Source organism: Cupressus sempervirens, chromosome 9, assembly GCF_028749045.1.
Source record: "Cupressus sempervirens isolate cs-2001-9-10 chromosome 9, ASM2874904v1, whole genome shotgun sequence".
In the NCBI taxonomy this organism is placed as follows: Eukaryota; Viridiplantae; Streptophyta; class Pinopsida; order Cupressales; family Cupressaceae; genus Cupressus; species Cupressus sempervirens.
In genome coordinates this window covers 697,220,853-697,292,941 of record NC_143126.1, presented here as the reverse complement: position 1 = coordinate 697,292,941, position 72,089 = coordinate 697,220,853, and positions in this window count along the sequence as shown.

Sequence of the window (72,089 nt, the reverse complement as noted above, 5' to 3'; positions counted from 1 at the left end):
ATGCAACATGTTGATATATCCCCCCACCTTTTTGGAAAAGGTTATGAGTTGATGAAAAAAATAGGTTACCAAGGGGATGGTCCTTTGGGAAAAGGAAAAGGTATTGTTAAACCTATAGCATCACAATTCAGATCTAACAAATTGAAAATAGGGGTAGGATATTTAGAACAAGAAAATGAAAAGTCCATATCTTATCATAGATCCCATTCTAAACATGGGGATTCATCTTACTCCACCTTGGTGTGGGTGCCTAAAGACAAAGATATCAATAATTAGAAAGAAGTTGGTACAAAGAATGTGAATCTATCCTTCCTTGATTTACACCATGCAATAAAACCATCCACAGACACCACTAATGATGAAAATGATGATGATTCCACTAAGTGGGAATTTGACTCATTATCTAAAGAATCCATTCAAGATAAAGAATGTGGTTTTGTTCACATTCTAGCATCCAACAGTTCCACAACACAAGGATCCACTTCTTATTTAGGATTCACTTAATCGCAAAGAGTCAATACACATAAGAATGATTTAGAAGATGACACAAAACAAACAGCTGATGTCACATTGCATGAGGATGATGAACTTAATGATGGTTTCCAATTTTAGACCTTATTCCCAGATTTCTTTCTAGTAAAGATTGAAGATGAGTATTATGAGCAACTTGAAAACTCTACTTTCCTTGACAATTTAGAAGAAGCACATGTTATAGATCTAACATACATAATGTATGAGTCACCAAATGAGGGTATGTTCTTGAACACCATAGAATCATATCCTTACCTAGAATCATTATCTTTGGTTCATCCCTCGATTATCAACTGGGATACTACTAAGCCTTATCACATCTCTAATTTTGACACTAACTAAGACATCTTCATGTCCTTAATGTAGTTGAACCATCTTCTAGACTAGCACCCAGAGAAATACCTATGAATGGATCATGTAGTATGATCCATTATTTTTGTTCTTCATGTTCTCTTGCACTTGCATCCTAATGATGGATCATGTAGTATGATCCATCATCAGATCATACTACAAAAAATAGAAACACATAGAAGTGAGGGAGCCAATGGTGAAAACCCAACTGTGGCACCTACAAATGAGATGATTGATCCCTTACCCAAATATTTGGAAAATAGGTTATCAATCCTAATTGAACTGATAGAGAAGGTTAACATTAGGATAGAGCAAGAACCTATAATCATGCACTTGGCATAGTTATTAACTCCAGAGGAAAGAAGTGAATTTATTCGCTTCTTCAAATATTGGAAAATCAATTTTGCATGGTCCTATTCTGACATGTCAAGGTTGGATACTAATCTAATCCTCCATTACCTTAACATTGCTACTAAAGCCAAACTAGTCAAGTAAAAGCTCCAAAAAATGCATCCCCATATAGCATTACTAGTCAAGGTAGAATTGGGAAATTGCTTCACATCAACTTCATTAGGCCATTGGCCTACACTTCGTGGATATCAAATGTTGTACCCATTTAAAAGAAAGACTATAGCATATGAATCTACATTGACTTCCATGATGTCAACAAAGCATGTCCTAAAGATGACTCCCCCCTTCCAAACATTGACACAATTGTGGACTTGACAGTAGGACATTTTATGTTCTCCCTCATGGATGGTTTTTCTGGTAGTAACCAAATAAGAATAGCACCTAAAGATCAAGAGAAGACAACCTTTAATTGTTCATGGGGAACATTTTATTGGAACATCATGCCTTTTAGACTTAAGAATGTAGGGGCTACATATCAGAGGGCTATAACCACTATATTCCATGAAATGATGCATACCTTTATGAAGGATTATGTAGATGACCTTTTGGCCAAATCTCATATGCATAAAGATAATCTTCCCATTTGGACATGATATTTACACACCTAGAAGCCTTCAAAGTCATACTAAACCCTAAGAAATGTGCTTTTGGCGTACAATCTAGAAAGCTCCTAGGTTATATTGTCTCTGAGAAAGGGATAGAAGTTGATCCCGAAAAGGTCCAAGCCATTGTTAACATGAAACCTCTTAAGAACCTGAGCCAATTACAGTCCCTCTAGGGGAGACTTCAATCAATTGACAGATTCATATCTAAGCTAGCCGATATGTGCATACCTCTCACACATCTTCTTTGTAAAGATATCGTCTTTAAGTGGGACAATCAGTTTCAAGCGACCTTTGATCTTATCAAGAACTACCTAATGAATCCACCTATTTTGGTGCCTCCCATTTTGCAAAAACCCTTATTCCTCTATATATCTCTAACAAAAAAATCAATAGGAGCCTTGTTTGTGCAAGAGAATGACCAAAGCAAGGAACGAGCTACCTACTACATTAGTCACACCTTGGTCAACTATAAGTTAAATTACACTTTCATTGAAAAGGCTTATTTAGCAGTAGTTTTTGCTGCCCAAAAACTTTGTCACTATCTCTTGACACACAAAGTCAAAATCATATCCAAAATTGACCCTCTCAAGTATCTTTTCAATAAAATGACATTGATAGGAAGGATGGCTAAATGGGTAATGATCCTAAGTGAGTTTGGCATTGAGTATATTGATAGAAAATCTATAAAGGGACAAGCCATTGTAGAGCAATTAGTGTATGCACTTCAAGAAAGTTCCAATCCCATCCTAGCTAATTTTCTAGATACACATATCCTCTAGACAGAGCTAGTCACATGGAAATTCTACTTTGATAGTTCATACACATATTATGGATCAGGTGTTGACATATCGTTCATCATGCCTCTAGGCATCACCATTCCCAAATCATACAAGTTGCTCTTCCCATGCACAAATAATATGATAGAATATGAAGCCTTAATTTTGGGGCTCAAACTAGATTTGGAATGGAAATTAAAAAAAATTGAAGTCTATGGAGATTCTTAGCTAGTCATTAATCAAGTTACTGACATGCATCAAACCAAAGATGATAAATTGTTACCCTATAAGCACATGATCAATACACTTAAGGCATGCTTTGTTCAAATTACCTTTGAACAAATTTCCAAAGAAAAGAATAGGGCAATGGATGCCATGGGTACTTTGGCCTCCTTGCTCCAATTACCAGATCAAAATGAATGGTACAAGTTCATAGTAGAGGAGGTGGTTCAACCTGCATTTACTCAACTTGAATCCCACATCATTTTCCACTTAGACACTCCCAACTCCCCCTGGTATGATTCCATTTCTTCCTACTTACATGATAACACTATCCCCCCTAACCTATCCCAAAACCAACAACATAACTTCATTTGACAGACCTCGTGTCACACATTGGTGGTTGATAAATTGTATAGGAAAGGTCTAGCCAAAACTTTATTTAGATGTCTCAAAAAGGATGAGTCTAGGGTTTCTCTACAAGAATTTCATGCAGACATTTGTGGGTCGCGTTCTAGTGGATGCACATTAGCAAAGACAATTCTTAGACTGGACTATTTCTGGCCCACCATAGAAAAGGATTCTATTGACTATGTCAAGACTTGTAAAAAATATCAAATCCATGGCAACGTCATCCATGCACCAACACAATAACTCAACCCTTTGGCCACACCATGGCCTTTTTATCAATGGGGTTTTGATTTGATTGGCACAATACACCCACCTTCTTCTGGTCAACACAAATGGATTATTATAGCAACTAAATACTTTACCAAATGGGTCGAAGCAACACTGCTCATAAACTCCACTGACAAACAAATCTCCTCATTCATCCTAAACCATATCATTTGTCAGTTTGGTATACCTCATGCCATCTTAATGGATAATTCCTTGTATTTCAAAAACTAAATAGTTGATGAGTTATGTGAGAAGTTTCACATCATCCACCATTCATCGTCCATCTACTATCCTCAAGGCAATGGCCAAGCAGAGGCCACCAACAAGAACATCATTAAAATCCTTAGAAGAACCATCAATAATACATGCAGGGATTGACATTTATAGTTAAATCCTATCTTATGAGCCTATAGGAAAAGTGTTTGAATACCTATGGGCACAACTCCTTTCTCTCTAGTCTATGGCAGTGAAGCAATACTCCCTTTAGAGGTTGAAATCCAATCTTTGAAAGTCACCCTCCGTGATATATTGTCAAATGAGGATTATAGAGTACCCTACTTAGAATAGCTATAATTCCTAGAATAATGTCAACACATAGCACACAGACATCTTAAAGTGTGTCAGAACAAATTATCCAGACACTACAACAAGAAGTTGAAGCCCCATGTTTTCCAAAATGGAGATTTAGTCCTCTGAGAAAACCCTAAAAATAGGCAATAAGAGAAAAGAAAGGAAAGTGGTAAGTCAACTGGATTGGTCCTTCCATCATCATAGAATCCTTTGGGACTAATATTTACAAAATTTTAGATTGTGAAGGAGATGAGCTAGCATAATCCATCAACAACATCCATCTCAAATAGTTCTATGTCTAAAGCTTTGAGGAAGTACCTCATTGCTTAAAAAAATTAAAAACATCAAAAAATTAGAAAACATATCCAAAAAAAAATCTAGTATAAAAGGATCAAAAGATACCACCTTTGGTATAAAAGGGGTGAGAGATAACACCTTTGAACTTCCCTAAACAACACTCTCTGAGCAAAATTTTTCTTGTTTGTGGATTTTTCCTTTCATATCTCCACACTACTTGACACAATTGAGTTAATTTTACACATATCCAATTGAGAAACACTTGGGACTATAGTTAAATGGTTTCTTAACATTAGAAATAGTTTACAACAATAATAGCTAGCAAAACTGAAACAAAGATGGACAACTTAGCAGAAACATGGAGTCTGATTATGTTCTAAGATATCATAGTCATGAATTATATGAAAATTAGTGCACATCTCAGATATCTATCCCTACCAATATTTCCCAAAATCTATTTGAGCCTTCATAAATTCCATTTATAGTCCCAAAAGTCCATTATCCCAAATCTAGCTCTTTGAGGTCCCTTTTAGCCTTCCCAGCCCACTTTTGGCCCCCTTAACTCTTTATGTGCTTCGAAACAACCCTGGTGATCTCTATATTCCAACAAATCTCACTTCCATCCTAATTTTACTACCATTAGATCAAAAATTATCAAAAATGATCAAAAATAGTAAAAAAAATCAAAAACTATACAAAATAATAAACAAATCATCAAAAACAGTAAAAAATCAACAAACAAAATAAATAAATAAAAACCAAAAATCAAACAATAAATCAAAAACATACCATAAATATTGTCTTTAATTTGGCATAAATTATTTTTGTATTTTTCAATTCGATGATCCATTGATTTAATGTCGAGTTGGTGTCTGTCTATAATTGTTGCTCCTTCGAGACAAGGTTTGCATACCTCAACTAGTTTTATATGAAATCAATGGTGAGACCACACTACATTGGAAAATATTTAACTATTTTATGGCATATTACCTCCTACAAAGACAATAAACAAGTGCATGAATTAATTAAGAAGCAACATTGTTATATCTTGAAAAATATCTCGGGGCTTTAGACAATCTGGCACACCACGGATCATGGAAGAATTCTTGCCCCTTACAATAATATCAAATGGGTTTTCCAACCTTATTTATGTTGCAAAGACCATGATTAATCCAACACCCTTCAACAAATATATCAATGTTATCCTGAAAGGTCCTTATGATCTCATGACTCATCTTTACAAATTAAGGACACACCATTTAGATTGTTGCAAATATCCATCGCAAAGGCAAAAAATAAGTAAGCATACATTTGAGGGACCTCAATGACCCCCTCCACTTTTCAAGCCTTCAAATGCCTTTTTCAAGGCCATGCTAATGCCTATTTAGGCCACTAAGTGCCTTTATAGGCCCAAACACCTTTTTCAGGGCCCCCATAAAACCTTTTTAGGCCCAAATGCCTTTTTCAAGGCCACATTTTGCCTTTTCTAGGTCCATATGCATTTTTCAAGGCCTTGTTTTGCCTTTTCTAGGCCCACACACCTATTTCAAAGCCCTATTTTGCCTTTTTAGGCCCAAACACCTTTTTAAGGGCCCTATTTTGCCTTTTCAGGCCCAAATGCCTTTTTCAAGGCCCCTCTACACCTTTTTTGGCCATCAAAGCTTCCTATAGGCCCAAATGCCTTTTCACAGGCACCGTGAGTATCTATCTCAACACACACCTAGAGAACAATCCCAAGTTTAGCCCTAAGCTTCTCGATAAAGGATATCAATTATACAAAATTTTACAATTCAATTCCGCTTGCAATTCATGGTTTAGAACTTCTTACTTTTTCCACCTTGTGCACTGCTACTCTCAAAATGTTACACAAGTTTGTACTCATCTTTTGTTGAGAGCCCACCTTGGCATACAATCATCACACATAAGTGAAGGTTAATCTTCCTCTATGTATCCCATCATTCACACTTTTATGGATATTGACAACCTTCCATTTATTTCCCAAAAATACCACAAACATCCAAATAATTTGCAAAATACCCAAAATCTCCAAAAGATATCCACAGAATATCCAAATATAGAAATGACAATATACATCAGATGCTTTCTAAGTGCCAACCACCCTTTTTTCTTTCCATATAAAAAATACACTTTTTTATTCTATTATGAATATAACAACAATATTACATTCAAAACAACATCTAGTGGATCACTTATTTCGACCTCCCTTATGGAGGTGGAGAGTTAGGATTTTTAGCTACGAGCATTTCCCCTAGCCTATTCCTAGAAGATTAGGCCCCTGGCATAGATGCCTCTTCAACCAAACAACATCCATTGGTATCAGGAACCTCCCACTACATAGTTGCACGTTCAAGAGTTGCATGAATTTTTTATCCACGAACCAGGACTCCCATCACGGCTCCAAGGGGATAAAATGAAAATAAAGCCCCATATAATAGGTAGCTTCCTAGTGTACTTTCTTAGTCCTTTGCATATCCATGAACACATTATCCACTAGCTCATTTATACCTGACATAGTGATCACTCATTGAGCCACATCCCGCTCCTGTTGCATCTGATCAGTCACCATTCTCCAACACTCCACATCCAATATTGCTTCATTTAACCACTACTACAACTGCCTCACCTTTGACATGCTAGTTGTTAACTACTCTTGCAGCTACAATGACATGATGTTCATTTTTTACATTGCATCCCTAAAAGAATCGGATTGCATCTGGAGTAATACCAGTTCATTTTGTGTACTTTACAAACTTGCTTGCACCATCCTCAACAACTCTTATAACCTTTGTGCCCACACTCACCCAGCCAAAATTATTGCATCATTCCCCTCTACTCATGACCATTCCACATGTAGCTAAGCTTCCAATGACTAAACTCGCACCCATTTTGTATTCACCACCACTTGAAACTGTCTAGCTTCTGTTTGTGCTCTATCCTCATGAGCTTAATTTGTTAGCCCCAAAAAAAATGTGACTTCTTATTTTGCATTTTCTACCCAGACTCTCCATAGCCAACATTTTCCATAAATCCTCCACTTTACTTATTGCTTGAGCTCCACCCTCCACCTCTAGCTGTGAATTGACTGCACTTAATACACCCATCTCCTCTTTTGTTGACCTTTGTCCCAAGATTCCAAGGCTAACCAACTGACTTGTTGCACTCATCACCTCACCCACACTAACATCATCTACTACTCTCTAATCTCTTCCCATGATCTTCTCTAGAGAGTCCATCTCCCCCACCTCCATCACTACTTATGACACACTTTTTGTCACCCCAAGAGGACTACTCTCTTCCTACATCATCAGATTGTTACCTAGTTCCACCTGCAAAGCTTGTTGCACTACACTCTCTAACAAAAACATCAATGGTGACAAAGGCATTTCTTCCACCCTAACTCTTGAACACCCTAGTTGTTCATGTTCTAGCCCTACATGACTCAACTCATCTTGCTCATGAACTAGCACTTGAAGCTCGGGTTGATACAATAGTTCACTTGACGTACATGTTGGGTGATGTGACATGCTCCCCTACCCACAGGTGGTTAATTATGTGGTGTTCCATGTTCACTAATAGTCATGGCTTTTGGTGCAACGACAAATGGGCCCTACAATTGCTATACCACTTGTTAGGATAAACCACGAATAGAAATAAAAACTACATGAAAATATAACCAATAATAGAAAATAATAGATCACATAGAAATGAACACAAGGCACCAAGATTTAACATGGTTCACCCAATCCCTAGGCTACGTCCACCAAACAACAAGTTCGATCTTATTACAATCCAGTGATTACAACCTAATTACAATCTGTAATCCCTTATAGCTCAATACCGTCGCAAGAACAAATTTTGCATCACAACATAATAAAAAATGCCCAACCCTAAACCCTTTTTATACAAGAATTAAACAGCTTTAGGGTTATAACATGTCTGCCATATGTCGGCCATAATATGAAGTATGTACAGTACTTTCCTAATTAGTCACCATAATCTAACAATCTCCCACTTGGGGACTGATCAGGCTCCACACTAAACAACAATCTCCCACTTGGAGACTGATCCTGTACCAATACCACTACTACATGGGGCTCCCACTAGATCAAACCACCTTGGACTCTGCTATTCTTTTATTCATGTTCAATCTAAAAGACCAACCGAAGCTGAAGAGGAGTTTAGCTTCTCCTATGTTACAACCTTTGTCAACATATCTGTTGGATTGTCATTGGTATGTATCTTCTCCAGCTTTAACTATCCATCCTCCAAAACTGACTGAATGAAATGGTACCGCAATTGTATGTGTTTGGTCTTAGAATGCAGAGCTGAATTCTTTGCAAGATGAATGGCAATTTGACTATCAGTGAACAAATAATTATCCTTTTGAGGATGTCCCAATTCTTTCAAGAAGAATTGAAGCCATGTCATCTCCTTGGCTACCTCTGTAGCAGTAACATACTCTGCCTCTATAGTGGATAGAGCATTAATCTTTTGTAACCTAGAAACCCAGCTCACAGCTACCCCACCAATAGTAAAGACATAACCTGTAGTACTCTACCTGGTATCAATATCCCTAGCCAAATCTGAGTCAACATAGCCCTGTAAATCAATAGTAGAGCCCCCAAAGTGTAAAAATTTATTGGATGTCCCTCTCAAATATCTGAGAATCCACTTGACAACATTCCAATGCTCAAATCCTGGATGACTCATATACCTACTAACGACTCCCACTACATGTGCAATATCTGGCCTAGTGCATACCATAGCATACATCAAGCTTCCTATAGCTAAAGCATAGGGTACCTTGGACATCTTATCCTCCTCTTCCTGTGTCTTGGGACACATCTCCTTAGTCAATTTCAAATGACCAGGTAAAGGTGTGCTGACAGCTTTAGCATTCTCCATAGAGAAACGTTGCAACACCTTCTCAACATAATCAACTTGAGATAGCGTCAATGTTCTATTCTTTCTATCTCTGTAAATCTTCATACCAAGGATTTTTTTTGCTGCCCCCAAATCCTTCATAGAAAATGCATGTACTAACTGGCATTTTAGCCCCTTAATAGACCCAGCTACAAGCATATCATCAACATATAAACATAAAATAATGTAGCTATCATCATCCAACCTCTTAAAATAAACACAATAATCTGAATGACACCTGTTATATCCATGCTTATGCATAAAACTGTCAAATTTTAGATACCATTGTCGAGGTGCTTGCTTCAAGCCATATAAACTTTTCTTCAATTTGCATACTAAGTTCTCCTTACCTTTGACCACAAAACCCTGTGGCTGAGCCATATATATTTCTTCATCCAAATCACCATGAAGAAAGGCTGTTTTAACATCCAACTACTCTAAATGCAAATCTTCAGTAGCCACAAAACTTAAAACAGTACGAATAGAAGTCATTTTAACAACAGGAGAAAATATCTCATCAAAATCAATTGCCTGTTTCTGTGCAAATCCTTTTACAACTAACCTGGCCTTAAATATTTTCTTACCTCCTTCCTCTTCTTTCAACTTGTAAACCCACTTATTTTGTAAAGCCTTTTTACCTGCATGCAACTTGCACAAATCCCATGTCTTATTTTTCAGCAAAGAGTCCATTTCATCTTTCATTGTAGACTCCCACTGAATCTTAGTATCCACCTGCACAACTTCATCATAACTTTCAGGTTCACTAGCATCAGTAAGTAAAATAGAATACAAAGAGGGAGAAAACCTTTGTGGAGATCTAGTTTGCCTCGTTGACCGTCTAACATTCACTGGTGTTTGTGGTGTTTGTTGTTGCACATCACGAGGAATGGCTGGAACATCAACTTTTGGAGTATCATCCAACACTACATAATCATCTTCTTTCTTCTCACGTTGCTGCAACAGATCTTTGTACAACACTTTCTCATTGAATATGACATCCCGACTTCTAACAATTTTAAGATTTTCAAAATCCCAAAGCCTATAATCAAATTCATTAATGCCATATCCAACAAAGACACATTTCTTTGATTTAGCTTCTAGCTTGGTTCTATTTTCAGAGTCTATATGAGCAAAATCTTCACAACCAAAGGTCTTGAGAAAAGAATAACTCACCTTCTTACCAGTCCATGCTTCCTCTGGAATACCACAGCCCAAAGGAGTAGAGGGACCTCTATTAATCAAATATACTATAGTATTGACAGCCTCCACCCACATGTGTAAGGGCAACCCAGCCTGCAACTTCATGCTCCTTGAGCGCTCCATTATAGTCCTGTTCATGCGTTCAACCACTCCATTTTCCTGTGGAGTCCTTGGAACAGTTTTTTGTCTATGAATACCATTAGTGGAGCAATAATCTTCAAATTCATGACTGCAATACTCACCACCATTATCAGATCTGAGACATTTTAATTTCTTACCAGTCTCATTTTCAACCAAGCATTTCCATTTCTTAAAAGTTTGAAATACTTCAGATTTCTGTCTAAGGAAATAAACCCATACTTTTCTACTTGCATCATCAATAAATGTAACATAATAATGAGAGCCACCAAGGGAAGATACCTGAGCTGGTCCCCATACATCTGTATGCACAAGCTCTAATTTCTCCTTTTTGTTTTCCTTCCCTGTCTTTACAAAACTCACTCTCTTTTGTTTTCCATACACACAACTTTCACAGAAATCCATATTAACACATTTCAAAACTTTCATACCTTTCTCACTCATGTGCCCAAGTCTATTGTGCCACAGTGCTGTATCATAATCTACAACAGCTATTTGTTCTCCCTGCTCAACTGCAGTAATTGTTCTTGAACATTCATTTTTCTCTGAAACAATCAAAGTAGTAGGAACAATATGACCTGTACAAAGATATAAGGTGCCTACTTTCACACCTTTTGCTACTACAAGGGAACCTTTTGAAACCTTCCAATTTTTATCATTAAAAGTAACTACACAACCCTCATCACCGAGTTGCCCAGCTGAAATTAAATTTCTACTCAGCCTTGGAACATGTCTTACCTCATATAGTAGCCAATGATTCCCATTCTGCAACTTAATCTTAATTTTTCCCTTTCCAACAATTTGATAGGGCTCATTATCCCCCAAATAAACAAGCCCAAAATCCCCTTAGACATACTCAATGAAATAACCTCTATGAGGTGTAGCATGAAATGAAGCACCAGAATCTAAAACCCATGAATCATCAACACTCTCTAAAGATAGAAGCAAAGCATCCTCTTCAAATTTGTTACGTACCACATTTGCCTCCTTGTCTCCATCTAATTTATCTCCTTCATTTTTCTTTCGATTCCAAAAATCTTTCTTTTTGTGCCCTGGTTTCCCATAGTACCAGTAATCATTTGGTCCTCTCGATTGATACCTCCTCCCCTTTGACTTTCTTCTTGATTTCCCACAATTTCCAGAGTTACTTCCTCTTTCAGTCATTATGCCCCTACTTTGTGCATTCAAAGCACTTCTTGATGTAGATCCACCTGAGGATTTCCTACGAGTTTCCTCACTCAAAAAAACACCAATCACATCATCATATTTTAGGGTACTAGATCCAGAAATAGAATTACTCACCGCCATTACCAAGCATTCCAGCTTTCAGGCAAAGAACACAAAATCAAGAGAGCCCTAATTTTTTCATCAAAATTGATACCCACAGAAGATAACTGACTAGTAATAGTATTAAACTCATTTAAATGATTTGCAACAGATCCACCTTTTGCCATTTTCATATTAAATAAACGCTTCATGAGAAATACCTTGTTTAAAGCGGAGGGCTTTTCATACAGTGTCGCTAGGGTTTTCATCAAATCTTCTGTCATCTTTTCTTTTGTAACATTAAATGCCACCAATGGTGCCAAGCATAACCGAATGCTTTCGAGTGCTTTTCTATCCAAAAGATCCCATTCAGCCTCTAACATAGTTCCTTGATTCTTGGCTTTGCCTTCCAACGGCTTCCATAAATCCTTCTGATATAGATAGTCTTCCATTTGCATCTTCCATAACTGGAAGTTCTGCCTATTAAACTTGTCAACCCTTAGCTTACCCTCATCTACCATCTCTCCCACTCAATCGTGAGACTCCCACTTAACCATGAGACTTTTCTGTAGAGGATAACTGAAAGACAACCTCACTCTGATACCACTTGTTAAGATAAACCATAGACAAAAATAAAAACTACATGCAAATATAACCAATAAAAAATAAAAATAGATCACACAGAAATGAACACAAGGCACCAAGATTTAACGTGCTTCACCCAATCCCTGGGCTACATCCACCAAACAAAAAGTTTGATCTTATTACAATCTAGTGATTACAACCTGATTACAATTCGTAATCCCTTACAACTCAATACTATTGCAAGAATGAATTTTACATCACAACATAATGAAAAATACCCAACCCTAAACCCTTTTTATACAAGAATTAAACAACTTTAGGGTTATAACATGTCGGCCATATGTCGGCCATAATATGTCGGCTACCATGTTGGCCACTATTTATGAAGTATGTACAGTACTTTCTTGATCAATCACCATAATCTAACAATCTCCCACTTGGGAATTGATCAGGCTCTACACTAAACAACAGTACATTAGATACGCTTTTCCCTCCATCCTTTCGTCACCCATCCTCCCTAGCTAACATCACCCTCCTATAGTGACTGATCTAGTGAGCTTGACATGCTTTCAAATGCATGCTTACTTGGCCTCTTGAACAATTAAAAAACTATGCTACCTATCCCTTCTCCATGCTTCCTTTTGTATGCACATTCTTCATCTATTTATGGCCATCACTTGCCACACCCTACATTTCACATAGCCTTGCCACACATTCCCTCTATGTAACCCGCCACACTAGTACCAAGTACACTTGCTACTTATCTCTGACATTATGGTGCTTTGATCCCCATCGACAACTTCTTCCAACACAATCCCCATGTATTCCACTGCACACTTACCGCTGACACATCCCACAACTTGTTACCAAAATTGTACAACATCTTTATCTACAAAGAACTGAACAAATTTGACAATATTGCACACAATTGTTAGGACTACTAGTCCACAAATAATGGCTTATCTACTATTATGAGCTTCTATTACCTCGATGATGTGTTTGACTGGAGGCACTAGGATGAAGCTATGACCTTGTATTTGCTGTAGGTTTTCACTATTTTGATCCAATGGTCCTTTGATTTTATGCATTATTGGTGTCCACTTGTAAGTGCCTCCTCTCATTTGGATGGCCATGTGTACCTCGACCAATTTTGCATGACATCTCAGGTGAGGTTCTTTATCTAACATGTATCTATTTGCATGTTCATTTTCATTTACTGTGGCAACAACTTCTATTCTTAATGGTTATCATGTTCCACATGTACATTATTTATTTTTGGTCATAATTCTCAACATGATAAAATATTCATATTACCATAGTTGAGCTAGTGGTAGTTGTACTATGTCACTTTTAATTTAGGAGCTCAATGATGACATTTAATTTGCATCTATTTACTAATTGTGATAGTTAGTTGCATCCATCTAGTTTGTATTTCATCTTGGGTACCTTGAAAATAAATAGTTGGCATATATATCAAGAATACACAAATAGGCCTACACAACATCATCTAACAAATTGGTAATAAAACTAAGACACGACTATCAAATGGAAACATCACTGCGAGCTTTTAACACTCAATTATTGTGGACTTTGTGTCATCACAATGCCACCACTATTCATCACACTTCATTATCCCATAATATCCATTCCACCTATTGCATTATGTGACCTTTTAATCTCAAAAGTTTTAGTCACTATTTCATCATCTCACACTTCTTTTTCTACCATAATCAATCATGTTCTATGCATTCCCTATTTCACACTCCTCATTGAGGCCTCAAAGTTTCTTTGTGGCCTTCGAATCTCAAATGTCAAGTTAAATCTCATCATATCATTTCACCTCCTAGTATCATTTTTCTATGATATTTCTCATTGCATCCTCCTTTCATCTATTACATTTCATATTCATTTTTATTTCTTTTTATACCATTTCATATTTATTTCATTAGTTCATTTTCCATTTTCACTCTTTTCTTTTCTTATTTATTTTCTCCTTATTTTCTTTCATCATTATCATCTCCTTTTCTCTCATTACCCATCTTATTGCATTACATTTTCATTATCATTCTTTTTCATTTTAATTCTCAGGTTCATTATTGTTTTGCTAATTTATTCTTCCTCATTTTTTCATTTTACGTTATCATTGTCTTTCATCACATATTATTTTTATTACATCCCCCAATTTCATTCACTTTGATCATCATTTTTAGTTTATCTTATTTCCATGTCATCTTTTTATTAAAATATTTTCATTATCATTTGTTCCATTATCCTATTTTTCATGTTATTTCATTACATCACATTTCATTCATACATTCAAATTATACACTTCAATTTCTACATTCATTATCAACATATCATGTTATTACATTAAGCATCTATCCACTACATTAATCATGCAAATAACTACATTAATCATCCATATTACATCAACATCTACAACTATCATATAAATAAAATCACATACATCCATCCATGACATCAGATATATAAAGTCCCTGATACACAAAGTGCAAGAGTCTGAACATCAAAAGGCTAGAATAATCATCCATAAAAAAGATCAAATCATCATATATCAAAAGGTCATCATAAATGATACACATGCTAAGACAATAAAATGTAATACACCATGATATATAGGATCAATCTTGTGTCTCACCACCTAAATCATCTATGTGTCAGGCCATCCCTTCTCACCGGAGGCACCCATCCCATCTCATGGACCCTTCTCTATTGAATATAGGAATAGTGATGGCCATATGACTCATAGTAGCCCCATCTATCCTTGGTGGTAGTAGTGGCAGTGGAGGGATCAGTGCCATCAAAGCTATAAAGACATGTAAAGTACTGGTCAACTAGGTAATATGTGTCCCCATCAATCCAACCTATACCTCTGTGGCACTAATACGAGTCTCCACCTTGGATGACCCACTCAGTCTATCTAGTGGTAGCTACATCTATGGTTGTACCTAAGGTTTCCGCTATACACCTTTAACCAGAACCTGTATACGTGGCCTCTATCACCTAATAAATTGAACATCATCTGCTAACTTGGTCATGGGATGTTCTATCCTACCATGACCCATATCATCTACTTGTCAACTTGGTCCTATGCCACTACCTGTGTTGCCTCTCATCATAACCCCACCTTGCCCTTAGACCTCTCTGGGTCTATCTGCTCTGACATCTCCTAGCCTCTACACCAGAACCGGTACAAGAATCCTCCACTATGGCAACACTATTGCCCTACCTCAGCCTCCATATCTCCCCTGCACCCTAGCTCTGCCTTCGCCTTTGACTCTACCTTTAGCTCGACATCTAACTACCTCTCTCTTGTCCACTCTCATCATCAACATCCTCTCCTCCACTCGACTCCTCCTCTATCCTGAGTATTGGCTCTTTTGGATATGTATATCTCAAAAATAAATGCTCTCGAAACCATCATTCATAATATCCCTCCATCCTTGCATCTACCTCTCCATCCCTCAAAGCCCATATCTAAGGTGTTTCTACCATCTACATGAATGTCTCACAACATTCCTTGTACTCCAATGTTGGCCCCCATACTAGCCTCTCTACATACACCCAAGCATAGTGTGCTAACCCATGTGGGATGCACTACCATCGGTCAAATTTTTTTACCACCCTCTTGAAAAAAAATCTCTCTATCACTGTAGGCACTTGGCCTCATAGATATCATTGAGAAAATAAGTACACCATCTCATCATTGTCCTCAACCCATGGCTCTGTAAACTTGCATGGTCTCCATATGACCTCATCAAGGTCATCCAACATACGCCACCAATACTCGGTCTTTCTTAGAAGGGGTTGAATGATCACACTTGGGTACACATACATATAAGGCATATCTAGTGGTTGTTGTCAACCACATATCGACCAAGTAATGGGATGATTCTCCCATGTCCATAACTCTAATAAAAATACACCAATGACAATGATGCAACCCTAGAATACACCACCTGATGCAAATCATGATATAAGAGGGCTAGTATACAACTACCCCATGAGAACCTCCACAGTCGATCAATCATGTCTTGTATAATGAGCCCCCATTTGACTAGACATCCATGCTTGCATCTATCTAGTAATAAAAACCCTCCTACCAGTCTGGCTAATGCCATAGGCAATGATTCATACTACAACATCTAAAACTAGGGCACACTATCATTTCCAATACCAACATCCCCAAATACAACTCTGAATGTTGTCCCATTAGTGACCTAATCATAATATACAAATTCCCCCATAGTAGGGATCTGTAGAATCCTGTATCCATCCTCAGGAGTAATTGTCATATCTCCCAAGGGCATGTGAAACTTGTGGTATGAGTGCTATCACTCAGCCACAACTGTTAATAATCCTCTTTTTACATAGAATTGAGGTGTCTATAAAAGATATATAAACCCACATCTATCAATCACCTACCACTCAAGGGAAGACAATCTTCCTATCAAGTCTAATGGCCATAGGTATAGTCCCTGAACCATGATCTTTCACTCATGTACATATTTCATCAAACAATCAAACAATGACAACAATTTTTCATCACACGTGATCATCCTACATCAATCAAATATCAACATCTAGCTAGTCAACTAATGGTTCTATCTTGAACCTGTTATTTGTTCTACTCTGTATACTGAGATGGACATATTAGTTTTCCCTACTTTATATCCTAGGGAGCACTATTTTCTATCCATCTAGTATCACTTGATTGATTTTACACATCACTTTGTGGCCACACATTCAATATCATTTGATTCATTATGTGAACAAGTATCTAGGATGATTCCAGAATAAGTTATTTCACACTGGGATCCTATCCTTCACTATAAAAATGCTACACACATCTGAACTTGACTATTTATTCATTCTACTATTAGACAAACCCTTATTTAGCATTCTACATTATCTTACACTCCATATGCACTACAAAAGTGCTTTGCACTATTTACAACATCTTATGCACTATTACAACAATCATAGGTGCTCCAAGATTCAATTGCACCACTCAACAAATCATATGCATTGTTTTGCAACATGGATGTGCTACAAGTCATATCTTTTGAAAAAAAATTTAGTAATCCCCTCAAGATTTGTGACAAGGGCTTAATCACCTCTTGTGTACTATAAGTTGAGTGGTTGTATCAAGTATTGACAAATTAGTCTTTTCATGCAACGACAACCCCACTTTAACAAGTGGTATCAGAGCAATAAAATAACTAAGAGGGGGGAGGTGAATCAATTATCAAAAGTCCAAATGTATAAATAAAACTTTGTATAGCTTAGTAAACCCATAAAACATTTATCATAAAGCAAGAATCTATAATATTTATGCAATCACTTAAAAACTTGTAGGTTACCGTCAAATCAATTTGCAAAAATTTAAACATGAAACATAACAGATTCAACAACACATTTGACACAATTATTTATGTGGAAACCCAATTAGGAAAAAACCACCAATAACATACTACTATTTTTCACTCTTCTGAAGTGATGCCCTATGAAAGGCCAACCCTATTAAAGGTTACAATACACACTATTAAATGTGACCCTATAAAAAGTATTTCAATCACCCTGTTAGAAGTGAGCCTTGTTAGAGGACTTTAGACCATTCACTTGGAATGTCACCTAGCTAAAGGATTTACAAATGATTGTTAGCTCAACCTTAATCCAAAGAATTTACCCTAGACTGATATAATTATTAGAGAGTAATAATAAGGCTTTGATCTGATAACAACTTACAACTCCATTTGTAGATTACAGATCTTTGTTTCAATCCTCCATTTTATATGGCTTTTACACATTTCAGCTCTGATAGCTTGTTCACCCTTCAAGCATTTTTATCCTTGAGCCTTCTTGCTTAACATGTCAATATAGATTCTTCACTTAGGTCACTTGATGAAGCAATACCCTTGACTTCTTGTCTTCCTTAGGTTCTTGCACATGAAAACCCTTGCTTCTGACCAGCCATCCCTATAAATAGAGAATTAAGATCTTTTTATTTTCATTCTCCATCGTCCAATTTAGGGTTAGGATAGATTAGGTAGGATTCAATGAATTTTCTCCTCATTCCATATCACTTCTAGAAACTTATCCTTCAATCCTCTTTGAATTTGCCTCAAAATGGTTTACCATGAATTATGTGCCACCAACTCATCAATCTTATTTTCCACCTGGTTCACACAATCCAAAAAAAATAAACTTGTGGGCTTAGATCTAATGAATTCTTGATTTTTCTAATAATGCAGCTACTTTTCATTAATTTGTTTGTGATGCTCGACAAATACTATGTTGCTCAACATCCTCTAAAAAATCACTCGGCACGAACTAAAGTTTATTGGTGCTCAACATCAACTAAACTTTACTCGACATTCACTATTTTGCTCGACATACACTAAAATGGATTTTTACTCAACTCCAACTAATTTTTTAGTTGGCTTGCACTAAATTTTCTCAACACCTACTATCCATTCGGTCAAGCTTTGCAGACAATTTTTTTTTAACTTGTTCTTTTGAACTTGCTTAGTGTAACCAACCTTTGTAACCTTAAGTGGATTACCAATGCACTATGATATCACTATCTTAGCTAATTCTTGTACTCCTCTTTTATATCATAAATCAACCTTCCCTCTAGGTGCTTTTGTCACATATTTTGATCAAATCCTCTTCATCAATCAAATAAGTTATAGTACTTAAACCATGTAAGTAGTTGTCTTACTAGCAAAAAGCAAGTTTGACATCATTTTAAAAAAAATGATTGAAACATATTTATCATACTTGTATCAATCTATTTTCAACAATCTTCCTCTTTGGCATTGATGGAAAGCCAAACTAATCAACCAAATTGTCTAGGTTAAAATAGTAAGACCAACAAAACACCAAAAAGAAAAACGATTCCTTGTACTGAAACCTCTCCCTCTATCAGCAACTTTTATCTTCTAAATAGGTTACAAAATTATTTTTCATTTCATTTTCATCCTTATGACTCCCTCTAAATTACTTCTCAAATCTCATTTCTATAGTAGCTCCCTCTTACTAGGTAGATGTTATTAGCAGATACACTTTCTTTCTCAGCAATCAACAACTCTTCCTCATACTGTGTGTTTTGATTTCTCCCTCTTTGTTTCCTATATTATATATCTCCCATTCTAGATTAGTTTACTTCTTGTATTTCTTCCTCTTTGACAAAAATGCCAAAGACTTGTTATCTTAATCTATAGATATAAACTTCTTCAGTTTCTCCTATGTCACCTTGCTTGTGACTGATTTGAATTTTTAGCTCATTGATTACTTTACGCAACTCCTAAAGTAAGATCCCCTGCATTAATTTGTAACATATAGCAATCAACTTGTTTGATACAAGGCACTCCTTTTGTTACTTAGATAGCTTTTGATAGGGGTATCACCCCTAGTTTACCTCTTAGATACTCATGAGTATCCTTACTTAATGCTTTTGTGAAGATATCAACAATTTTCTCTTTTGTGTTAACATATTCTTTCACATCTTGAACTAATTCTCTCAAGTAATGATACTTGATTGCAATGTGCTTAGTCTTTGTGTGCATTACAGGGTTCTTTGATATATTTATAGCAGTTGTATTATCACAATAAAGTGTCACTAGTCTATTGATCTCTTCCTTCATACCTTTAAGTAGCTATTTGATCCATACAATGTTTGTACAATTTACAATAGCAATAACATATTCAACTTCAGCAGTAGATTGTGAAGTGAAATTTTGTTTCTTGCTAGTCCATGTCACAAGCCTCTTGCCTAAGAAAAATGTTCCTCCATTGGTGCTCTTTCTGTCATCAATGTTTCTAACCCAATCAACATCAATATAGGCTCTTAATTGAAATTTCTCATTTTTCTTCTAGTATAGACCATATTCTTCTATTCCTTTCAGATATCTCATTATTCTCTTTATAGCCATCAAATGATTCTCCCTAGGATTAGTAGAGAATATTGCAACTATCCCTACAAATAATGTAACATCAGGTATGCTATGTACTATATATTGTAATTTTCCAATCATAGACCTGTACAATGTTTGATTCATCTCAGCTGAATCATCATTCTTTGATAATTTATGGCCTGGCACCATAGGTATACATATTGGTTTGGAATCCTCCAATCCAAAAAAAATTAGTATCTCCTTGACATACTTTGACTGAGTGATGTATATACCATGTTTCATCTAATGTATTTGCAAACCCACAAAGAACTTGATCTCACCAAACACAGACATTTCAAATTCTTGCTTCATTTCATTTGCAAAAGCCTCACATAAAACATCTTGACCTCCAAATATGATATCATCAACAAAAATTTTAGATAAAAAAATATATTTTCCTTTCTCTATTTTTATGTACAAATTGTTGTTATCATTAGTCCTTTCAAATCCAATCTTCACAAGATAATTACAAAGTCTTTCATACCATGCTCTTGGTGTTTGTTTCAAACCATATAGAGCTTTGTGTAGTCTACACACCATCTTCTTATTGTTAACATCAACAAATCCTTCTGACTATTCTATGTAGAATTCTTCCTCTAATATATCATTTAGAAATGTAGATTTAATGTACATTTGATAAAATTTGAAACCTTTGTATGTAGAATAAGTAAGCAGAGTTCTTACTCCTTCCAATCTAGCAACAGGAGCAAATGTTTCTCCATAGTTAATTCCTTCTTCTCGTGCATACCTTTTGCAGACTAATCATGCCTTGTTCCTTGTGACTTCACCATTTCATCTAGCTTATTTCTGGATACCCACTTGGTGACAATCACATTTTTGTCTTCTAATCTAAGAACTAGAGTCCATGTCTTGTTTTTCTCAATTTTTTCAATCTCTTCTTCCATGAACATACTCCAATCCACTTGGGATCTTTATGATTAGCAAGCATGTACCATTTATCAACTTGTTTCTTATCATTGGTCTAGCATCTTTATCTCTAATGATTTATGTAGCAGGATGATGTCTCTTGACATATTTGGAGAATATTGGTTCAGCTTTGGTTTCTTCATTTGGCCTATCTACTTCTGAGTCACTATGTACACCTTTGTCAAGCATTTTGGCATCTCTTTCATGTACACTAATTTTAGAATTAAAATGTTCCTCAACTTCATTCTATAACTCAACATCTAAATGTAGCTCAATTCTTGAATGCAACTCGACATTCATATTATGTGACTCGAAAGTCACTAGAACTTGTTGTTGGTTTGTAGCTTGATTTGCAACATCTTCTTCAATAGGCATATCTTCATAAAATTATACAAATGATTTATATTCTTCTCATTCTTTTATAGGTTCAGTCTCATGTACTTATGTATATTCATCAAAATTCACAGTTGCACTTTTCACAACTTTGTTAGTGTTAGTATTTAAACACTTATAAGCTTTACTTCTTATGGAATAACCTAGGAATATACCTTCTTCACTTTTGGCATCTAGTTTACCATTCCTAGAATCTTTGAGAATAAAAAATTTGCTTCCAAATACTTTAAATTATTTTACATTAGGTGAGATCCATACTATAGTTAAAAAGATGTTGAATGAGTACCTTTCTTGACTTGTACACAGTTCAAGGTATAAACATCTATACTTACAGCCTCTCTCTAGTATTTCAAAGCAACATTTTTCTCTATCATGAGTTTCCTAGCACAGACCATTACAGACCTATTCGTCCTTTTAAAAATTCCATTTTGTGGAGGGGTTCTAGGAGTAGATGTTTGTCTTTTGATTCCTTTGTCATTACAAAACATCTCAAACTCAGTTGATGTAAATTCTCCTCCTCTGTCAGACCTCAAACATTTCAAACTTTTACCTATTTCCTTCTCAACTCTTGCTAAGTACCACCGAAACATTTGGAAAGCGTCAGATTTCTATTTTAGAAACATAACTATTATCATTCTAGAATAATCATCAACAAATAACCTAATATACTTATCACCTTTGTAGTTTACACTTCAATTGGTCCACACAAGTCAGTATGAACAATCTCTAATATTCCTTTAGGGGTGTGAATTTTACTTTTAAAACTTGACTTTGTCATTTTGCCTAACTGACATTGTTTGCACATTACATTATCAGGCTTTTTCAACTTAGGCAAACCTTTAACTTTTCTCATGTTACTAATATTGACCAAGTTATCAAAATTAACATGACATAACATTTTGTGCCATAACCACACATCATCAAATTTTGCAATTAGACAAGTAGCATCCTCTATATCAAGATAGAATAGATTACTCCTAGTTTGATAACCTGTTCCAATCGATCTTCCATCAACATTATAAATCTTAGAAATCTTGTTTTCAAACTAAACCTTACATCCTGAATTATTCAATTGTGGCACACTCAAAAAATTATAGTTAAGTCCTTCAACATAGTAAGCATTATCACATAGAGTCTTTTCTATGAGTTTGATAGAACCTTTTCCTTTTATCAAATATGGTGCATCATTACCAAATCTTACACTATTTTCATCATAAAAATTCAAGATAATGAACTTACTTTTATCTCCAATCATATGATGTGAACACCCATTGTCGATGATCCATCTGTCATTCTTGTTCACACAAGACACAAGGGTAGGTACCTCATCTTCATTAGATTTGTTCTTCATTGCAACATACACCACTTCATCATCATGTTCATCATATTCATATTTTTTTTCCTTTTCAAAAATGTAGCAAGACTTCTTGCCTTTGTCTTTATAATCTTTGTTGTCTTCATCTCTTTTACTTTTGCACTTGTCACCACCTTTGTAGTTTTTCTTCTCTAGACACCTAGCAACAATATGACCAACTTCATTGTAGTTAAAATAAGTGATAGGTAATTTACCTTTAAACTTTCCTTTACCTCTATGAAATCTTTTTAATAGTAGTGGTTCAAGTTGTTCTACATCTTCCTCATCTATGTCACTGTCATTGGATACATACTTTGTCTTTTTCTTCTTCCTCTTCTCATTAGGCTCCTTTAATAAAAACTTAGCTTTGAAAGTAGATTCAATGTTTATAATTTTGTAATTGTCAAAGTTAGATAGCTCAAAAGCAGTGAGTCTACCTACTAGACCTTCAAGAGATAGAGTATTCCCTAGTATACATCTTAGTTCTTGTATTGGAGAAACTCTAATAGCATATGTAGGTAGTAGTGTTCTTAAAAAAAAATTTAGTACATTATCATCATCTATTGTACCAGTAGCTCCTCTTATTGCATCAAACATCTTTTATCCTTGATTAGTATTGAGCAATATTTTCACCTTCTTGTATTCTCATATCATCAAACTTACCTTTGAGACTTTCAGCTTTGGCTCTTAGAACATTCATGTCTCCTCTATAGATGGTGGTTAAAGCATCCCACATTTTTTTTGCACTTTTTAGACCTTTGATATCATCAAATTCAACATAGCTTAGGGTGGAGGCAATCTCCAACATTGTCTGGTTGTATTCTTTCTTCTTTTTCATATCCTTAGCAGTTAGGGCTCTAGCAAGGTCAACATGCTCAGTAGTAATGGTAGATTGTGCATTATCTCCAATTCCTCCAAGGTGTAGCTTCATCAAACTTTTCCATGTAGGGAAATTATCTCCATTTATCTTGGGTACATCTCTTTTTAACATCTTGTCTTTGCACTTCTAGTACCTTCAAACTAGTCCTATGAAGTAGATAACTCTGATACCAATTTTTGGAACTCTTTAGAATAACTGAGAGAGGGGGTGAATCAGTTATCTAAGGTCTAGATGTATAAATAAATCTTTTCACAGCTTAGTGAACCCATAAAACATTTATCATAATGCATGCATCCATAAGATTTATGTGATCACTTAAAAACTTGTAGGTTACTATCAAATCAATTTGTAGAAATGTAAACATAAAACACAAGTTCAACAACACATTTGACACAATGATTTACATGGAAACTCAATTTGGAAAAAACCACTAGTAACATGCTACTCTTTTTCACTCTTCTGAAGTGATGTCCTATGAAAGGCCAACCCTGTTAAAGGTTACAATACACACTGTTAAATGTGACCTTGTTAAAGGATTTCAATCACCCTATTAGGAGTGAGCCTTGTTAGAGGACTTTAGACAATTCACTTGTAATGTCACCTAATTAAAGGATTTACAAATGACTATTAGGTCAACCTTGATCCAAAGGATTAAACCTAGATTGATACAATTATTAGAGAGTAATAGTAATGTTTTGATCTAATAACAACTTACAACTCAATTTGCAAATTACATATCTCTATTTTAGTCCTCCATTTTATATGGCTTTTACACATTTCAACTCTGATAGCTTATTCAACCTTCAAGAATTTATATCCTTAAGCCTTCTTTCTTAACATGCCAATGCAGATTATACCCCAGAGGTCATACCCCAGCTAAAACTGGCTCTGCTGAGGTGGAGGAGGAAATGGATACTGATGATTCTGACAAGGTTTCGAAGGAGGAGCTAGATGAGGAGAAACTAAGAAAAATACAGAAGAGGGAGGGAGAGAGCATGGAGCGCTCCAGTAGTCAGGGAAAGGATTCTTTTCCCATTCCCCTCTCCCCTATACATCCTCAGCCTCCTTTGGAGGAAAATGACAACTCTGGACAGATTGAGGGGGAAGTGCAAGTTAATAACAGAAGGAAGGCTTGGAAGAACTTCAATGTGAGAACGGCCACTATGGGAATCTACAGAGAGGCGATGAACCCCCAACTCCTAGTGGACGACTTCGAGAAGCCTAGACTCAATGAGCTAATTGACCCGGCTATGGTGGCTATTTTTGATAATGCAAGAGAAATGGGCATGAATCTGTTGAACAATGCCCGCAATAGCATGATCGACAACTTCAGATCAATTAAATGGCTTTTCCATGAGCTTGAGGATGTCAGAGATAGGGTTTCCCAAATAGAAAAAATCAAGAGCAAGACAGGTGCAGAAAGCCAAGGCAACCGGAACAGCTGGGAGACTCTGATGGAGAGGAGAGTAAAAAATATTGAGAACTACAATCACAACCTGGCAAGTCAAATGATCTCCCTCCTCGCTTCGATCAACGACAACATCCTCTCTCTCTTGGAAAATCTCAAAGACAGGAACCAGATGGAGGAAGATGATAAACAGAACAGAGACAAAGATAGGCTGGATGTGGATAAAGCCAAGGACAGCACTATGGAGTAGGATTTGATGAACGCCCATGATCATAAGGTAGAAGAGCAACAAGAGTGCGCCGAAGCTGCCCAGACCATGATCAAGATGGAGAAGTAGTCTGCTAGGTTGGGTCTCTGTCCTTTGGTTTTTGTTTCTCCTGGCTTTGGCTTTTTGTCTGGTCTCTATTTTTCTGGTTGGTTCTCTGGCCTTTTTAGTGGGCAGTTGTTTCGGGCTGGGCCTTTGGGCTTATTTTCAGTCGTAAGGCTTTTGTTTTGGCTGGGCATTTTTTCGCTTATTTTCAGCTTTTCTTGTTGTTAAACTTATGGGTTTCAGGACCCCTTAAAACTTGTTTACCTTATCAAAAACATGCCAATGCAGATTCTTCACTTAGGTCACTTGATGAAGCAATATCCTTGACTTCTTGTCTTCCTTAGGTTCTTGCACATGACAACCCCTGCTTCTGACCAACCATCCCTATAAATAGAGAATTAAGATATTTTTTCATTCATTCTCCATCATCCAATTTAGGATTAGGACAAATTAGGTAGGATTCAATGAATCTACTCTTCATTCCATATCACTTCTAGAGACTTCTCCTTCAATCCTCTTTGAATTCACCTCAAAATAGTTTACCATGAATTCTATGCCACCAGCTCATCAATCTTATCTTCCACTTGGTTCACACAATCTAAGAAAAAAAAATTCAACTGAGATCCATTGAATTCTTGATTTTTCTGATAATGCAGCTACTTGACATTAATTTATTTGTGATGCTCAGCACATACTACATTTCTCGACATCCTCTAAAAAATCACTCAACACGAACTAAAGTTTACTGGTGCTTGACATCAACTAAACTTTACTCAGCATTCACTATTTCATCCAGAATACACTAAAATGAACTTTTACTTGGCTTCAACTAATTTTCTACTTAGCTTGTACTAACTTTTCTCGAAACCTACTATCCATTTGGTCAAGGTTGGAAACAAGCTTTGTTTAACTTGTTCTTTTGAACTTGCTTAGTGTAAACAACCTTTGTAACCTTAAGTGGATTATCAATGCACTATGATATCATTGTCGTAGTTGATTCTTGTACTCCTCTTTTATATCATAACTCAACCTTCCCTCTAGGTTCTTTTGTTACATCTTTTGATCAAATCCTCTTCATTGATCAAACAAGTGATAGTACTTAAATCATGTAAGAAGTTGTCTTACCAGCAAAAAGCAGGTTTGACATAAGGGAAAAAATAATGATTGAAACATATTTATCATACTTGTATCAATATGTTTTCAACAATCTCCCTCTTTCAACAATATGTGGTCTTAAACTAAGCATATACTACTTCATTCATCATATGTGTTATCCAATTACTCAAATGTGCTACACTCTAAAAAAGGGCTAGGAAAACTCACATATGCACCACAACACATACATTTAACTTGACTTTTATCAACACTTTGAATCTAGATACCCTAACTATTAGATGCATTATTTTATCAGGTTTATGCACTAAAATGCATCTCGTATGCACTAAAAGGATCAAATGTGCTACAACACCTCACCTATGCACTATAGTTTATCCCTATGTGTTGTTTCACTATGTCACTAGGGTTTTAAAAGCACTATTCTACACCATAGAAGAACTATTCTATGTCATAGATGTGCTAAAATATTTCAAATGCACTAAAGGAAACTTCTAATGCACTAAAACATTGTATCTAAGCATCTATGGAGCAAAATTGTGCAAAAATGTAAAATTTCATGCAAAAATTCAAAAAATTTAAATTACAAAAGATCTCTATGCTACCAAGGCACCGTAGTCAGTAGAACACTCATATCTATGACCCTTCTTGAATCTATGCTCTGACAATGGGACAATCATCCTCACTGGCTCAGAGCTCCAAGACACAAAAGTAAAAGGAGAGCATAAAAATGACATGGGTAAAAGGACTTTTGACCTATTTAACCCTCCTTTAGGGCCCTTTATGACATTTTCAGCCTTATATGCCCAAATTAATGTCTTTGACCCATTTCCTCGAACTAGGTATCATTCCAAAAAAACTTAATTAACTATATTTACCCCATTTCACTATCAATTGTTCTCATCAACATTTTTAGAAATAAAAATTGTAGTATCCCTTTGTTGATCTCAGATTGGTTTTGACAAGTAAGTGTCAACACACTTAATCCATTTTCTTAGTTCATGCCAAACTAGTAATACATGCTGAGCACAACATGTAAATACTAGATGATGTTAGTTGCAATGAGTGTCGAGTCACTCATGTGCTGAGCAGATAGACTACACTAAGTGATTCAAGAGCTGAGTAAATAATGGATGCTAAGAAATTCAAATGTTGAGTCAGAGTATATAGAATAGTACATGTTGAGCATCAGACACTTCATATGTTGAGTGAAACCATTTTGACATATTTGTTAGTAATGGAACAAACAACTATGAAAACCATTTTAAAGCTAACTTAAGGATAGATTACGATCTTTTAGAGATAAGGACTAATATATATTTGGATTCTTTGTGCAATTACATGTAGGGTATGTGCAAGATCATGGTGTACCAAACTATGGCCTTAAGTGGCAATGAAAAATCAGCAAATCAGGTTTATGTCAACTTGACACATAATTTTGAAGTGGTTATGGAATTTATATCAAAAAGTTGTAAGAAAATAATTTGTAGAAAATTGAATTTAGTTTCTAAAATACTAGGCCTTATCAAGAGAAAAAAATAATTGATTGGTCAAAAGTTTGAATTTTAATGCAGTACTAAGAAAATTTCAGGGCGAAAATAAAAAGTAGGTGTATGTCTGACCACCTTAATCAAAATCAAATCATAATATTTTTTTAATATAATTATAGATATGAAAACTAGACTCATGCCCGGATGTGACGCATATTTTTTGATATTTTTATTCCAAATAAATAATTAAATATGAATTTTCTACCAAAAAAATTTTGGATTAAAAAAAGTTTCGTGTCTGACCACCCTAACTAATAGAAAATTTGATCAAATTTTTGTTTTTTTATTTTTTTCTTATACTAGGCGAAGTATAGAATGTGACGCAACTTTTAGATTTAAAAAATGTTATACCGTTTGAAAGTTATAGCTATTTTTCATTCAGTATGTCAATCAGCACTTTACAATAATCTTCATTGATAATTAACTAATAAATACTTATCGAACTTAGAATTTGACAAAAATTATATTGATGGAATCTAGAGAGCGATATTAAAAAACCCATTTCGTTTCATTCAATTTCGATTAAAATAACATTGTCAGACGGCTACCCGAAGTTTGAGTATCACTAAAGCTCTCTATAAACACATCTTTGGGGTTGACTGGGCAAGCTTGGTAAATACCAAGCCTGATCGGATATCCGATTTGACATCGGATATCCGATATGGCTCGGTAGTCAAATTCTAAAAAACTTCAAATTTTGGAGGGAAATTCGATTTAAACGTTCTAGTTTTTTATTTTTAAATTATTTCACTTATATTAATATGTAAAGGCATATTTTAATATATTATATATATATAATAACGTAATGTAAACATACAAGATATAATCTAGTAATATATAATAATATCTTATGTTAATCTTATTACAAACTATAAATATAATATATATTATTATTATTTTTACTAAATATAATAACGTAATTTATATATATATAAAATACGTATTATATATTATTATATTAATATGTATGTTATTAATATATACAATAACGTAATATTTTCATTAAATGTAATATGTATTATATATTATTATATTAATATGTATAATAATATAATATTTATATAACAACATAATATTTTTATTAAATATAATATATATTATAAATATTATTATATTAATATGTATGTTATTAATATATTTATATAATAACGTAATATTTTCATTAAATATAATAATGTAAAATGTATATGTATATATATATATATTATTATATTGATATGTATATTATTAATATATATTTATATTATTAATATGTATATTATTAATATATAAGAGTCAAAAGGGGTCATAGGGTGACCTATAACCCTCTTTGACCCATTAAACGACGATATATATCTCTAGGGGTCCTAGGACCCCTATGGCCATATGTCATCCTTTAATGGGTCAAAGGGGGTCTCTTTGACCCATTAAATGACGATATATGTCCTTGGGACCCTCAGGGACATAGCCAAATCGTTCATATCGGTTAAAGGGGTCATAGGGTGACCTATGACCCCCTTTGACCCATTAAACGATGACATATGTCTCTAGGGGTCCTAGGACCCCTAGGGACATATTCGAATGGGTATTATGGGTCAAAGGGGGTCATAGGGTGACCTATGACCCTCTTTGACCCATTAAATGATGACATATGTCCCTAGGGGTCCTAGGACCCCTAGGGACATAGTCGAATCATTCATATGGGTCAAAGGGGGTCATAGGGTGACCTATGACCCCCTTTGACCCATTAAATGATGACATATGGACATAGTCGAATCATTCATATGGGTCAAAGGGGGTCATAGGGTGACCTATGACCCCGTTTGACCCATTAAACGACGACATATGTCCCTACGGGTCCTAGGACCTCTAGGGACATATTCGAATGGGTAATATGGGTCAAAGGGGGTCATAGGGTGACCTATGACCCTCTTTGATTCATTAAACGATGACATATGTCCCTAAGGGTCCTAGGACCCCTAGGGACATATTCCAATCGTTCATATGGGTCAAAGGGGGTCATAGGGTGACCTATGACCCATTAAACGACGATATATGTCTCTAGAGGTCCTAGGACCCCTAGGGACATATTCGAATGGATAATATGGGTCAAAGGGGGTCATAGGGTGACCTATGATCCTCTCTGACTCATTAAACGACGACATATTTCTCTAGAGGTCCTTGGACCCCTAGGGACATATTCGAATTGTTCATATGGGTCAAAGGGGGTCATAGGGTGACCTATGACCCCCTTTGACCCATTAAACGATGAAATATGTCCCTAGGGGTCCTAGGACCCCTAGGGACATATTCGAATGGGTAATATGGGTCAAATGGGGTCATAGGGTAACCTATGACCCTCTTTGACCCATTAAATGACGACATATGTCCCTAGGGGTCCTCAGACCCCTAGGGACATATTCAAATCGTTCATATGGGTCAAAGGGGGTCATAGGGTGACCTATGACCCTCTTTGACCCATTAAACGACGACATATGTCCCTAGGGGGCCTAAGACCCCTAGAAAAATATTTGAATCGTACATATGGGTTAAAGGGGGTCATAGGGTGACCTATGACCCCCTTTGACCCATTAAACGACGACATATGTCTCTAGGGGTCCTAGGACCCCTAGGGACATATTTGAATGGGTATTATGGGTCAAACGGGGTCATAGGTCACCCTATGACCCTCTTTGACCCATTAAACGACAACATATGTCCTTAGGGGTCCTTGGACCCCAAGAGACATATTCGAATGGGTAATATGGGTCAAAGGGGGTCATAGGGTGACCTAGGACCCTCTTTGACCCATTAAACGACGACATATGTCTCTAGGGGTCCTAGGACCCTAGGGACATATTCGAATTGTTTATATGGGTCAAAGGGGGTCATAAGGTGACCTATGACCCCCTTTGACCTATTAAATGATGACATATGTCCCTAGGGGTCCTAGGACCCCTAGGGACATATTCGAATGGGTAATATGGGTCAAATGGGGTCATAGGGTAACCTATGACCCTCTTTGACTCATTAAACGATGACATATGTCTCTAGAGGTCCTAGGACCCCTAGGGACATATTCGAATCATTCATATGGGTCAAAGGGGGTCATAGGGTGACCTATGACCCTCTTGACCCATTAAACGACGATATATGTCTCTAGGGGTCCTAGGACCCCTAGGGACATATTCGAATGGGTAATATGGGTCAAAGGGGGTCATAGGGTGACCTATGACCCTCTTTGACCCATTAAACGACGACATATGTCCCTAGGGGTCCTCGAACCCTAAGGGACATATTCGAATGGGTAATATGGGTCAAAGGGGGTCATAGGGTGACCTATGACCCTCTTTGACCTATTAAACGACGACATATGTCCCTAGGGGTCCTAGGACCCTAGGGACATATTTGAATCGTTCATATGGGTCAAAGGGGGTCATAGGGTGACCTATGACCCCCTTTGACTCAGTAAACGACGACATATGTCCCTAGGGGTCCTAAGACCCCTAGGGACATATTTGAATCGTTCATATGAGTCAAAGGAGGTCGTAGGGTGACCTATGACCCCCTTTGACCCATTAAACGATGACATATGTCCCTAGGGGTCCTAAGACCCCTAGGGACATATTCGAATGCGTAATATGGGTCAAATGGGGTCATAGGGTAACCTATGACCCTCTTTGACCCATTAAATGACGACATATGTCTCTAGGGGTCCTAGGACCCCTAAGGACATATTTGAATCGTTCATATGGGTAAAAGGGGGTCATAGGGTGACCTATGACCCTCTTGACCCATTAAACGACGATATATGTCTCTAGGGGTCCTAGGACCCCTAGGGACATATTCGAATGGGTAATATGGGTCAAAGGGGGTCATAGGGTGACCTATGACCCTCTTTGACCCATTAAATGATGACATATATCCCTAGGGGTCCTAAGACCCTAGGGACATATTCGAATTGTCCATATGGGTGAGAGGGGGTCACAGGGTGACCTATGACCCCCTTTGACCCATTAAACGACGACATATGTCCTTAGGGGTCCTAGGGTAACCTATGACCCTCTTTGACCCTTTAAATGACGACATATGTCTCTAGGGGTCCTAGGACCCCTAGGGACATATTCGAATCGTACATATGGATCAAAGGGGGTCATAGGGTGACCTATGACCCTATTTGACCCATTAAACGATGATATATGTCCCTAGGGGTCCTAGGACCCCTAGGGACATATTCCAATGGGTAATATGGGTCAAAGGGGGTCATAGGGTGACCTATGACCCTCTCTGACCCATTAAACGACGAGATATGTCGCTAGGGGTCCTAGGACCCCTAGGGACATATTCGAATGGGTAATATGGGTCAAAGGGGGTCATAAGGTGACCTATGACCCCCTTTGACCCATTAAACGACGACATATGTCTCTAGGGGTCCTAGGACCCCTAGGGACATATTCGAATGGGTATTATGGGTCAAAGGGGGTCATAGGGTGACCTATGACCCTCTTTGACCCATTAAACGACGACATATGTCCCTAGGGGTCCTCGGACCCCAAGGGACATATTCGAATGGGTAATATGGGTCAAATGGGGTCATAGGGTGACCTATGACCCTCTTTGACCCATTAAACGACGACATATGTCCCTAGGGGTCCTAGGACCCTAGGGACATATTCCAATCGTTCATATGGGTCAAAGGGGGTCATAGGGTGACCTATGACCCCCTTTGACCCATTAAACAACAACCAATGTCCCTAGGGGTCCTAGGACCCCTAGGGACATATTTGAATCGTTCATATGAGTCACCCTATGACCCCCTTTGATGCATTAAACGACGACATATGTTCCTAGGGGTCCTAGGACCCCTAGGGACATATTCGAATGGGTAATATGGGTCAAATGGGGTCATAGGGTAACCTATGACCCTCTTTGACCCTTTAAATGACGACATATGTCTCTAGGGGTCCTAGGACCCCTAGAGACATATTCGAATCGTACATATGGGTCAAAGGGGGTCATAGGGTGACCTATGACCCTCTTGACCCATTAAACGGCGATATATGTCTCTAGGGGTCCTAGGACCCCTAGGGACATATTCGAATGGGTAATATGGGTCAAAGGGGGTCATAGGGTGACCTATGACCCTCTTTGACCCATTAAACGACGATATATGTCTCTAGGGGTCCTAGGACCCCTAGGGACATATTCTAATGGGTAATATGGGTCAAAGGGGGTCATAGGTCACCCCTATGACCCTCTCTGACCCATTAAGTGACGAGATATGTTGCTAGGGGTCCTAAGACCCCAAGGGACATTTTCGAATGGGTAATATGGGTCAAAAGGGGTCATAGGTTAAACGATGACATATGTCTCTAGGGGTCTTAAGACCCCTAGGGAAATATTCGAATGAGTATTATGAGTCAAAGGGGGTCATACAGTGACCTATGACCCTATTTGACCCATTAAATGACGACATATGTCCCTAGGGGTCCTTGGACCCCAAGAGACATATTCGAATGGGTAATATGGGTCAAAGGGGGTCATAGGGTGACCTATGACCCTCTTTGACCCATTAAATGACGACATATGTCCCTAGGGGTCCTAGGACCCCTAGGGACATATTTGAATCGTTCATATGAGTCAAAGGGGGTCATAGGGTGACCTAGGACCTCCTTTGACCCATTAAACGATGGCATATGTCCCTAGGGGTCCTAAGATCCGTAGGGACATATTAAAATTTTTCATATGGATCAAAGAAAATCATAGGTTGACCTATGAACCCCTTCGACCCATTAAATGACGACATATGTCCCTAGGGGTCTTAGGACCCCTAGGGACATATTAAAATTCTTCATATGGATCAAAGAGGGTCATAGATTGACCTATGACCCCCTTCAACTTATTTAATGATGACATATGTCCCTAGGGGTCCTAAGACGCCCAGAGACATATTAGAATTGTTCATATGGGTCAAAGGGGGTCATAGGTTGACCAATGACCCCCTTTGACCCATTACATGACAACATAATACCTGAGGACCTCTAGGAACATATGAGAATCATTCTTATGGGTCAAAGGGGGTCATAGGTTAACCTATGACCCCCTTCAACACATTACATGATGACATATGACCCTAGGGGTCCTAGGTCCCCTAGGTCCCCTAGGGACATATTAGAATTGTTCATATGGATCGAAGGGGGTCATAGGTTGACCTATGATCCTCTTCGACCCATTTAATGATGACATGTGTCCCTAGGGGTCCTAGGACCGCTAGGAACATATTAAAATTGTTCATATAGGTCAAAGGGGGTCTTAGGTTGACCTGTGACCCCCTTTGACCCATTACATGACGACATATGTCCCTACAACCCCTAAAGACATATGAGAATTGTTCTTATGGGTCAAAGGGGATCATAGGTTGACCCATGATCCCCTTCAATGCATTACATGATGACATATGTCCCTAGGGGTCCTAAGACCCCTAGAAAAATATTAGTATTGTTCTTATGGGTCAAAGGTGGTCATAGGGTGACCCATGACACCCTTCAACCCATTACATGACTACATATGTCTCTAGGGGTCCTAGGACCCCTAGGGACGTATTAGAATCATTCTTATGGGTCAAAAGGGGTCATAGGTCAACTTATGACCCCATTTGACCCATTACATGATGACATATGTCCCTATGGGTCATAAGACACCTAGGGACATATTAGAATTGTTCATGTGGGTCAAAGGGGGTCATAGGTTGACCTACGACCTTCTTTGACCCATTACATTATTACATATGTCTCTAGGGGTCCTAGGACCCCTAGGGACATATTAGAATTGTTCATATGGGTCAAAGAGGGTCATAGGTTGACCTATGACCCTGTTGACCCATTATATGACGAGATATGTCCCTAGGACCCCTAAGGACATATGAGAATCGTTCTTATGGGTCAAAGGGTGTCATAGGTTGATCTATGACCCCCTTCGACACATTACATGACGAAATATGTCCCTATGGGTCCTAGGACCCCTAGGGACATATTAGAATCATTCATATGGATCGAAGGGGGTCATAGATTGATCTATGATCCCCTTCGATCTATTAAATGACAACATTTGTCCCTAGGGGTCCTACAACCCCTAGGGACATATGAGAATCGTTCTTATGGGACAAAGGGGGTCATAGGTTGACCTATCACCCCCTTCGATGCATTACTTGATGACATATGTCCCTAAGAGTCCTGGGATCTGTAAGAAAATATTAAAATCATTCTTATGGGTCAAAAGTGGTCATAGGTTGACCTATGATCCGCTTCAAACCATTACATGATGACATATGTCCCTAAGGGTCCTCAGAACCCTAGGGACATATTAAAATCATTCTTATAGGTCTAAGGGAGTCATAGGTTGACCTATGACCCCCTTTGACCCATTACATGATGACATATGTCCTTAAGAGTCATACGACCTCTTAGGGACATATTATAATGCTTCTTATGGGTCAAAGGGGGTGATAGGTTGACCCATGACCCCCTTTGACACATTACATGACATCATATGTCTAAAAGGGTCCTAGGACCCCTAGAGACATATTAGAATCATTCTTATGGGTCAAAGGGGGTCATAGGTTGACCTATGATCCCCTTCGACCCATTAAATGATGACATATGTCCCTAGGGGTCCTAGGGGTGATAGATTGACCTATGACCCCCTTTGACCCATAAGAATGATTCTAATATGTCTCTAGGGGTCCTAGGACCCCTAGGGACATATTAGAATCATTTATATTGGTCAAAGGGCATCGTAGGTTGACCTATGACCCCATTTGACCTATTACATGACGACATATGTCCCTAGGGGTCCTAGCACCCCTAGGGACGTATTTGAATCATTCATATGAGTCAAAGGGGGTCATAGGTTGACTTATGATCCCCTTCGACCCATTACATAATGACATATGTCCCTAGAGGTTCTAGGACCCTTAGGGACATTAGAATCATTATTATGGGTCAAAGGTGGTCAGAGGTTGACCTATGACCCACTTTGACATATTACATGATGACATATGTCCCTAGGGGTCCTCAAAACCCTAGGGACATATTAGAATAGTTCTTATGGGTCAAAAGGGGTCATAGGTTGACAATTGACCCACTTCGACACATTACATGATGAGATATGTCCCTAGGGGTCCTAGGACCCCTAGGAACATATAAGAATGCATCATATGGATCGAAGGGTGTCATAAGTTTACCTATGACGCCCTTTAACCCATTAAATGATGACATATGTACCTAGGGGTCTTAGGACACCTAGGGACATATTGCAATCATTTTTATGAGTCAAAGGGGGTCATAGGTTGACCTATGATCCCCTTCAACCCATTAAATGATGACATATGTTCCTAGGGGTCCTTGAACCCCTAGGGACATATTAGAATTGTTCTTATGGGTCAAAGGGGGTCATAGGTTCACCTATGACCCCCTTAGACCAATTACATGACCACATATGTCCCTAGGGGTCCTAGCACTCCTACGAACATATTAGAATCGTTCTTATGGGTCAAAGGGGCTCATAGGGTGACCTATGACCCCCTTCAACCAATTAGATGATGACATATGTCCCTAACGGTCCTAGGACCCTTAGGGACATACTAGAATCGTTCTTATGAGTCAAAAGGGGTCATAGGTTGACTTATGACCCTCTTCGACACATTACATGATGACATATGTCCCTAAGGGTCCTAGGACACCTAGTGATATATTAGAATGCTTCATATGGGTCAAAGGGTGTCATAAGTTGACCTATGACCTCCTTCGACCCCTTAAATGATGATATATATAGCTAGGGGTCCTAGGACCCCTAGGGACATATTAGAATCATTCATGTGGGTCAAAGGCCATCATAGGTTGACCTATCACCCCCTTCGACCAATTTCATGACGACATATGTCCCTAGGGTTCCTAGGACCCCTAGGGACATGTAAGAATCATTCTTATGGGTCTAAGGGGGTCATAGGTTGACCTATGATCCCCTTCGACCCATTACATGACGACATATGTCCCTAAGGGGTCCTAGGAACCCTAGGGACATATTAGAATTGTTTTTATGGGTCAAAGGGGCCCATAGGGGTACCTATGATCCCCTTCGACCTATTAAATGATGACATATGTTCTTAGGGGTCCTAAGACCCCTAGGTAGATATTAGAATCATTTTTATGAGTCGAAGGGGGTTATAAATCAACCTATGAGCCACTTTGAACCATATGAATGATTCTAATATGTCCCTAGGGATCCTAGGAGCCCTAGGAACATATGTCATCATGTAATGGGTCGAAGGGGTTCATAGGTCAAACTATGACCCCATTTGACCCATATGAATAATTCTAATATGTCCCTAGGGGTCTTAAGACACCTAGGGACATATTTCATCATGTAATCTGTCGAAAGGGGTCACAGGGGTCATAGTTCAACCTATGACCCCCTTGAACCCATTAGAATGATTTGAATATGTCTCTAGGGGTCCTAGGACCCCTAGGGACATATGTCATCATTTAATGGGTCAAATGGGGTCATACATCACCCTATAACTCCCTTTGACCCATAAGAACGATTCTAATATGTCCCTAGGGGTCCTAGGACCCCTAGGGACATATATCATCATGTAATAGGTCGAAGGGGGTCATAGGTCAACCTATGACCCCCTTTGACCCATAAGAATAATTCTAATGGGACCCCTAGGGATATATGTCATCATTTAATAGGTCGAAGGGGGTCATAGGTCAACCTATGAACCCTTTTGACCCATATGAAGCATTCTAATATGTCCGTAGGGGTCCTAAGATCCCTAAGGACATATGTCGTCATGTAATGGTTCGACCTATGACCCCCTTTGACCCATAAGAACAATTCTAATATAGGGACATATCTTTTCATTTAATGGGTAAAAGGGGGTCATAGGTCATCATATGACCCCGTTTGACCCATATGAAGCATTCTAATATGTTCCTAAGGGTCCTAGGACCCCTAGGGCCATATGTCATCATGTAATGTGTCGAAGGTGGTCATAGGTCAACCTATGACTCCCTTTGACCCATACGAACGATTCTAATATGTCTCTAGGGGTCTTAAGACCCCTAAAAACATATGTCATCATTTAATAGGTTGAAACGGGTCAAAAGTCAACCTATGACCCCCTTTGATCCATATAAACGATTCTAATATGTCAGTACGGGTCCTAGGATCCCTAGGGACATATGTCATCATATAATGCGTTGAAGGGGGTCATAGGTCAACCTATGACTCCCTTAGACCCATATGAAAGATTCTAATATGTCCCTAGGGGTCCTAGGTCCCCTAGGGACATATGTCATCATGTAATGCGTCATGAACAATTTTAAGACATTCCCTAGGGAAATATGTCATTATGTAATTGGTCAAAGGGGGTCATAGGTCAACCTATGACCCCCTTTGACCCATAAGAATGATTCTAATATGTCCCTAGGGCTCCTAGGACCCCTAGGGACATATGTCATCATTTAATGGGTCGAAGGGGGTCATAGGTCAACCTCTGACCCCCTTTGACCCATATGAACGAATCTAATATGTTCCTAGGGGTCCTAGGACCCCTAGGGACATATGTCATCATGTAATATGTTGAAGTGGGTCAGAGGTTAACCTGTGACCCCCTTTGAGCCATAAAAATGATTCTAATATGTCCCTAGGGGTCTTAGGACTCCTAGGGAGATATGTCATCATTTGATGGGTTGAAGGGGGTCAGATGTCAACCTATGACCCGCTTTGACCCATATGAAGCATTCTAATATGTCCCTAGGGGTCCTAGGACCCCTATGGACATATGTCGTCAAGTAATGGGTCGAAGGGGGTCATAGAGTATGACCTCCTTTGGCTGATTAGAAAGATTCTAATATGTCCTTAGGGGTCTTAGGACCCCTAGGGACATATTTCGTTATGTAATGGTTCGAAGGGGTTATAGGTCAACCTATGACCCCCTTTGACCCATAAGAACGATTCTAATATGTCCTTAGGGGTCCTAGCACCCCTAGGGACAAATGTCGTTATTTAATGGGTTGAAGGGGGTCATAGGTCAACCTACGACCCCCGTTGATCCATAAGAACAATTCTAATATGTCCCTAGGGGTCTTAGGACTGGTAGGGACATATGTCGTCATTTAATGGGTCAAAGGGGGTCATTGGTAAACTTATGACTCCCTTTGACCCATATGAATGATTCTAATATGTCCCGAGGGATCCTAAGACCCATGGGGACATATGTCATCATGTAATGGGTCGAACGGGGTCATGGGTCAATCTACGACCCCCTTTAACCCATATGAATGATTCTAATATGTCCTTAGGGATCTTAAGACCCCTAGGGACATATATCGTCATGTAATGGGTCGAAGATTCTAATATGTCCCTAGGGGTCCTAGGACCCCTATGGATATATGTTGTCATTTAATGGTTCGAAGTGGGTCATAGGTCAACCTATGACACCCTTTGACCTATATGAAACATTCTAATATGTCCCTAGAGTTCCTAGGACCCCTAGGGACATATGTCATCATGTAATGGGTCAGAGGGGGTTATAGGTCAACCTATGACCCCCTTTGACCCATAAGAATGATTGCAATATGTCCCTAGGGTTCCTAGGACCCCTAGCTATATATGTCATCATTTAATGGGTTGCGTTTGACCCATATGAAGCATTATAATATGTCCCTAGGTGTCCTAGGACCCCTAGGGACATAAGTCGTCATGTAATGTGTCGAAGAGGGTCATAAGTCAACCTATGACCCCCTTTGACCCATAAAAATGATTCTTATATGTCTCTAGGGGTCCTAGGACCCTTAGGGACATATGTCATCATCTAATGGGTCAAAGGGGGTCATAGGTCACCCTATGAGCTCCTTTGACCGATAAGAATGATTCTAATATGTCCCTAGGGGTCCTAAGACCCCTAGAGACATATGTCATCATTTAATGGGTCAAAGGGGGTCATAGGTCAACCTATGACCCCCTTTAACCCATATGAAGCATTCTAATATGTCCCTAGGTGTCCTAGGACCCCTAGGGACATATGTCATCACGTAATGTGTTGAAGGGGGTCATAGTTCACCCTATGACCCCCTTCAAACCATATGAAAGATTCTAATATTTCCCTAGGGGTCTTAGGACCCTTAGGGACATATGTTATCATATAATGTGTCGAAGGGGGTCATATGTCACCCTATGATCCCCTTCGATCCATATGAATGATTCTAATATGTCCCTAGGGGTCTTAGGACCCCTAAGGACATATGTCATCGTGGAATGTGTCGAAGGTGGTCATTGGTCACCCTATGACCCCCTTCGACCCATATGAAGATTCTAATATGTCCCTAAGTGTCTTAGGACCCTTAGGGACAAATGTCATCTTGTAATATGTCGAAAGAGTTCATAGGTCATCCTGTGACCCCCTTCGACCCATATAAACTATTCTAATATGTCCCTAGGGGTCCTAGGATCCCTTAGGGACATATGTCATCATGAAATGTGTCGACAGGGGTCATAAGTCATCCTGTGAGCCCTTTTGACCCATATAAATGACTCCACTAGAAATAATATAGTAAAAATAATAATAATATAGTATAACAATCATATATATATATAATTTATAGATTACAATAATAATAACATAATATATTATATATTATAATTTACATATGATAATAATAATAATATATTATAGATTATAATTTATATATGATAATAATAATAATATGTATTAATAACATATATATAATATATTACATTATTATATTTAATAAAAATATAGTAGGAATAATAATAATATATATTATATTTGTAGATAATAATAATAATAATAACATAATATATTATTATATATATTAATAGATTATATATTATATCTTTACATTACGTTATATATATATATATATATATATATATATATATAATATAATATAATATAATAATATTATATTATATATATATATATAATATTATATTATATTATTATATAATATATAGATGATATATTATTTTATATATAATAGTTATGTTATTATATTATATATTTATAGGTTATATATTATATCTTTACACATTTCATAACTCAAATTAGTCATATCACTTACAAATTTATTTTTCCCTCTAATTTTTGTGCCTTTTCCCTCCAATTTTTATGCTTCCGATATCCGATAAGGCTTGGGCCTTACTTTCTAGGTTTGGTACCTGGATAGGTGGAAAAAAGTTAGAGCAGATTTTGAAGTGCTTTTAGACGTGTTCAAACTCTATTTTTTTCACATTGCCACTTTTTGGCACACCATGATCCTGCACATACCCTGTAGGCAATGAAAATATGGGAAGGTTTAAGTGACAAAATGGATGAATCTCAACCGTAGATTCATACCTAACCATAAGCCACCAAAGTCTTCTTAAGGAGGACAAAAACCTTAAACTTAGAGATGTTTTTTAGAGAGAGTTTGAGGAGCGAACAAGATAGTTCGCATTCAAGGTGACTTAGAAGTAAGAGTGAATTGCAGAATCAGTTAGAGAAGAATAAAGGATAGAGAAAAGGATACAACATTGATACATCTTATCATGAAGGATCAATTAGACACTATGTAGAGGTGATTTGTTATCAAGCAAGCAAGTGCCAATCGCAAGATCTATGCTAAGACATTTTAATAGGTGATTTCAGTTAAATCTCTTAATAGAGTAGTCCTAACAGGCTGTATGAAATCCATTAATAGGGTGCTTACTTAATTGTAAGTTGAAGTCCTCTAACCAAGCACACTTCTAACAGGGTGTTGAAATCCTCTGACAAGGTGAAACCTAATAGTCTTTGTAAGCCTTTAATAGGGTAGGTCTTTCACTGGGAAAATCATGATTCATGGTCAAATTATTGTAACCTTCATTTGATACACTTTATTGCTGTAGTAGTGAAGATTTGTGGGTGTCATGCCCACCCCAAATTTACCTCTCTCTTGGAGGGTTTCTAGGTAATCATATTTGGTGTTATGTGTGTAATTGATTACATGTTTCTATGATTTATATGCATATGCTTTACATGTTATTTTAGTTTACATATTGAATGCATATGATGAATGAATGGTGAAAGTTTTATGGGTCCAAGTTTAAACTACTGATTCACCCCCTACCAAAGAAATTTACTCTTCCCACTTGTAATTTCAACAATTGGTATCAGAGCCTTGTTCTCTAAAGGAGAAGCCTTGTATCTTTTAGGAAAGATCTTGAAATGGAAGTCTACAAGTTGGGAAAGACTATTGAGAACTAACAGATTAAAATACATCTCATACTACAGCAACTGAATGAGGCAAGAGAGGAACTAAAGAAATCCTTGAAGAGAAGGAAAGAAATTTCTATTGTAGAGAAAGATGCACTATACAAAGAGATAGACACTACCAAGCTATTTGCAGATGGTGACTCCAATGAATTTGATGCAACAGTTGCAGATTTAATGGAAAAGAATAGAATCCAAGATGAGGAAATTAGAAATCTCAATCTAGAGCAAGAATCACAAGCTATACTACTATGTGAGGTGACTAAACAGAAGAAGAAAGCCATAGAAGATAAAGCCATGATTGAAGAAGATAAAAAATTTCTAGCCAATAGATTGGAAGAGAAGTCAACAATGCTAGAAAATAATTTCAACATGCAATTAGATACTCTAAGTCAAATGATGAATGCCAATTACGAACTGAATGTCAAGGATATTAAGATAACTACACTAAAGTTGCAAAATGAACAATTGCAAAATGATCTAAAAAGAGAAAAATGATTTTTTGAAAGTTTCATCAAGCCAAATGAAGCCATCAAATACTTTGAGCAATTATTGAGATCCTCTAGATCCAACAATGATACATCAGGATTGGGCTTCACAAGCACTGAAAAAGGAGAATCATCCAAAGTTGCAGAAGAAAGGAATATCAAAGGTAAGAACTTCAAACCTACTTGTCATATTATGGTAAGAAAGGACATACTGCTAATGTGTGCAAGAGCAAGAATACAAATCAGAATGTCAAGCCTAAGAACATGACTCATTGTCATAAGTGCAAAAAGCAAGGTCATTAGGCACATGAATATAGATCCAAGACCATGCATAAAAAAATATTTGAAGGATATTGCTACAACTATCAAAAGTATGAAAATAGAGCTTTTGAATGTAGATCCAAATCCATGTGGTCATCAAACAAGCCAACAAAGGTAAGCAACTACGAAAACTTTTATAATTGAGATTATAATACAAGATATAGTTGTCACTATTGTCAAGAGTATGGACATATTCCTGAGAATTGTATTAGGACACACTTCAGTGGCAACTACAATAGGTGGTTAAGTCAAACTACATGTTTTAGCTATTTGAAGACTAGTCACATCACTAAGCATTGTCCAGCTAGGTCAAAGGCACCAAGTTGTGAATTAGACAAAGGAAAAGGCAAGACAGATGTTGAACATATTAGAGATAAGATGAACAAGACATGGAAAAAGAAAGATACTTATAGTACATCAAATGAAGATGTGATCACCTCACCCAATAGGTCAAGTAATTAAACCTCATCAAACAAAGAAATCAAGAGGTATGTTGGACGAAGACTCGCATTGTTGCATCATACATCATTTCCAAAGGAGATAGTACTAAAAAGAATACATTAGCATGAATAAAGATGCATAATGTGCTATTGAAAATTCAAATTAAACTTTTAAGATTTTAATGTTGTTGCTGAGCATGAAATGTTTCGTGTGTGTGCTAAGTGGAATGTTAGTTGATGCCAAGCTATTAGACTAACTAGTTTATTTTGAGCTTGTAGTAGCTATCAAGTGATGGAAATAACAATGGATGTCAAGTAATTCTAAATTTTTTTTGATCCCGAGCTTATAGTTCTGTAAGCACTCAACATTAAATGCAAGGTTTTTGAAGGGTATATGATTGATTTTTGCTTATTATTCATCATTTTGAATTCAAGTGAGAGCAATTAGAGTAGAAGGTGATTTAGAAACCTATCCAAAGAATTTTCAAATAATTTAGCAATGATCTCACATTAATTTATCAAATTTCAAAAGGTATTTATCATAAGCTTAGCTACACAGTTTACTTTTGCAAAAACCCTAGTTTGAAAAAATGGTATCTAGTTTGAAAAATGTTGAAGGGAAGGAAGTTTTGAATGCTCAACTTATCAGTAATGAAGTTAAAGAACCCATATTTAAAGCCATCCCTAACATATCCTATAAACAAGATCCTTCTGGCGCACTCTCAATGATCCCACCAAATGTAATTATGGTGCAAGATGTGAGGAATTGTTACAATTGCAAGATAGGAAGCATAGGTGACATGGAGATAAGAGGTGCGTATAATAGATTGTGAGATAATAGAATCTTAAAGGAGGAATACAAAATCATTGAGAAAAAGGGTTTAACACGAGCCCTAGACTTTCTAAATGTCTTTAAAATTGAGTGGATATGAATTGCTTTAAGCAAAATTCATGATGGATCTTTATGGCTAGAAGGAGGACCAATCAAGATAACAAAGAGAATAATTCATAGGGTTACTGACTACCCAACCCTAGATCGACCAAAGACACTCAGAAGTGACTCCAAGGAAGTAATTGAGAAGAACACTGCCGCAATTTGGAATAAAATAGGTATGACTATAGATACCATTACTGATCCACTGCTAAACTTTGCTATAAGGATAATCTCTCATAAATTCTATCAATCAAGTAGATTGAATAGTGTACCCTATATCATTGTGGATGTTGGCTACAGTATTATAAAAAAAGATCATACATATGATCTGGTAGAGCTACAATTACAACAACTCATGGAGAATCTTGGAGCTATCAGGAAAACCAAGAGTGCACAATGTAAATTTGTTTCAATTCTAGTCTGTATATTCTTCTATGTATAGAACACATTTCCCTCATTTGGTACAATTGGATGGAAGACCAATAGGTCTATTGCAGTACAAATCGGTGAATTCATTAAGCAAATGGGAGAAAACTTGAAACCTTGATGACAAGTTACTTTGAAGATTTTAAGAAAGCAATGAAGGAAAGAATGAGGATATCAGTTTCATTGGTTGATCAAGACTACAATGACATATGTTTCCTTGTTGACGCTGATTATACATATGTGCAATCTTCCATACCAAGGGTAAGATGGCTAAGATCCTTAAGATGTGAAATTATTGTTGATGAAGCTTTAGCAGCCATCACTGCACTCCTAGCAGAAGAAATAGATAAAAGTGCAAAGATATTTGGCAATTGTGAGATGGTAAAATCAAAGATTACCATGGAGTTGAAAACTACATCCATGCTAAAGAAGAAAGATAAGCTAGTTAAGAAGTTGAAATTAAAATTTGGAGAAGGTGCAAATGAAGAAGAAGAAGAAGAAGAAGAAGAGAATGAAGAGGAAGAACAAGCACAAGCACAAGCAAAAGAACCTCTTGCATTGACTAAAGGCATGGGAGAGGATAAGGAAGAGGAGGAAACTCAAGGTATCGAGAGAGAAGAAGACAAGGAAGCACCTACTCCTACTGACCAAAGAAGAGGAAGGCTAAGGCACAACTAGTGGCAAGGGAAAAGAAAACTATCAAACCTAGTTCGGCCAAGCCCACTGCTCGTACCACTAGAGCAAGTACACATGCTACAAATCAGAAGGCCAAGGAAAAGACAAAGAAAATAGAGAAATCTAGCCAAGCGTAGAAAAGACAGAGAAGAAAGTATGTTGCACAACCAGAATCAAATGAAGAAAGGACTGAATCAGATGATATAGGCCAATTCAAAGTGGTAAGTCACAATCCACTCTCCGATCTTGACAACTTATGTGAAAACATTAAAAGAAATGTAGATTTATCTGGTTTGAAACATATTGATTTTGATAAACTTGGAAAAGAAGAGAAAAATCAAGTGGAAGAGGCATCATATGCCATGATGTCTAAGTTTAAGAACACTCCACTAGAATTTTCCAACACAATACCAAAATGTTAATATGACATTGTTGAGCAAAAATGGCATTACTATTTGAATTTGGAAAAACAAATTAGGGAAATGACATTAGCTCAAGTGATGCCAGAGTTGACAAAAGAGAAGATTGCTAATCCTGCTAAGAAATATGAAGTTAGGTTTACACCTGAATATATAGCCTTCAACATTTTTAAAAATGATATTGAAGATGTGATCAAGAAATCAACCCAAATATGGAAACTTATCTATGGGTTGACCACTGTGAAACAAGGAGAAGTTGACCCTTCAGAGGGGAAACTTGATGATAGGATGATGATAAATATGAAGATGATAAAGATGATGAAAAGGAAGAAGATAATATAATTGGGGAATAGACAAAAATGCAAGATGATGACACAACAACAATTGAGCCTGAGCAGGAAGATGAATAGAGTGTGTAAGACACACAAGTGCCGAATGTTAGTACTCCCCATGATACTACCATAGTCACTAAAACCATAATTGTTAAGAATTTTTTTGATGTTACAACTCAAAACATCAATCCACTTACTGTAGAAGATCTGAAGAAGATTCTAGACCAATCTACACTCCAAGCTAAACTTTGTGCAAATCCAATTTTGGTCAGTGTAAAAGAATTGTAAAAGGTAGTAACTGAGGTCAATAGGGAAAATATGAGTACACAAGATCCACCTTCTATCATCCCTTTAATTACTAATGTACAACCTTTGGTTCCAAAAACAATAGATACATCTACTAAGGTCGATACAATTGTTAAAGTTGATACTATTGCCAAGAAGCAGGTAGAAGAGAAAGATACAACTACAAGTTAACAATAGAAAATAGGACAAATAGACTCATATGTACCTAAAGCATAGAAATAAGGTTCTATTCAAGTCATAGTGATATATTAGGGAAAGTTTGAAGAACATGAGTTAACACCTAAGGTGAAGGAACAAGAAGCCATCCAAGCACTAGTAACTCTACCAACATCAGGCACTCCTTCTACATAGGTTCTTCAAAAGCTAAGCACGAAAGCCATTCTATTACAAATTTGATTTGCCAAGCCCTAGCTCATCAAAGGTTGATAAGGTAATTCACTATGGAGACATAAGGCTTGATGAAGAAATTGTTATTCCAAAATTTGACTATGACATTGACTTTGGAGTAAATAGGCATATTACAACAAGCCTTAGAGAAGAAAAAGCATCAATAAATGCTCAGGAGAGAACATAGGTAGAAGCAAGCACTCCAGGATATAAAGGAAATCTTTTTAGATGCATTTACCCTACCAACTCTTGAAGAGACCAAGCCACTAATAGAAAAATTGATAGATATAGTGGAAAAGGTCAGTAATGAAGACCTTAATACTATTGCAAAACTTTTAGAATGGTCTGAGAAAAAGTTTCAAGGAAAGGTGAATGAGAAAATATCTAGTGAAATAGCACTAACTCAAGTTGCATTGGCAACTAAGGTTGAAGAGGTGAAGAAGGTAGTTGAGAATATATTCTCATTATACACAAAGCTATGTGATCCTAAATTCTTCACTCAAGAGATCAAGAGTCATATTTTGAGTCTGGAGAGAAACCTCAACATATTAGGTACTAAGCTACCTCAGAACCTAGCTCAAAGTGAGAAGCATTTCAAAACATTTCTTCAGATACAAAGTCAATTAGTTGTACTAATAGTAGATGAGGCTAGCATAAGAGCTGAATTGACATGCATATAGGCATCCCTTACCCCACACATGGAAATACTGCACAAGGAACTAGGTTATGCCGAGACTCTACTGAAGAAAGACCCCAATCTTTTTAGTTTTGATGGCCTAGTGCACCTTGATGCCGAGCTTGTAATCCAAATGAAGTCATTGGATTTTGTATGTAACAATTGGGATGCAACCCTCAAGGTCATACTAGAAGTCCATAAATCTTTTTTGGACAAACACACTATACGTGTATAGCCCATTTGACATAAGTGTCAAAAAGAGGGATAAATATAACATGGGGGAGATATAATACAAGGGTAGAATAAAAGAGAGAGAGAGGAAGAGATATAATATGAGAAACATATTTGGGGAGTATGAACAAACAAAAAGAAAATAACAGCAAATGGAAAATAAAGAAAGGGGGAGATAGAAATAGAGGAAGACAAAGAATAGTAGTAGAGATTATGTCATTGGGGTGATATACATTTTTGGATATACATCATTGAAGAAAGTAGTAATAGATATAGATATCAACTAAGAAAAATAATATCATATGAAAAAGTATCAAATACAACACATTGAAGTCAGAGAGAAGTACAGATTTTGGATACAAATTAGATACATTAACTCAAGGGGAGTTATCAATTTTGAGGTATATAGGTTATTACAAAATTTTAAATTTTTTGAAGTTTTGTATATAAATCAAGTCATGGATATTTTATGCTTGAGAATTTAAGGATAATATTGTATATTTAAGTGTTTTTGACACTCATGTCAAAGGGGGAGATTGTTGATCTCAGATTGGTTTTAACAAGTGATTGTCAAAACACTTAAGCCATTTACTTAGTTCATGTCGAACTAGTAATGCATTTTGAGCACAACATGTAAATATAAGAGCATGTCAGGTTGCAATGAGTGTCAAGTCACTCATGTGTCGAGTCACTCAAGTACTGAACAGATAGACTATGTTGAGTGATTTAGGAGTTGAGTAAACAATGGATGCCAAGCAATTCAGATGCTAAGTCACAGTATATAGAATAGTGCATGTTGAGCATTAGACACTTCATATGCCAAGTGAAATAGTTTTGACATATTTGTTTGTAATGACACAAACAACTATGTAAACTATTTTTAAGGTGACTTAAGGATAGATTATGATCTTTTGGAGATAAGGACAAATCTATATTTGGATTCCCTATGCAATTACATGTAGCCAGTCAAAAAATGGGAAGGTTTAAGCAACAAAAGTGGATGAATCTCAATCGTAGATTCATACCTAACCCTAAGCCACAAAATTCTTAAGGAGGATGAAAACCCTAAACTTAGAGATGTTTTTTAGAGAGAGTTTGAGGAGTGAACAAGATAGTTAGCATTCAAGGTGACTTAGAAGTAAGAGTGAATTGCAAAATTAGTTAGAGAAGAACAAAGGATAGAGAAAAGGATACAACATTGAGATATCTAATCATGAAGGATCAATTAGACACTGTATAGAGGTGATCTGCCATTAGGCGAGCAACTGCCAATCACAAGATCTATGTTGAGACATTTTAATAGGTGATTTCAGTTAAATCTCTTAACAAAGTAGTCCTAACGGGTTGTATGAAATCCTTTAACAGGGTACTTACTTAATTGTAAGTTGAAGTCCTCTAACCATGCACACTTCTAATAGGGTGTTGAAATCCTCTAACAAGGTGAGACCTAACAGTCCTCGTAAGCCTTTAACAGGGCAGGCCTTTCACAGGGTAGACCATGATTCATGATCAAATCATTGTAACCTTCATTGGATACACTTTATTACTATAGTAGTGAAGATTTGTGGGTGTCATCCTCACCACAGTTTTACCTTCTCACTTGGAGGGTTTTTGGGTAATCATATATGGTGTTATACGTGTGATTGATTACATGTTTACATGATTTAGATGCATATTCTTTAGATGTTATTTCAATTTACATATTGAATGCATATGAAAAATGAATGGTGAGAGTTTTATGAGTCCAAATTTAAAATCCTAATTCACCGCCCTCTCTCAGAAGTATACTCTTCTCACTTGTAATTCCAACACCATATTTTTTCCCATCAACTTTTCCAATTCCATTTCTAAGGGGGCATTATACCCATATCAAATCAGGGCATAAAAAATATCAAAAATGTTCTACCCCAACCAAATTTCAATATCAAATCAAATAAAACTGGGGCATCCAAGCAAGTTATCATAAATGAAGAATTTTAAACATTAGTAATTAGGCATCATATTAACCTTGAATCAAAAAAACATCATCGACCAAACACGTAGACATCAAAATTGGCTATAAATCAAAAAATAAAGATAGTCTTTGAACTAATATGCATCACATATTGGCTCAAAGAGGGGCATTTGTAGACACCCTAAAATTGGCAAGAACTAAAACAATGAGAATTTTGATCAAACAATGAAAATTAAAAACAAAATCAAGTAACAGAGGAAAACAACAAACTTTCAAATCAATGGTAACATCAAGTCATTAATCAATCAATCACCTTTCAAATCCAAAAGGACCTAAATCACTTTAAAAAGAGGAAAAATAATTCATAAAATCATAAAATGAAATAAAAAAGGGAAAAAATGAAAAGATAAAATTTGAAAGTAAATGCAACATTTAATAAATCAACAAAAATCATTTATCCTCTCAAAAGTGAAAATCCTCATTTTTGGAAATTAAAAGAATTGAAAAATCCTCATTTATCCTCAGAGACCAAGTGTGTTGGAATTTTCCTCTTGGTGTTGTTGGATACAATTGTTCAATTGTGTGTTGTCTTTGATATTACACAAATGTCATATTAGTCATCAGACAAAGTCTACTGAGCTTAGTTGGTCAACAAAGAAAAAGACAAAGTCTACTAAGCTCAGAAGGTTAGCAAATAAGGTTTACAGTGTCTACAGAGCATTCTTAGGCTTTACCTTGTATAGATAGTTGTTATCGAGCTTTCAAGGTTAATCAAGGAAATTTAGTTGTTACCAAGCTCACTCGGTCATCAAAGGGAAATATGGAAGAGACAGTTCTTACTAAGCTCTCATGGCCAGTGAAGAAAATTCAATTCTTACTGAGTTCACTTGGCAACCAAAAGATTTTGCAAATTTTACAGTATTAACCGAGTTGAGATGGTTAACTCAAGAAATTGTTTCTGGAAGTAGTGCTTATCGAGCAGGGTCAGCCAATGAAGGATTTCATTGTTTTGTGAAATAAATTTTATTTGTTTAATATTTGTAGCTAACTGATGTATGGTTATTGGTAAATGTAACTTATGAATGAGCTGACTTGATAATCTGAATGATATATATAAGAGGTCGATCAAGTTGCAAATTCTAAGTGCGTGATGGATTTGATGTGATAAAAATGTGAAGGAGGACTGATTATTGTGAAAACAAATTTTGAAGGATGATCAAAGATCATTAAGGAGCAGCTTTGATTGAGGATGATCTAATGGTGCAGAATAGAGATCTATAATCCAAATTTAGTTGCATCTTCTTTAGGTCAATTCATTGTTACTTTCTAACTATTGTAGCGATAATTTCAAAATCTCTTAATAGAGTTGGTTTAAGAACCATTTTGTAAATCCTCTAACAAGGTGATAGTTCAGTTGAATTATTCTAAAGACCTCTAGCAAGGCCACTCTTAATAGGGTGATTAAATCCTCTAACAAGGTCACACCTAACAATGTGTATTGTAACCTTTAACAGGGTTGGCTCCTAATAGGGCTCACTTCATAACAGTGAAAATTGGTAGCTAGTTACTTGGTGGTTTTTCCCATATTGGATTTCCATGTTAAATATGGTGTCTCTTGTTTTCTTGTTATTTACTGTTGCATGCATGCTAACAATAATGAACGCTTAAAGTTCAGTAATAAGTTAATCTACCGAGTTACAACATTTTGTGAAGTGTTTACCAAGTGACAGCAATAACTAGTTATTTAAGACATCTAAGGGATCAAGATTTGTTTTTGAGGTAACTAATCCACCCCCCCTCTTAGTTACTTCATCTAGAATTCCAACAATTGGTATTAGATCTCTTGGCGCTTGCAGGTGTAGACACCTAAAATCCCTTAGAAAATAAAGTATTTTTATTTTTTGAAAAATCCCTGATGACATTATCATTTATTAATTATTTATTTATTTTTATGCCATTAAATCCCTTTATCTTAATTAAAAATATTTAATTAAGGAATCTCTCCCAAAAATGTTTAAATCTTATTTAAACATTATTTCCTTATTTATTAATTATTTAATTAATAAATTGACCAAAAATTCCAAAATAAATAATTTATTTATTTTTTGCCCAAAACTTGGCCAATTTCCTTAAGACCACTAACCTCTTCCAAAATCTTCTAATCCTTCTTTAATTTCAATTAAAGGCTAATCCCAACTCAAAATATTTAATTAAGATTAAATATTAATCCTCGTATTTATTTAAAATGTTTTAATGAATATCTCCTCAACCCAAACCTTTAAGATAAATAAACTTTATTTATCCTCATCCTAGGAAGTTCTAGACTCTTCTAGAAGGTCTTCATCCTCATCCTAAGCCTATCTCTAATCCTCCATTTAGCCTAATCCACCCCATCCACCCATACTAACCAAGCTTAGCCACTAACTCACCCACCCTCATTAAATGCCATCCACTTGCCCATCTATAACATCTCTAATCTAATCCTAAACCATCTCTAATCCTACCCTTAATCATTTGCACAATCCTAAACAAGCTTAAGACTTTCCTAAGCCAAGCCAAAGTCTTTCCTCAAAATATCCCAACCACCAAGCCACAAATGCTCTTACAAAGCCATAAAAGACTCTTACAAACCAATTCATTGCTCTTACAAGCCATTATGAAGGGTCTTTATGAAGATATTATCCCTTGAGCCTCCTTTGTTGACTCATCCTTTCCCTTTCCTCCATCCTCTCACCCTGTGACATGTGTCACTCCCTGATTAGCTGCAAGAAAGCACAATCTATGTGCTCTCCTCTCATGTAATCTGAGCTCTCCATGAGCTTTTTCCCATCCTTGCATCTTATCCCTCAAACCCTCAAGCCCTTAGCCTATAAATTGAATCCCCTCCCAAGCCATTTTAACACAATCCTTAAGCTAAAGTTACCATGCCATTTTGAGAACAAACTCCATAGCTTTTGCATACATCCACACCCAAATTACAAGAATCCATTGAAGCTAGCTTGAGTACCTTGAGCATACATCCTAAATCTATCAAATAGACTCATCCCCAAAACAAGAAAGGTCTCATTGAGAGAACCTCTTAATGGTTCATATTCTCAATTAAGGGCTTGTCTTAGTCTCTCATATATGTTATATTGATCTTGTTAGTTAATGCTTTGGTTTTTAAATAGATTAGTGTTTTCTTGCTAACATATTAGTGTATACAGCAGGAAAAGATTTTAATGATCTAAGCTAAAGATCAAGATGTCTTACAAGAGGGAAATCTCAAGACTTAATAGGGACAACTTCTTAGCATGGTAGGGATTGATGAGACTTCATCTAGCTTCTATTGGTGATTCAGGGCTGAAGTACCTTGATGAAAAATATGCAGAACCTACTGGTACATTATGTGTCAATGATATTGCTAAAAAGAAGACTCACAACAACATGATGATAGATATTGCATCTGCTCTAAGTTATGAAGAATTTGATGATATCAAGGATTGCAAAGCTTCCTTTGAAATGTGGAACAAACTGAAAGAAATCTATGGAAGTGATGATAATGTAAGAAGAGCCAAAGCATAAAGTTTGAGAGGACAATTTGATCTGATGAGGATGAGAGAGGATTAAAACATAGCAAAATATGTTGAAAGAGTTAAAGCAAGTGTTAGTGCAATCGAAGCATCTGGAGGAGATATCAAGGAAGAGACAGTTATAAGTAAAGTTCTTAGAACTCTACTTCCTATTTATGCAATTAGAGTTTTTGCAATTCAAGAAAGAAGATGTGAAGCAAATCATAAGATAAATTTAAAGGCCATAGTTCGAAGATTGATTGCATTCGAGTTAGACAACTATGATAATTATGTTCTAGTTGCCAAGAACATTGAATCAACATTTGAAGCCAACCTTTCACTCAAGGAAAAAGGCAAGAAGATAAAGGATCCTCACTTAGATAGTGATGAAGAATCAGAACAGAGTTCAGACAATGATCTTGAGGTGGTTGAAACTCTGCTAGCAAGAAAATATTCAAGAGGCAAAGGGAAATACAAAGGTAAAAAGGATGTCCAAATAAGCAAAAAAAGGATGAGAAAAAAGGTCACAAGTGCAATGGCAAGAAAGACTTCAAATCATTCAAGGATAAAGGTAAGAAAATATGTTTCATGGCTAAAGATTCTAATGATTCTGATGAAGAAGAAGATAAAATTGTTTACATTATTGTAAAGGATGAGTCTAATAATGATGAAGAAATGATACTCATTTCTCATGTGAGCAAAAATGATACATGGATTATAGATAGTGGTTGTTCTCATCACATAACTGGTGATAAAACTAAGTTTGAACATTTTGAAGACTATGATGGTGGCAGTGTGAGATTTGATAATAATGAACCTTGTTGCATAAAAAGAAAAGGAAGAATCTCTCTAACCAAAGAACTTGTATGTGATAATGTGTATTGGGTAGAAGGACTAAAACACAATCTATTTAGCTACTCAATAATGGATTCAAAGTGGAATTCATGCATGGAAAAGTAAGACTGTTGGATAGTAAAGGAAACCTGATTGGATCAGGCACTCAAATAAAAGGTAACTTATTTTATCTTGAACTTGGTGAATATTCACAATTTATTGCTCAAGTTGAAGAAAGTTGGTTATGGGATAGGAGGTTATGTCATGTGAACTTTGATAACTAGGTAAAAATAAGTAAATTCAGAAAAGTAAGAGGCTTTCCTAACATAAAGAAACCTGAGGTTGATCTATGCAAGAATTCTCAAATTGGCAAGATGGGAAAGACTAGCTTTAAAAGCAAGAACTATCAGTCTGAAGAAATTTTAGAAATTGTGAATACTGATTTGTGTGGACCTATTGGCATTGAAAGTTATACTGGTGAAAAATTCTTCATTCTTTTTGTTGATGATTACTTAAGAATGATGACTGTCATGTACCTAAGAGAGAAATCAAAAGTATTTGAAAAGTTCAAATGGTATTTGGCCAGAGTAGAGAAGGAAACAAGAAAAACACTAAAATGTTTGAGCTCAAACAAAGGTGGTGAATTCATTTCACATGAGCTCAATAAATTTTGCATTGAAAGGGGAATCAAAAGATAGATTTCAGCACCTAAAACTCCTGAACAAAATGGAATAGCTAAAAGAAGGAACAGATCTATCATGGACTATGCAAGAACCTTAATGATTGAAAAGAGCATTTATATCAAATACGGGAAGGAAGCTATCAACATTGCAGTTCATACCTTGAATGTATAGCTGAAGAAGGACTCATTCAAAACCCCCTATGAGTTATGCTATGGCTACAAACCCAATGTAAGTTACCTAAAAGTATTTGGAAGCAAATGTTACATTTTGAAAGAATCTAGAAAAGGTAAATTTGACGTGAAAGAATATTTTTGGGATATTCTTGCAAAATTAAAGAATACAGATGTTTGAATTTGTCTACTCACAAAGTCATAGAAAGTGCCCATGTAAAAGTTGATGAGTTTGCAGAAAGAATTGAAGAAGAAAGCAAAAGGGAACCTGAAGACTATAGGAGATTTATTTTCATTGAACTTGATACAGTGTCAGGTACACTTGTCATTCATAAATCTTCTACTCTAGAGTCTTTTGTAACCGAGTTGCAGGAAGTTCAAACCGAGCTAATGCCTACCGAGTTGCAAACAGATGCTACCAAATCAACAGCTACTGAGCCTGAGCAACCAGAACCAAAACCAGAAGTTGAAGTAAAAAAGGATAACAATACAAGTCATTCAAAAGGAAAGGAGCTTGTGCTAGCCAAGTATGTCAGGAAGCATCATGCACCAGATCAGATCATTGGAGATAAATCTAAAGAAACAATGACAAGAAGTAAGTTGAAACGCACTTGTTTACTTGCTGATTTTGAACCTAGAAATGTCAAAGATGTATTAGAAAATGAAATTTGGATTAAATCTATGAATGAAGAGATAGAACAGATAGAGAAAACAAAACATTGACTCTTGTACCTAGGCCTAAAGACAAAAATGTGATTGGAACTAAGTGGGTATTCAGAAACAAGTTAAATGAATATGGTAAGGTGTCAAAGAACAAAGCTAGACTAGTATGCAAAGGATACTCTCAAGAAGAAGGTGTAGACTATGGAGAGAATTTTGCTCCTGTTGCAAGATTGGAAGGTGTCAGAACCTTACTTCCATATGCTACATACAAAAGATTCAAAGTTTATCAGTTGGATGTCAAGTCAACATTTCTTAATGGTATACTAGATGAAGAGGTTTACATTGAATAGCTTGAAGGTTTTGTTGATCCAAACAAGAAGGAAATGGTCTGAAAATTACATAAAGCATTGTATGGTCTAAAACAAGCCCCTAGAGCATAGTATGAAAGACTACATAACTATCTTATTCAGATTGGTTTTCAAAGAACTAATGATAATAGTAACTTGTACATCAAGGAAAAACCAGTTAATGAAATTGTTTTGGTAGAAATATTTGTAGATGATACTTTGTTTACAAGAAATGATGATCTTTGTAAAGAATTTTAAGAACAAATGAACAAGGAATTTGAAATGTCAATGTTTGGTGAGATCAAATTCTTTGTTGGTCTTCAAATTCATCAGAGTAAGACTGTAAACTAGTTGGGACTCCTATGTGTACTAGATTGAAACTTACCAGGGATGATGAATCAAAGAAAGTGGATTAGACATTGTATAGATCTATGATTGAAAATTTGTAGTATGTAGTGCACACAAGACCAAACATTGCCCTTGCAGTAGGAATTGTAGCAAGATTCTCAGCTAAACCAAAAGAAAATCACATGATGGAAATCATAAGGATCATGAGATATTTAAAAGGAACTGAAGATTATGGATTATAGTATAAACTTGGAGAAAATTTGGATTTAAAAGTGTTCACTGATGTAGATTAGGCAGGGAACGTTGATGGCAGAAAGAGTACAAGTGGAGGAGATTTCTTTTTTGGAAAGAGGTTGGTTTTTTGGACAAGTGAAAAGTAGAACTGTACATCCTAGTCCATAGCAGAGGCTGAATATGTTGCAGCAACAGTAAACTATTCAAACATTGTTTGATTTAAACAGTTATTGGAAGGTATGAAGCAAGAAATCAAAGAACCTATTGTTATGTTTTGTGACAATACAAGTGCAATCAACATATCCAAAAATCCAGTGATGCATTCAAAAACTAAGCACATTGTAATAAAGTATCACTTTGTCAGAGAATTGGTATAAGATAAGAAAATTAGATTGGAATATATCCATACAAATGAACAAATTGATGACATATTCACAAAGCCTTTACCTAAGGATGCATTCTTGTATCTGAGACGTAAGTTAGGGGTCATTCCCCTATTTGAAGCTCACTAAAATATAGTTTTAGTGATGCATCAATAGAAACAAAACTGAAGATCTATCAGTTGATGCAACAAAGTAATGAAGACATTGCATATGAATTAGTACGTAAGGTGCATTGAATTTCATTTAAGTTTGAGTTGTGTTGTCTTTGGCATGTGTTTTCAAAGAGGGAGAGTTTGCTATCATATCTTTCTAAAATTTGCAAGAAAAAGAGAGTTTATATAAGAGGGAGAGTTTATTATGAAAGAGGGAGATTACTGTAATGAAATATAAGAAGCATTCTGTCAGAAAAGACTAGTTCTCAAATTTCATTCTACTATGACATATTGTGTTGCCATCAATGCCAAAGAGGGAGATTGTTGGATACAATTGTTCAATTGTGTGTTGTCTTTGATGTTACACAAATGTCATATCAGTCATTAGACAGAGTCTACCAAGCTTAGTTGGTCAGCAAGGCAAAAGATAGAGTCTACTAAGCTTATAAGGTTAGAAAAGAAGGTTTATAGTGTCTACCAAGCATTCTCAGGCTTTACCTTGTACAAAAATTTGTTACCGAGCTTTCAAGGTTAATCAAGAAAATTTAGTTGGTACCGAGCTCACTCGGTCATCAAAGGAAAATATGGCAGAGATAGTTCTTACTAAGCTCTCATGGTCAGGGAAGGAAATTCAATTCTTACCGAGTTCACTCGATAGCCAAAGGATTTTGCAGATTTTGCAGTATTAAGTGAGTTGAGATGGTTAACTCATGAAATTGTTTCTGGAAGTAGTGCTTACCAAGTAGGGTCAACCAATGAAGGATTTCATTATTTTGTGAAATAAAGTTTATTTGTTTAATATTTGTATCCAATTGATGTATGATTTATTGGTAAATGTAACTTGTGAATGAGCCGATTTGATAATCTGAATGGTATATATAAGAGGTCAAGTTGCAAATTCTAAGTGTGATGGATTTAATGTGATGTGAATGTGAAGGAGGACTGATTATTGTGAAAGTGAATTTTGAAGGATGATCAGAGATCATTAAGGAGGAGCAAAGCTATATTTGATCGAGGAGGATCTAATGGTGTAGAATAGAGATTTGTAATCAGTGAATTCAGTTACATCTTATTCAGGTCAATTCATTATTACTTTCTAACCATTGTAGCAGTGATTTCAAAATCTCTTAACAGAGTTGGTTTAACAACCATTGTAGCATGCACATATTCTAGCATTCTAGTGTTACTATCTTTACATAATATGCATTTTCACATAGATCTCCCATAGGCTTTTGTATATATGTATTCATAGCATACTCTTGTTCTAGAATTATCACTAAGATGTTGGTCTGAGAGCAATTTTAGCAGTTGTAGTTAGGAAAATATGATATATTCATGGAGTTTTTGTTTAACGATGATTTCTTAGGTCTAGCTTAGTTCATTGTTATTCTGGTTGCACTCTACACTAAGGTCTCATGAATATGTGATTCCACCATGTACAATATATAAGAGTTTTTGGTATAAAACCTTCTAGCTCAGTTTTGAAGGCCTTAGACACTCCAAAATGAGATAAACCCTTGATTGATGGACACTTGTATATTTATTTTTTGTAGAATAAGAGCTTCCATTTTTTAAAAGGCATTATAATAGCCAATTGGGTCAATGGTTTTTATGTTAGGGTCTCCAGAAGTTGGGCTACCCAAAAATCCTAACAATATAATATGTAATTATTTTGAGTTGATTCCATGTGATAACGTGATATAATTTGGGGTCAATCAACCTCAAGAGTTAGGGATAAGTGTCTGGAACCTTCCCTAAGAGTGGAAAATTGATATCTAACAAAGGCTTATAGGTTGTTTAGGGAAGTTCTGGGTGGTAGTTTGCAACTTTGTTTCATTGAATGCTATAAGAAAGGTGCCCATGTGGGTTTGTATATTATATTTTTGAACTATGTAATTCCATACTTTTGGAGATAATAATAATCCCATTTTTCGTTCTTGCATATTATTATTATTATATGTTTCTCATATTAAGGGGAGTACCCTTCAACAAATGGTATTTGAGAAGGAGTTCATGAGTGTGTATACAAATCTTTGAATGTTTGCACCAAGCCCATGGTTTATGGTTTTAGCAATAAGTGCAAAAATGTCTCTATGAAGGGAATGTGGCGAAAGAGCCAAAGTAATGACACTTGAGGTTAGAGAGCTCCAAAGACAAGTGTGACCATTGCAAGAAGATATTCATAGAGAGATAAATCTTGAAGTTAGAGATAAAAGTGAGGATAAACATGTAGAAGAAGCAAATCTTGAGCAAGAGGAAGAAGGAAAAGTTATGAACCAAGAGGAAGAAAGGATTTTCAGGGTCATTTTCAAGCATGGGAAGCGACCTAAGTTTGAGGTTCACACATTTTTTAGAAATATTAACCTAAAGAAATTGACTGATTGGATCAATGAATTAGAAGAACATGCTGGGTATGAATATATTGAGGATTCTGACAGGGTTAAGTTTGTAGAGGCCAAACTAAAGGGTTGTGCAAAGATCTGGTGACAGGAGATCCAATTGGAGAAAAATAGAAGAGGAAAGGATAAAATCACAAGATGGGATCAAATGGTGGACAATTTGAAGTGGAAATTTATTCCCATTGATTATGATTTTGATATGCTGCAGAACAAAAAGGGTTGAAGCAAGTGAGAAGATCTATTCATGAGTATACATAAGAGTTCTACTAAGTCTTCATCAAAATAGGCCATGTAGAAGTTAATAAGGAGAAAGTTTTTTATTACCTTAACATATTGAGGCCAAGTATACAAGAGTTGATTCTGATCACAATGAATAGTATCGAGGAGGTGTACCAATTTTTCCTAAGAGTATAAAAAAATTTGAACAAGAAGTTTGAGAGCAAACAAAGTGGAAGAGGTCATGGTGGAAGATCTAGTGGATAATCTTATGGAGGCCAAAATGAATATTAGAAGAGGAATGATGTGACTAATAGTAGTATTCAAAATCAAAGGGGAAACAATTTTTAAAAAGAGGAAGAGGAAGTGGACAAGGACCTAGAAGATGAGGTTTTCATGGAACAGGTTTTCACTATGTAGAAGAACATAGGGCATTTGAATGTCCTTAATTCCAAGGAATGACATATAGGGGAATTGGAGGCCTAGAAATAGTTTTGCATGTTGATGAAGATGTCAAGTCATCACATTTTGAGGATGATGAAAGAGGAGAAGTCCTAGTTAATAGAAGAGTCCCGATGAATGGTGAAAATGAACCTAATCAGAGGAGCTTGTTTTGCACCAAGTGCAAATGTGAAGATAAGTGTTGTGATGTAATTATTGATAGTGTGAACACTAACACTTTGATTTCAAAGGAGATGGTAACTAATTTAAAGCTCAAGCAGTGGAAACATGCACACCTGTACTATATTGTCTAGATGCAGGATAATCCCAATGTCATCGTCAATGAATAGTGCCTAGTGAAGTTCAAGAGTGGAAATTGCCATAATGAGGTACTATGTGATATTGTACACATGGATGTATTTCATATGTTGTTGGGTAGATTAAGGAAGTTTGACATTGATTTTGTCCATGATGGTCATGTAAATACCTATTCCCTGACAACAAATGGAGTGGGATATAAGCTAAACCATTTGAAGGAAAAAGAAGAAAATGTATGCAGAGCTAGAGTAATGAGGTATTTTCTTATTAATTAAATTATTTTGATTTAACTATTTAGTCACTAATTATATCTATTTTACTTAAGTGAAACATTAGTCATATAACAATTAACTCTTTTATTAATTATTAGAATGCAACCTAGGTTAGTTAGCTTTTAGGGTTTTGATCTTCTTTTCTAAGGATTGATCTCTCTTTTTAATAATGGCATCCAATATGCTTTTTGATTCAATTGCACTTTCTTTTCTAGACATCAAGAATGCCTCCTCTATCATGGATATCTAAATTCAAGCCTCCATAGCTTTTTCTCTCTCATTTTGTGATAGGTATTTGCATGCAAATGATTCTTAAGAGTTGTGGGTTGAGCTTTCCTCAACTTCAACATGGTATCAAAACTTCAAAATTTTATACCTCTATTATATTCATGAGAGGTTTGACCTTGATTTTCATATGTATTTTTTATCAAAGGATTTTTTATTGGATCTGGGAGGACCTTCATTTTGGGTCACTTTGAGCTCAAATAGACATCATCATTAAGCTTAGAGTACACAAAAGCCTTCATTTCCATATAAAATATGTTCAATTTAGATGAAGTTGCATTATAAGGCAAAATAAAATTTGTACCCAGTCATACGACTTGAGAACGATTTTTGAGGCAATGATTTTTTTGTTTAAAAAAATCACTTTATTAAGAGAACATGCAACTTTTTATTTGAAGGAGGCACTTTTTTCTTTAAAAATGTGGAGGCACAATTATTTATTGAAGGAGGAAACTGCATATATATAAGGGTACTACATGTTAGAGTAATTGGATATTTCCTAATTAACTCTAGTTTTCTTAAGCTAAACTTTAGGCATCTTATAATTAATTCTTTTATTAATTATTATGATGCAACCTAGCTTTGACCTTTTTAGGGTTTCGATCATCTTTATAAGGATGATCTCTCTTTGTAATTATTATTCATTCACTTTTGATAATAACAATTTCTCTTTTTACTCATCAAGAATGACTCATTTATGGATCTGGCAATTTCAACCTCCATAGCTTTTGCTTCTCTCTTTTTGTGATAGGTGTTTACATGTAGTTGATTCTTGAGAGCTATGGGATTGATCTTTTATCAAATTCTACATGGTATCAAAGCTCTAGATCTTCATGCCCCTATTTTATTCTTAAGAGGTTTGAATTTTTTTGAGATCTAAGCTTTCAAAAAAATTTGTATTGGATTTGGGAGGTCACTATTTTTTGAGGCACTTTGAGCAAAAACGAACATCACCGTTGAGCTCAAAGCACTCGAAAACCCCCATTTCCATCTTGTTTGGATGTTGTTGAAATCTAAGGCAAAAAAATTTTGCACCCAAGCCATTTTAACCTAGGCACACAAAATGAGGTGGCAATTTTTTTTGTTTTCTATCAAAAAATTGCAAATTTCCTTATCTGAAAAAATGAAAAGCATTATTTGAAAGTGCATCAACATTTGGGAGTGGTGATTTACTCAGCCCTGTGCATGCCTTTTTTTTTAGTGCACATAAGGGTACCTTTATTTTTAAGGTACCCATGCCTGACATAATACTCCTTAGGCTCTGTTGTGATAGACTTGTCAAGCCTGCCTGCCCATTTGTGATCTCCAACACCAACGCTTTTTGACGTATTGCATTGATATTTTTATTGGGCCATGCAATCCATTCGGGTCTTAAAAATTGAAGTAGCTATATTTTATAAAATAAAATGTTCATTTGGATAGTGAGTGTGGCCTAGATACATGTACTTTGATGCACTTTAGGTGTTTCTTGTTTGTGCATATGGATTGGTGCAATTTTTGATTGAAGGAGTTGCTGAAGCCTCTCATTCAACCTAACGGCTTCTAATTTTAGTCATTGTTCCTTGATATCTACATTTTCCATTGGAGTGCAAGTTGTAGTTTTCATGTGATCCGCATTCCTGACCATTCCTTGGAAGATATGCCTCCACATTGCGCACACCTACTCACAAAAGGTCAAACCCATATGCTTTATTGGTGGAGGAGAAGGATTTTTTTTGGGTTTTTTGGACATGATTTATATTTGCCCAATTATTGGAAATAGTGGATCTTGGGCTCCAGGTCTCCCTCTTGGAGTTGTACTTATCCAATGTGGCCCCAAGTTTAGTGGGAAGCCAAACCAGACTCTCCCTTCCATGCACTCCATGCACTATGTCTCTTCCACCTCGAATGTAGCACCTTGTTTTTGGCATGCATGTGTTTTTTTGCCTCACCTTGGGCCTCTTTCATTAACACTTTGGGTGTTTTCAATCCAACATCAATGGCTCAACCTATGTGTTTTCTCAGTGTGGTTGTTTTGCTGATTGTCACTTTTTTAGAGATCAAACCAAGCTTTAAGGAAATTGGCACATGCATAAATATTTGGTGGATTTGTTGAGATCAATGCCCAATTTTTATCAGGCTCTGCAATTTATTTAAAAAAATTGTTGTCTTTTCTTATTTTGGAGATAGTGTCTTTGGCATTCAACAATGATCTCTTTATTGATCTGCACCAACAAATTTTGGAGGTGATTTTGCAACTTGTTATATGTTACAATTTATGGTGGATGGGTTGTTTTGATTTTTTTAATCATAGGCAGTTATTTTTTTTCTTAAAACAAATAATTTTTTGCAACATGTTTATCTTGGCCACCATATTTTTCATTTGCCATTGGCTCTTTTACTAGAAAATTTGTTTTTCATACATTGTCTTATTTCTAGTGGCTGGATATTTTTTTTGCAAGGGTCATTTTTCAAGCATTTTTCTTGCCTCGACGATTGTTTGATTATCAATTTTTTTATCGTCACTTGCTAACATCAGCACCATGTCAACATCATATCAACAATTCTATCACCTCCTCAGACTCTGTTTGGACCTACCTTCATAGTTTTGCTCATATCTTGGGTATATAGACTCTGTTTTCCAAAAAAGAGATATCGTCGAATAGTTAGTTCTGAGCCCGTCATAGTGGTATAGTTTCTTTTTAGGTTTGATTCTTTTTAATGGATTTTTCTTCTATCAAAGTTAGGAGTTCCTTTTGCACTCCTAGAGACATATCTTGAGCATCTAATCTTCAATTTGAGAATTCTTTATATCATTGGAAAGCTCTTTTTGATCTATTTGTAGTGATGCTAGTTGTTTTTTCATATTCTTCTCTAGGCACATTCTATTTAGTCTTTCATATTTTGCATTTTGGTGGATTACTTGATTATTTCAAGTCTGAGGATCAATTTTGTTGCTTCAGATGATTTGTCATGACTTGTACTATCTATTGTATTAGTCTTATGTCTCTTATGGTCTATTTTGACATCATTTGTATGTATTCTTGCACACACATTGAGATAAAGTGCCATATTGCATCTATATTTTTGTTTCAATTGTTTTGCCTTGTTTTGCCTTCTGATTCAAGTAGTGTCATCTGAGGACACTCTTGTAGATTAGTGTATTCTTGGGATTCACCATATATTGTGCCTTATTATACGTGCACTACTCATGATTAAGGTTCCATGGGGGGTTGATGTTTTTCCTTTGTCTAGTGAGTGTCCCTTTCGTGACATTAGCCTCATGACATATCTGAGATTGATCACCTTAGTACACACATATATGCACTCTTTTGTGCATCTTGATCATGGTTCCTTGACATGCAACACTTTTGGACCACTTTTTCAGCTACTTGTCACCTCACCCTTTTCTACATTAGGGGAGGTTATTCTATTGTTTCTCATGCTTCCTTGGTTTGATTGATCAACTCTTCAATCTTTGGTGTTTCATGTCATCTATATCTTCAATTTCAGTTGTTTGCCTTTGTGTGCCTCTTGATTTGATGGAGATTATAGTCTTCTCTACCTGGTTAGATTCTATTTTAGGGGAGGTTCTTTAGATCAATAGTTACTTTTGACAAAGCTTTGTAGTCTACATGCTTTAGTGGTGTTCTTCATGGTCATATTTTGTTCCTATCTTTTGGAAAATTCCCTAGTTTGGAGGCTTCTTCAGTCCTTCACTAGTTTCTTTCAGCATATGTTCCATCTCTTTTTGGAGTCAAGTTTTTCCCATGCTATTTTCTTTATTTCTCCTCTTTTCAGAGATTTGATTGTGCTTGGGTAACTCATCAGGATTTGTTGTCAAGACCCAAATCTACTTTATGTAGTAGTTTTTAGAATTTTAACTACTCCCTAAGTTTATCTTAAGGGCAGTGTTAGAGTAATTAGATATTTCCTAATTAACTCTAGTTTTTGTATGCTAAACTTTAGGCATCTTATAATTAATTCTTTTATTAATTATTATGATGCAACCTAGGTTTGACCTTTTTAGAGTTTTGATATCCTTTATACTTAGATGATCTCTCTTTGTAATTATTATTCATTCACTTTTGATAATAACAATTTCTCTTTTTGCTCATCAAGAATGTCTCATCTATGGATCTGGCAATTTCAACCTCCATAGCTTTGACTTCTCTCTTTCTATGACAGGTGTTTGCATGTAGGAGATTCTTTGGAGCTATGGGGTTGATCTTTCATCAACTTCTACATTGTAGGCCTACATGCATCATATCTTTCTTAGTATGTACTTGTGTAAGGTAGGTCTAAGACCTTGTGTTTCCCTTTTTAGGGCCTCTACACTTGCCCCACAACTATCCTCTATCAACATGTGGCAACCTTTGAAAATCCCTTTTTGGGACATATGTCTAGCTCACACCCCTCTTGCATCGTGAGTGTTGATCTCAGAGCATGATCTTTTAGGAGGCACAGAGGCACACACAACCCCATACCAACATCAATGCCTTGGGCCTCATTCTAAAGCACTAAAAAGTGTGGGAATCACTAGGACTCACACACAATGACCAAGACCATGTCACGTAAGACTCACTATTAATAGCTTGTTGACACCTACATAGGTCAGTGTGTACCAGATCCACACATTTTTTCAACATGCATGCTACTTGGTCCAACACCCCACAAAATTCCTCTAGATACCACATGGCCTAGCATCTTCTTTAGGCCTGTGTGTCTAATTTTCATCCCCCATGTGCTTTGAATGATATGCCTAACTGCGATCAATGTTAGGCGCGTCATCAGTGAGACTCAGTTAGCACATGGACCTTGTTATTTGGCACTTTCATGAAGGGTTGGTAGTTTGTGGTTTTTATGATGGCGGTTTTATATGAGTGATGTATTAGGGATGTGTGGCAGTTTGTTAATTATTTAACCAATTTCACACTTACTGTTTGACAATTTTTTGTACATAAGAATTTATCTAGCGGGGAGCATTTTCTTGGGCAAGGTAGTTTTCAAGATGCTTCAGTATAATTTTTTTGGGCATACATGGTGTTTTGGGCATGCACTTTTTTCCAAGTGAGATTATTTATGGCCTCAGACTTGTTTCTAAGTGATGTGTTTTTCTCTAGCGATAGATTTTTTTGGCATTTCTATTGGTGGTATTTTTTGGTACATGCACTTTTAACCATTGAATTTTTTTATTTGGCAAGGGCCCCTTCTATTTTTTGGTATTCTAATTTTTTCCTGGTGACGTATTTTTTTCTAGAATTGTATTGCCTCAACAACCATTTTACCATCACATTTGGGCGTGTCTTCTATTAATGTCAATTGTTGAGATCTGATTGAAAAGATCATTGATGACTAAGATTATTGAAAGAGGGAGATTGTTGAAGAAGACTATGTGTTTCAATCATTATTTTGTCACTGATGTCAAACTTGTTTTTTTTGGTAAGACAATTGCTTATAAGATTCAAGTACAATCAATTACTTGATTGATGAGGATGATTTCATCAATAAGATGTAACAATAGCACCTAGAGGAAAGGTTGATTTATGATTATGTAATGAAGTACACGGATTAGTTAAGACAGTGATGACATGATGTATTGATAATATACTTGAGGTTATAAAGGTTGGTTACACTTAGAAACTTTAGAAGAACAAGTTACACAAAGATTGTCTACCAAGCTTGACTGAGTGAATAGTAAGTGTCGAGCAAAGTTAGTGCAAGCTGAGCAGAAAGTCAGTTGGAGCAAAATAAAAGAAAATTCTAGTGGATGCTGAGCAAAAAAATTGATGCCGAGTAAATTTTAGTTGATCCCAAGCATCAGTAAACTGTAGTTGATACTAAGTAATTACACAATTGATGCCAAGCAACACAGTATGTGCCGAGCATCAGAAGGTTGATAATGTTAAGCTATTGCATTATTTAAAAGATCAAAGATTCATAGAATCTAAGCCAAAAAGTTCATTTTCTTTAATTTTATAAACCATGTGGAACATAAAGATGATGAGTTGGTGGCACAGAATTCAAGGTAAACCATTTTTAGGCAAATTCAAATAGATTTTAGGAGAAGTTTCTAGAGGACAGATGAAATATGGGGTAGATAGATTGTATTCTACCTAATCCGTTGATAATGGAAAATAAAATACCAAAGCATCTTAATTTCCTATTTATAGGAATGTCTAGTCATGAAGCAAAAAAAAGAGAGCAGAGAGTCATGTACAAGAACCTAAGGGAGACAAGGTTTTGCTTCATCAAGTGACCTAAAAGAAGAGTCTGCAATGGAATGGTAAGCAAGAAGGCTTAAGGAGAACAATGATTGAAGGGTGAACAAGCTATCAAAACTAAAAAGTATAAAGGCCAAGTAGAATTGAGGACTAAACTGAGATCTATAATCTGTAAGAAAAGTTGTAAGTTGTATCAGATCAAAGCTCTACTATTACTCTCTAACAATTGTATCAGTCTAGGGTAAATCCTTTGAATTAAGGTTGACCTAACAATCATTTGAAATTTCTTTAAATGAGTTCTATTCCAAGTGAATGGCCTAAAGTCCTCCAACAAGGCTCACTCCTAATAGGGTGATTGAAATCCTTTAATGGGGTCACATTTAATAGTGTGTATTGTAATCTTTAAAAAGGCTGACTTTTCATAGGGCATCACTTCAGAAGAGTGAAAAGGAGTAGCATGATACCGATGGTTTTTCCCAAATTAAATTTTCACATAAATCATTGTGTTAAGTGTGTTGATGAATATGTTATGTTTCAAGCTTTACATTTCTACAAGTTGATTTGATAGTAAGCTACAAGTTTTTAGTGACTGCATTATCCTATGAATACATGCATGAGCATGAATTTTTTATGGTTCACTAAAGCTATGAAAAGTTTTATTTGTAAATTTGGCCCTTAAATAACTGATTCATCCCTCCCCCCCCCCATCATTTATCATAAAGAATTACAAAAATTGGTATCATAGCCATCTACTTAAGAGGAAAAGTTTGAAGGTACTATAAGCATAAAGATCAGTATGTCAAAAAGAGATGTACCCAAGCTCAATAGAGATAACTTTCCTGCATGGAAAAGTTTGATGAAGCTACACCTTAGGGGACTTGGAAATCATGCACAATCTATCATCTCAATGGAGCATGTCAATCCAACTGGAACCCTCACTACTAAAGACATGAAGAAGAAGAAAGAACACAATCAGGTAATGTTGGAGATTTTGTCTGCCCTAACCTATGCTGAATTTGATAATATCAAAGGCTGTGATACTGCAAAGAAAATGTGAGATGCCCTATACACTATCTATGGAGGAGACAAAAATGTTCAAAGATGCAAATCTAAAAGTCTCAGAGTAAGTTTGATGATATGAGAATGGAAGAAGATGAGAATATTGCTCAATATGTTGCTAGGATAAAAGAAGTTGTCAGTGCAATAAAAGGAGCTACTAGTCAGATAGATGATGATATTATGCTAAACAAAGTCTTCATAACAGTACTACCTATTTATGCTATTAGAGTTTCTGCAATTCAAGAATTGAGATGCATTCCAATAAATAAGCTAACCCTTGAAAGTCTGGTAGGTAGACTCACTGCCTTTGAGCTATCTAACTATGATAATTACAAACCTTAGAGTCTTGAATCTACTTTCAAAGCTAAGTTGTTATTGAAGGATTCTAATGAAAAGAAGTAGAAGAAGAAGAGAAAGATAAAATATGTGTCTAGTGATAGTGATACAAATGAAGAAGATGTTGAACAACTAGAAGCACTACTGGCAAGAAGATTCCACTGAGGTAAAGGCAAGTTCAAAGGTAAGTTGCCTATCATATGTTTTAATTACAATGAGATTGGTCATAATGCTACTAGATGTCCAAAGAAGAAGAACCACAGAGGTAGTTGTAAATACAAAGGTAGAAGAAATGAAGATAGCAAGGATTACAAAGATAAAGACAAGACATGCTACTTTTCTAAAGGGAATGATTCTAATGAACATCATGATGAAGTGGTGTATGTTGTAATGAAGGACAAATCTGATGAAGATGAGGCAACTACACTTATAACTTTTGTGAACAAAAATGACAAATGGATCATTGACAGTGGATGCTCACATCATATGATTGAAGACAATAGTAAGTTCATTACCTTAAATTGTTATGATGGAAATAGTGTAAGATTTGATAATGATGCACCATATTTGATAAAAGGGAGAGGTTCTATCAAACTCACAGATAATATTTCATGTGACAATACTTACTATGTTGAAGGACTAAACTAAAATTTGTTGAGTGTGTCACAACAAAACAATTTGGGATGCAAGGTCAAATTTGAAAAACAAGGTTGCTAAGATATATGACACAAATGGGAAACTAATTGGAAAAGGTGATCAATCTAGAAGTAATCTATTCTATCTTGATATAGAGAATGCTACTTGTCTTGTTGCAAAATTTGATGATATATGGCTTTGGCACAAAAGGTTATGTCATGTTAATTTTGATAACTTGGTTAGTATCAGTAACATGAAGAAAGTTAGAGGTTTTCCTAAGTTGAAGAAACCTGACAATACAATGTGCAAACAATGTCAGCTAGGCAAAATGACAAAGTCAAGTTTTAAGAGTAACACTTATACCTCTAAAGAAATATTAGAGATTGTTCACACTGACTTGTGTGGACCAATTGATGTGAAAATCTACAAGGGAGATAAGTACATAATGTTATTTGTTGATGATTATTCTAAAATCATGACAATCATGTTTCTAAAACAAAAGTCTAATGCTTTTCAAATGTTCAAGTGGTACTTAGAAAGAGTTAAGAAAGAAATAGGTAAAAGTTTGAAATGTTTGAGATCTGACAGAGGAGGAGAATTCACATCAAATGAGTTTGAGATGTCTTGCAAAGATAGAGGAATCAAAAGGTAGACATCTCCATCTAGAACTCCTCCACAAAATGTAATTGCTAAAAAGAAGAAACAAATTTATAATGGATTGTGCCAGAACACTCATGATAGAGAAGAATGTTGCTTTGAAATACTAGATAGAAGTTGTAAGTATAGTTGCTTATACTTTGAACCGTGTGAAAGGAAAGAAAGGTACTCATTTAACACCTTTTGAATTATGGTATGGATACTCACCCGATGTTAAATACCTTAAGGTATTTGGAAGTAAATGTTACATTCTTAAAGATTTCAAGAATGAAAAATTTGATGCAAAAAGTCTAAAAGGTATATTCTTTAGATACTCCACAAGAAGTAAAGCTTATAAGTGTTTGAATACTAACACTAACAAAATTTTGGAAAGTGTAAATGTGAACTTTGATGAATATACAGAAGTGCATGAGGCTGAACCTGTGAAAAGGTTAGAATAATACAAATAATTTGTATACTTTTATGAAGGAATGTATGTTGAAGAAGATGTTCCAAATCAAGTTACAAATCAATAGCAAGTTACAGTGACTACTCACATCTTATGAGTGTCGAGTTGAATTCAAGAACAATGTTGCATTCAGATACCAAGTTATAGAATGAAGTAGATGCACATTCTAATTCTGAAGTTAGTGTACATGAAAGAGATGTTGAGATGCCTGATAGAATTGAACATAGTGATTTTGAAGCTTAAAGAAAAAATGAAGAAACAAGATCTGAGCCAAGATTGTCTAAATATGTTAAAAGACATCATCCTGCTACACAAATCATTGGAGATAAAGATGCTAGACCAATGACAAGAAATAGATTGAGAAGTGAATCATGTTTAATAAGCATGAAGGAGCCCAAATTAGTAAAAGACACATAGAAGATATTTACTTGTACAAATCCATAGAAGAAGAGATTGAACAAATTGAGAAGAATAAATTATGGAGTCTAGTTCCTAGACTAGACGAGAAAAATGTGATTGGTACCAAGTGGGTGTTTAGAAATAAGCTAGATAAAAATGGTGAAGTCACAAGGAACAAAGCAAGATTATTTTGCAAAGGATATGCACAAGAAGAAGGAATTGACTATGGAGAAACATTCACCAATGTTGTCAAATTAGAAGGAGTAAGAATTCTACCTGCTTATGTTGTATACAAAGGTTTCAAAGTCTATTAAATGGATGTTAAATCTGCATTTGTCAATGGCATATTAGAGGAAGAAGTTTACATAGAAAAACCATAAGGTTTTTTTGATGTTAAATAAAAATATGGTATGTAGATTGCACAAAGCTCTATATGGTTTGAAACAAGCACCAAGAGCATGGTATGAGAGACTTCACAAGTATCTTGTGAAGATTGGATTTGAAAGGATTGATGATAACAATAATCTATACATAAAAATAGAGAAAGGAAAAGGTATTTTGTTATCTAAAATTTTTGTTGATGATATCATATTTGGAGGTCAAGTTGCTTTATATAAAGATTTTGCAAATCAGGTAAAGCATGAATTTGAAATGACTATGTTTGGAGAGAATTTTTTTTTGTGGG